This window comes from Coregonus lavaretus (genome assembly GCF_964263955.1).
Source record: "Coregonus lavaretus genome assembly, chromosome: 2".
In the NCBI taxonomy this organism is placed as follows: Eukaryota; Metazoa; Chordata; class Actinopteri; order Salmoniformes; family Salmonidae; genus Coregonus; species Coregonus lavaretus.
This window is the reverse complement of record NC_139989.1, coordinates 54,315,917-54,386,209: the sequence shown is the minus strand read 5'-3', so window position 1 is coordinate 54,386,209 and position 70,293 is coordinate 54,315,917. Positions and strand designations below refer to the sequence as shown.

The 70,293-nt window shown below is 43.2% G+C and overlaps 5 protein-coding genes across 8 annotated transcripts; 2 read left to right on the top strand and 3 right to left on the bottom strand.

Annotated features, from left to right (window-relative positions):
* Nucleotides 1-21,679: 21,679 nt before the first annotated feature.
* On the bottom strand, nt 21,680-37,594 carry LOC311102580 (cerebellar degeneration-related protein 2-like). The gene is made up of 7 exons (XM_084143955.1): nt 37,401-37,594; nt 35,370-35,482; nt 31,020-31,168; nt 30,678-30,854; nt 26,274-26,579; nt 25,914-26,190; nt 21,680-25,679 (listed from the first exon to the last, which is right to left on the bottom strand). The coding sequence occupies exons 1-7, from the start codon at nt 37,480-37,482 to the stop codon at nt 25,410-25,412; spliced, it is 1,374 nt and encodes a 457-aa protein (XP_084000081.1). The 5' UTR covers nt 37,483-37,594; the 3' UTR covers nt 21,680-25,409.
* On the top strand, nt 31,122-43,231 carry LOC311102563 (transmembrane protein 180-like). Of its 2 annotated transcripts, none has more exons than XM_084143944.1 (8): nt 31,122-31,190; nt 38,782-39,096; nt 39,222-39,518; nt 39,677-39,799; nt 40,009-40,163; nt 40,410-40,493; nt 41,028-41,171; nt 42,491-43,231. In XM_084143944.1, exons 2-8 carry the CDS (start codon nt 38,791-38,793, stop codon nt 42,630-42,632), a joined length of 1,251 nt encoding a protein of 416 aa, XP_084000070.1. In that variant the 5' UTR covers nt 31,122-31,190; nt 38,782-38,790; the 3' UTR covers nt 42,633-43,231. The 2 variants fall into 2 exon arrangements, with proteins under 2 accessions (XP_084000070.1, XP_084000069.1); XM_084143943.1 differs by lacking the exon at nt 31,122-31,190 and adding an exon at nt 37,793-38,346.
* Nucleotides 42,910-48,645, bottom strand: LOC311102591 (immunoglobulin superfamily member 6-like). 3 transcript variants are annotated; one of them, XM_084143964.1, is made up of 6 exons: nt 48,239-48,645; nt 44,905-45,246; nt 44,631-44,731; nt 44,422-44,472; nt 43,963-44,073; nt 42,910-43,718 (listed from the first exon to the last, which is right to left on the bottom strand). In XM_084143964.1, exons 2-6 carry the CDS (start codon nt 45,239-45,241, stop codon nt 43,668-43,670), a joined length of 651 nt encoding a protein of 216 aa, XP_084000090.1. In that variant the 5' UTR covers nt 45,242-45,246; nt 48,239-48,645; the 3' UTR covers nt 42,910-43,667. The 3 variants fall into 3 exon arrangements, with proteins under 3 accessions (XP_084000090.1, XP_084000091.1, XP_084000092.1); XM_084143965.1 differs by lacking the exon at nt 48,239-48,645 and adding an exon at nt 45,485-45,572; XM_084143966.1 differs by lacking the exon at nt 48,239-48,645 and adding an exon at nt 45,461-45,537.
* On the top strand, nt 47,287-54,458 carry LOC311102615 (ER lumen protein-retaining receptor 2-like). Its single transcript, XM_084143982.1, has 5 exons — nt 47,287-47,556; nt 49,170-49,270; nt 52,390-52,548; nt 52,690-52,942; nt 53,214-54,458. Exons 1-5 carry the CDS (start codon nt 47,466-47,468, stop codon nt 53,246-53,248), a joined length of 639 nt encoding a protein of 212 aa, XP_084000108.1. The 5' UTR covers nt 47,287-47,465; the 3' UTR covers nt 53,249-54,458.
* Nucleotides 54,459-56,405: 1,947 nt separating this feature from the next.
* On the bottom strand, nt 56,406-61,779 carry LOC311142957 (lipid droplet assembly factor 1-like). Its single transcript, XM_084178728.1, has 6 exons — nt 61,702-61,779; nt 61,207-61,312; nt 58,587-58,755; nt 58,260-58,398; nt 58,088-58,153; nt 56,406-57,956 (listed from the first exon to the last, which is right to left on the bottom strand). The coding sequence occupies exons 2-6, from the start codon at nt 61,300-61,302 to the stop codon at nt 57,881-57,883; spliced, it is 546 nt and encodes a 181-aa protein (XP_084034854.1). The 5' UTR covers nt 61,303-61,312; nt 61,702-61,779; the 3' UTR covers nt 56,406-57,880.
* Nucleotides 61,780-70,293: the final 8,514 nt, after the last annotated feature.

Here is a 70,293-nt window from a genome sequence, read left to right as displayed (position 1 = left end):
TGTCATAAGTCAACATAGGACATGCCCTCTTTCCCCCCCACAAGACTCAAAAATATAGACTGGAAATGTAAGCAAGGTTAGAGCTTCTTCAGTGTGGATACTTATCTGTGTCCCGTTCAGCGTGAGTGACACATTGACTTTATATAGTGTACCAAGAGTTGTTCCCTCGCTTACGGCCATACCAGCCTGAATACGCCCGATCTCGTCCGATCTCGGAAGCTAAGCAGGGTCGGGCCTGGTTAGTACTTGGATGGGAGACCGCCTGGGAATACCAGGTGCTGTAAGCATTTTGTTCCAGTAGGGTGTACTCTTGTGTCATGGAGCAACTACCTTTTATTTATCACCCTAATAATATCATGTATTTTTATTGGACTAAATGCAGTTTGTATGTGCTGCCCTGCCCTGATCAAATGAAATAATGGACAGTGCGTTTCCCTCAAAATGTAGGCAGCACATTCAGCCTTTGTTTTTAGTCTAGGAGACTGTCAATGTCTGTAGTCCCATTAGGGCACTATAAAATCCCTTCGATATTTTGCCTGATTCCGTTTTTTCCCCAAGTTCCCTTTTCTCCTTTTAGATTTCCCCGTTGACCGCTTGTCCCTGTTTTTGCAGGTTTCCGCTCTCAAAAGTACACATTTTTAATAGAAAAACAGCACAATTGGATGTTCTATGTCCACAACAATGTTTAAACCCTATCAGGAGGCCATTTTTGAGGTCTGGGAAAAAAGGAAGACATTTAGATTTTGGGGTGTAGTTACCTTTAAATGCAAGCGTGCACCAGGAAGAGACCTTTAATATGCGGAGGCAGTGAAGAAAGTAGACGAAGAGGGGTCATTGGGGGGAGTGGTGAGAGTAGGAGATATGTACCAGTACAGAGGGATAGGCAAGAAAGTGATATATGTTTCTGTAAGATTGGATTTTTAGCGTTTATAGCAATGGTTATTAATTGTACTGCAGGGATGGAACGCAAGTTGAAGAAAATGGAGGTTGTGGTGGCAGCTGCAGAGAGGTATTTGGGTGTGCGAGACTTGACATCAGAAGAGTTACAGCGAGTGTTAAGTGGTGATGTCCCATCATTTCAGGTTGAGGGCATGAGGTAGGAGTAAATATATTTAAATAGTGGAGAAGGGTGGGGTTAATTATTAGTAATAATGTTGAATTCGTGAGTGTAGTGTTAGATGGTAGGTTGTTTTATTTTTCAAGAAAAAGATAAGGGAGTTGTACTCCAGTCTAGTAGGTGGCGGTAATGCAACAAATTGGATGCCAACCGCAGTTAAACGTCATTGAAGAAGAAGCAGAAGAAGAAGCAGAAGAGACTTTTGTTTGGTTAAGCGGTGTTGCTGTAGCGCTCATGTGATTGCAGAGTTTGCCAGACAAATGGCCACTGGATTGATGTATATTATCACTGTATAATTTTGCAAGGCAGGCATAGGCTGCTTTGAAGTTAACATTTACTTGAGAAGGTTTTGGGGAAAGCCATTCCTTCCCTACCAGAAGAAGGTTATCATTAGCATCATCGCTAACGGCTACACAAAGTGTAGACATATGCGCGCACCGCACACATGCACACAGACAGGGGCATTCCTGTGCCGTTTCAGAAAGTTGTATGGAAATACGAATCCCTGATGCATTTTGTTCATGTCTTATGATTCACTTAGGCAAATGAATGCGTTTTCTAACAAGTTGAATAGATTTAGTTGATTTCCTACTAAGTTCAATACATTTTTGAATATTGTTGAATTTCGGTTGAATGTCTGGATTCCGTCCGCAACGCCTATTTTATAGGGCCCTAGTCCATGATCTTGTCATAAGTCAACATAGGACATGCCCTCTTTCCCCCCCACAAGACTCAAAAATATAGACTGGAAATGTAAGCAAGGTTAGAGCTTCTTCAGTGTGGATACTTATCTGTGTCCCGTTCAGCGTGAGTGACACATTGACTTTATATAGTGTACCAAGAGTTGTTCCCTCGCTTACGGCCATACCAGCCTGAATACGCCCGATCTCGTCCGATCTCGGAAGCTAAGCAGGGTCGGGCCTGGTTAGTACTTGGATGGGAGACCGCCTGGGAATACCAGGTGCTGTAAGCATTTTGTTCCAGTAGGGTGTACTCTTGTGTCATGGAGCAACTACCTTTTATTTATCACCCTAATAATATCATGTATTTTTATTGGACTAAATGCAGTTTGTATGTGCTGCCCTGCCCTGATCAAATGAAATAATGGACAGTGCGTTTCCCTCAAAATGTAGGCAGTACATTCAGCCTTTGTTTTTAGTCTAGGAGACTGTCAATGTCTGTAGTCCCATTAGGGCACTATAAAATCCCTTCGATATTTTGCCTGATTCCGTTTTTTCCCCAAATTCCCTTTTCTCCTTTTAGATTTCCCCGTTGACCGCTTGTCCCTGTTTTTGCAGGTTTCCGCTCTCAAAAGTACACATTTTTAATAGAAAAACAGCACAATTGGATGTTCTATGTCCACAACAATGTTTAAACCCTATCAGGAGGCCATTTTTGAGGTCTGGGAAAAAAGGAAGACATTTAGATTTTGGGGTGTAGTTACCTTTAAATGCAAGCGTGCACCAGGAAGAGACCTTTAATATGCGGAGGCAGTGAAGAAAGTAGACGAAGAGGGGTCATTGGGGGGAGTGGTGAGAGTAGGAGATATGTACCAGTACAGAGGGATAGGCAAGAAAGTGATATATGTTTCTGTAAGATTGGATTTTTAGCGTTTATAGCAATGGTTATTAATTGTACTGCAGGGATGGAACGCAAGTTGAAGAAAATGGAGGTTGTGGTGGCAGCTGCAGAGAGGTATTTGGGTGTGCGAGACTTGACATCAGAAGAGTTACAGCGAGTGTTAAGTGGTGATGTCCCATCATTTCAGGTTGAGGGCATGAGGTAGGAGTAAATATATTTAAATAGTGGAGAAGGGTGGGGTTAATTATTAGTAATAATGTTGAATTCGTGAGTGTAGTGTTAGATGGTAGGTTGTTTTATTTTTCAAGAAAAAGATAAGGGAGTTGTACTCCAGTCTAGTAGGTGGCGGTAATGCAACAAATTGGATGCCAACCGCAGTTAAACGTCATTGAAGAAGAAGCAGAAGAAGAAGCAGAAGAGACTTTTGTTTGGTTAAGCGGTGTTGCTGTAGCGCTCATGTGATTGCAGAGTTTGCCAGACAAATGGCCACTGGATTGATGTATATTATCACTGTATAATTTTGCAAGGCAGGCATAGGCTGCTTTGAAGTTAACATTTACTTGAGAAGGTTTTGGGGAAAGCCATTCCTTCCCTACCAGAAGAAGGTTATCATTAGCATCATCGCTAACGGCTACACAAAGTGTAGACATACGCGCGCACCGCACACATGCACACAGACAGGGGCATTCCTGTGCCGTTTCAGAAAGTTGTATGGAAATACGAATCCCTGATGCATTTTGTTCATGTCTTATGATTCACTTAGGCAAATGAATGCGTTTTCTAACAAGTTGAATAGATTTAGTTGATTTCCTACTAAGTTCAATACATTTTTGAATATTGTTGAATTTCGGTTGAATGTCTGGATTCCGTCCGCAACGCCTATTTTATAGGGCCCTAGTCCATGATCTTGTCATAAGTCAACATAGGACATGCCCTCTTTCCCCCCCACAAGACTCAAAAATATAGACTGGAAATGTAAGCAAGGTTAGAGCTTCTTCAGTGTGGATACTTATCTGTGTCCCGTTCAGCGTGAGTGACACATTGACTTTATATAGTGTACCAAGAGTTGTTCCCTCGCTTACGGCCATACCAGCCTGAATACGCCCGATCTCGTCCGATCTCGGAAGCTAAGCAGGGTCGGGCCTGGTTAGTACTTGGATGGGAGACCGCCTGGGAATACCAGGTGCTGTAAGCATTTTGTTCCAGTAGGGTGTACTCTTGTGTCATGGAGCAACTACCTTTTATTTATCACCCTAATAATATCATGTATTTTTATTGGACTAAATGCAGTTTGTATGTGCTGCCCTGCCCTGATCAAATGAAATAATGGACAGTGCGTTTCCCTCAAAATGTAGGCAGTACATTCAGCCTTTGTTTTTAGTCTAGGAGACTGTCAATGTCTGTAGTCCCATTAGGGCACTATAAAATCCCTTCGATATTTTGCCTGATTCCGTTTTTTCCCCAAGTTCCCTTTTCTCCTTTTAGATTTCCCCGTTGACCGCTTGTCCCTGTTTTTGCAGGTTTCCGCTCTCAAAAGTACACATTTTTAATAGAAAAACAGCACAATTGGATGTTCTATGTCCACAACAATGTTTAAACCCTATCAGGAGGCCATTTTTGAGGTCTGGGAAAAAAGGAAGACATTTAGATTTTGGGGTGTAGTTACCTTTAAATGCAAGCGTGCACCAGGAAGAGACCTTTAATATGCGGAGGCAGTGAAGAAAGTAGACGAAGAGGGGTCATTGGGGGGAGTGGTGAGAGTAGGAGATATGTACCAGTACAGAGGGATAGGCAAGAAAGTGATATATGTTTCTGTAAGATTGGATTTTTAGCGTTTATAGCAATGGTTATTAATTGTACTGCAGGGATGGAACGCAAGTTGAAGAAAATGGAGGTTGTGGTGGCAGCTGCAGAGAGGTATTTGGGTGTGCGAGACTTGACATCAGAAGAGTTACAGCGAGTGTTAAGTGGTGATGTCCCATCATTTCAGGTTGAGGGCATGAGGTAGGAGTAAATATATTTAAATAGTGGAGAAGGGTGGGGTTAATTATTAGTAATAATGTTGAATTCGTGAGTGTAGTGTTAGATGGTAGGTTGTTTTATTTTTCAAGAAAAAGATAAGGGAGTTGTACTCCAGTCTAGTAGGTGGCGGTAATGCAACAAATTGGATGCCAACCGCAGTTAAACGTCATTGAAGAAGAAGCAGAAGAAGAAGCAGAAGAGACTTTTGTTTGGTTAAGCGGTGTTGCTGTAGCGCTCATGTGATTGCAGAGTTTGCCAGACAAATGGCCACTGGATTGATGTATATTATCACTGTATAATTTTGCAAGGCAGGCATAGGCTGCTTTGAAGTTAACATTTACTTGAGAAGGTTTTGGGGAAAGCCATTCCTTCCCTACCAGAAGAAGGTTATCATTAGCATCATCGCTAACGGCTACACAAAGTGTAGACATACGCGCGCACCGCACACATGCACACAGACAGGGGCATTCCTGTGCCGTTTCAGAAAGTTGTATGGAAATACGAATCCCTGATGCATTTTGTTCATGTCTTATGATTCACTTAGGCAAATGAATGCGTTTTCTAACAAGTTGAATAGATTTAGTTGATTTCCTACTAAGTTCAATACATTTTTGAATATTGTTGAATTTCGGTTGAATGTCTGGATTCCGTCCGCAACGCCTATTTTATAGGGCCCTAGTCCATGATCTTGTCATAAGTCAACATAGGACATGCCCTCTTTCCCCCCCACAAGACTCAAAAATATAGACTGGAAATGTAAGCAAGGTTAGAGCTTCTTCAGTGTGGATACTTATCTGTGTCCCGTTCAGCGTGAGTGACACATTGACTTTATATAGTGTACCAAGAGTTGTTCCCTCGCTTACGGCCATACCAGCCTGAATACGCCCGATCTCGTCCGATCTCGGAAGCTAAGCAGGGTCGGGCCTGGTTAGTACTTGGATGGGAGACCGCCTGGGAATACCAGGTGCTGTAAGCATTTTGTTCCAGTAGGGTGTACTCTTGTGTCATGGAGCAACTACCTTTTATTTATCACCCTAATAATATCATGTATTTTTATTGGACTAAATGCAGTTTGTATGTGCTGCCCTGCCCTGATCAAATGAAATAATGGACAGTGCGTTTCCCTCAAAATGTAGGCAGTACATTCAGCCTTTGTTTTTAGTCTAGGAGACTGTCAATGTCTGTAGTCCCATTAGGGCACTATAAAATCCCTTCGATATTTTGCCTGATTCCGTTTTTTCCCCAAGTTCCCTTTTCTCCTTTTAGATTTCCCCGTTGACCGCTTGTCCCTGTTTTTGCAGGTTTCCGCTCTCAAAAGTACACATTTTTAATAGAAAAACAGCACAATTGGATGTTCTATGTCCACAACAATGTTTAAACCCTATCAGGAGGCCATTTTTGAGGTCTGGGAAAAAAGGAAGACATTTAGATTTTGGGGTGTAGTTACCTTTAAATGCAAGCGTGCACCAGGAAGAGACCTTTAATATGCGGAGGCAGTGAAGAAAGTAGACGAAGAGGGGTCATTGGGGGGAGTGGTGAGAGTAGGAGATATGTACCAGTACAGAGGGATAGGCAAGAAAGTGATATATGTTTCTGTAAGATTGGATTTTTAGCGTTTATAGCAATGGTTATTAATTGTACTGCAGGGATGGAACGCAAGTTGAAGAAAATGGAGGTTGTGGTGGCAGCTGCAGAGAGGTATTTGGGTGTGCGAGACTTGACATCAGAAGAGTTACAGCGAGTGTTAAGTGGTGATGTCCCATCATTTCAGGTTGAGGGCATGAGGTAGGAGTAAATATATTTAAATAGTGGAGAAGGGTGGGGTTAATTATTAGTAATAATGTTGAATTCGTGAGTGTAGTGTTAGATGGTAGGTTGTTTTATTTTTCAAGAAAAAGATAAGGGAGTTGTACTCCAGTCTAGTAGGTGGCGGTAATGCAACAAATTGGATGCCAACCGCAGTTAAACGTCATTGAAGAAGAAGCAGAAGAAGAAGCAGAAGAGACTTTTGTTTGGTTAAGCGGTGTTGCTGTAGCGCTCATGTGATTGCAGAGTTTGCCAGACAAATGGCCACTGGATTGATGTATATTATCACTGTATAATTTTGCAAGGCAGGCATAGGCTGCTTTGAAGTTAACATTTACTTGAGAAGGTTTTGGGGAAAGCCATTCCTTCCCTACCAGAAGAAGGTTATCATTAGCATCATCGCTAACGGCTACACAAAGTGTAGACATACGCGCGCACCGCACACATGCACACAGACAGGGGCATTCCTGTGCCGTTTCAGAAAGTTGTATGGAAATACGAATCCCTGATGCATTTTGTTCATGTCTTATGATTCACTTAGGCAAATGAATGCGTTTTCTAACAAGTTGAATAGATTTAGTTGATTTCCTACTAAGTTCAATACATTTTTGAATATTGTTGAATTTCGGTTGAATGTCTGGATTCCGTCCGCAACGCCTATTTTATAGGGCCCTAGTCCATGATCTTGTCATAAGTCAACATAGGACATGCCCTCTTTCCCCCCCACAAGACTCAAAAATATAGACTGGAAATGTAAGCAAGGTTAGAGCTTCTTCAGTGTGGATACTTATCTGTGTCCCGTTCAGCGTGAGTGACACATTGACTTTATATAGTGTACCAAGAGTTGTTCCCTCGCTTACGGCCATACCAGCCTGAATACGCCCGATCTCGTCCGATCTCGGAAGCTAAGCAGGGTCGGGCCTGGTTAGTACTTGGATGGGAGACCGCCTGGGAATACCAGGTGCTGTAAGCATTTTGTTCCAGTAGGGTGTACTCTTGTGTCATGGAGCAACTACCTTTTATTTATCACCCTAATAATATCATGTATTTTTATTGGACTAAATGCAGTTTGTATGTGCTGCCCTGCCCTGATCAAATGAAATAATGGACAGTGCGTTTCCCTCAAAATGTAGGCAGTACATTCAGCCTTTGTTTTTAGTCTAGGAGACTGTCAATGTCTGTAGTCCCATTAGGGCACTATAAAATCCCTTCGATATTTTGCCTGATTCCGTTTTTTCCCCAAATTCCCTTTTCTCCTTTTAGATTTCCCCGTTGACCGCTTGTCCCTGTTTTTGCAGGTTTCCGCTCTCAAAAGTACACATTTTTAATAGAAAAACAGCACAATTGGATGTTCTATGTCCACAACAATGTTTAAACCCTATCAGGAGGCCATTTTTGAGGTCTGGGAAAAAAGGAAGACATTTAGATTTTGGGGTGTAGTTACCTTTAAATGCAAGCGTGCACCAGGAAGAGACCTTTAATATGCGGAGGCAGTGAAGAAAGTAGACGAAGAGGGGTCATTGGGGGGAGTGGTGAGAGTAGGAGATATGTACCAGTACAGAGGGATAGGCAAGAAAGTGATATATGTTTCTGTAAGATTGGATTTTTAGCGTTTATAGCAATGGTTATTAATTGTACTGCAGGGATGGAACGCAAGTTGAAGAAAATGGAGGTTGTGGTGGCAGCTGCAGAGAGGTATTTGGGTGTGCGAGACTTGACATCAGAAGAGTTACAGCGAGTGTTAAGTGGTGATGTCCCATCATTTCAGGTTGAGGGCATGAGGTAGGAGTAAATATATTTAAATAGTGGAGAAGGGTGGGGTTAATTATTAGTAATAATGTTGAATTCGTGAGTGTAGTGTTAGATGGTAGGTTGTTTTATTTTTCAAGAAAAAGATAAGGGAGTTGTACTCCAGTCTAGTAGGTGGCGGTAATGCAACAAATTGGATGCCAACCGCAGTTAAACGTCATTGAAGAAGAAGCAGAAGAAGAAGCAGAAGAGACTTTTGTTTGGTTAAGCGGTGTTGCTGTAGCGCTCATGTGATTGCAGAGTTTGCCAGACAAATGGCCACTGGATTGATGTATATTATCACTGTATAATTTTGCAAGGCAGGCATAGGCTGCTTTGAAGTTAACATTTACTTGAGAAGGTTTTGGGGAAAGCCATTCCTTCCCTACCAGAAGAAGGTTATCATTAGCATCATCGCTAACGGCTACACAAAGTGTAGACATACGCGCGCACCGCACACATGCACACAGACAGGGGCATTCCTGTGCCGTTTCAGAAAGTTGTATGGAAATACGAATCCCTGATGCATTTTGTTCATGTCTTATGATTCACTTAGGCAAATGAATGCGTTTTCTAACAAGTTGAATAGATTTAGTTGATTTCCTACTAAGTTCAATACATTTTTGAATATTGTTGAATTTCGGTTGAATGTCTGGATTCCGTCCGCAACGCCTATTTTATAGGGCCCTAGTCCATGATCTTGTCATAAGTCAACATAGGACATGCCCTCTTTCCCCCCCACAAGACTCAAAAATATAGACTGGAAATGTAAGCAAGGTTAGAGCTTCTTCAGTGTGGATACTTATCTGTGTCCCGTTCAGCGTGAGTGACACATTGACTTTATATAGTGTACCAAGAGTTGTTCCCTCGCTTACGGCCATACCAGCCTGAATACGCCCGATCTCGTCCGATCTCGGAAGCTAAGCAGGGTCGGGCCTGGTTAGTACTTGGATGGGAGACCGCCTGGGAATACCAGGTGCTGTAAGCATTTTGTTCCAGTAGGGTGTACTCTTGTGTCATGGAGCAACTACCTTTTATTTATCACCCTAATAATATCATGTATTTTTATTGGACTAAATGCAGTTTGTATGTGCTGCCCTGCCCTGATCAAATGAAATAATGGACAGTGCGTTTCCCTCAAAATGTAGGCAGTACATTCAGCCTTTGTTTTTAGTCTAGGAGACTGTCAATGTCTGTAGTCCCATTAGGGCACTATAAAATCCCTTCGATATTTTGCCTGATTCCGTTTTTTCCCCAAATTCCCTTTTCTCCTTTTAGATTTCCCCGTTGACCGCTTGTCCCTGTTTTTGCAGGTTTCCGCTCTCAAAAGTACACATTTTTAATAGAAAAACAGCACAATTGGATGTTCTATGTCCACAACAATGTTTAAACCCTATCAGGAGGCCATTTTTGAGGTCTGGGAAAAAAGGAAGACATTTAGATTTTGGGGTGTAGTTACCTTTAAATGCAAGCGTGCACCAGGAAGAGACCTTTAATATGCGGAGGCAGTGAAGAAAGTAGACGAAGAGGGGTCATTGGGGGGAGTGGTGAGAGTAGGAGATATGTACCAGTACAGAGGGATAGGCAAGAAAGTGATATATGTTTCTGTAAGATTGGATTTTTAGCGTTTATAGCAATGGTTATTAATTGTACTGCAGGGATGGAACGCAAGTTGAAGAAAATGGAGGTTGTGGTGGCAGCTGCAGAGAGGTATTTGGGTGTGCGAGACTTGACATCAGAAGAGTTACAGCGAGTGTTAAGTGGTGATGTCCCATCATTTCAGGTTGAGGGCATGAGGTAGGAGTAAATATATTTAAATAGTGGAGAAGGGTGGGGTTAATTATTAGTAATAATGTTGAATTCGTGAGTGTAGTGTTAGATGGTAGGTTGTTTTATTTTTCAAGAAAAAGATAAGGGAGTTGTACTCCAGTCTAGTAGGTGGCGGTAATGCAACAAATTGGATGCCAACCGCAGTTAAACGTCATTGAAGAAGAAGCAGAAGAAGAAGCAGAAGAGACTTTTGTTTGGTTAAGCGGTGTTGCTGTAGCGCTCATGTGATTGCAGAGTTTGCCAGACAAATGGCCACTGGATTGATGTATATTATCACTGTATAATTTTGCAAGGCAGGCATAGGCTGCTTTGAAGTTAACATTTACTTGAGAAGGTTTTGGGGAAAGCCATTCCTTCCCTACCAGAAGAAGGTTATCATTAGCATCATCGCTAACGGCTACACAAAGTGTAGACATACGCGCGCACCGCACACATGCACACAGACAGGGGCATTCCTGTGCCGTTTCAGAAAGTTGTATGGAAATACGAATCCCTGATGCATTTTGTTCATGTCTTATGATTCACTTAGGCAAATGAATGCGTTTTCTAACAAGTTGAATAGATTTAGTTGATTTCCTACTAAGTTCAATACATTTTTGAATATTGTTGAATTTCGGTTGAATGTCTGGATTCCGTCCGCAACGCCTATTTTATAGGGCCCTAGTCCATGATCTTGTCATAAGTCAACATAGGACATGCCCTCTTTCCCCCCCACAAGACTCAAAAATATAGACTGGAAATGTAAGCAAGGTTAGAGCTTCTTCAGTGTGGATACTTATCTGTGTCCCGTTCAGCGTGAGTGACACATTGACTTTATATAGTGTACCAAGAGTTGTTCCCTCGCTTACGGCCATACCAGCCTGAATACGCCCGATCTCGTCCGATCTCGGAAGCTAAGCAGGGTCGGGCCTGGTTAGTACTTGGATGGGAGACCGCCTGGGAATACCAGGTGCTGTAAGCATTTTGTTCCAGTAGGGTGTACTCTTGTGTCATGGAGCAACTACCTTTTATTTATCACCCTAATAATATCATGTATTTTTATTGGACTAAATGCAGTTTGTATGTGCTGCCCTGCCCTGATCAAATGAAATAATGGACAGTGCGTTTCCCTCAAAATGTAGGCAGTACATTCAGCCTTTGTTTTTAGTCTAGGAGACTGTCAATGTCTGTAGTCCCATTAGGGCACTATAAAATCCCTTCGATATTTTGCCTGATTCCGTTTTTTCCCCAAATTCCCTTTTCTCCTTTTAGATTTCCCCGTTGACCGCTTGTCCCTGTTTTTGCAGGTTTCCGCTCTCAAAAGTACACATTTTTAATAGAAAAACAGCACAATTGGATGTTCTATGTCCACAACAATGTTTAAACCCTATCAGGAGGCCATTTTTGAGGTCTGGGAAAAAAGGAAGACATTTAGATTTTGGGGTGTAGTTACCTTTAAATGCAAGCGTGCACCAGGAAGAGACCTTTAATATGCGGAGGCAGTGAAGAAAGTAGACGAAGAGGGGTCATTGGGGGGAGTGGTGAGAGTAGGAGATATGTACCAGTACAGAGGGATAGGCAAGAAAGTGATATATGTTTCTGTAAGATTGGATTTTTAGCGTTTATAGCAATGGTTATTAATTGTACTGCAGGGATGGAACGCAAGTTGAAGAAAATGGAGGTTGTGGTGGCAGCTGCAGAGAGGTATTTGGGTGTGCGAGACTTGACATCAGAAGAGTTACAGCGAGTGTTAAGTGGTGATGTCCCATCATTTCAGGTTGAGGGCATGAGGTAGGAGTAAATATATTTAAATAGTGGAGAAGGGTGGGGTTAATTATTAGTAATAATGTTGAATTCGTGAGTGTAGTGTTAGATGGTAGGTTGTTTTATTTTTCAAGAAAAAGATAAGGGAGTTGTACTCCAGTCTAGTAGGTGGCGGTAATGCAACAAATTGGATGCCAACCGCAGTTAAACGTCATTGAAGAAGAAGCAGAAGAAGAAGCAGAAGAGACTTTTGTTTGGTTAAGCGGTGTTGCTGTAGCGCTCATGTGATTGCAGAGTTTGCCAGACAAATGGCCACTGGATTGATGTATATTATCACTGTATAATTTTGCAAGGCAGGCATAGGCTGCTTTGAAGTTAACATTTACTTGAGAAGGTTTTGGGGAAAGCCATTCCTTCCCTACCAGAAGAAGGTTATCATTAGCATCATCGCTAACGGCTACACAAAGTGTAGACATACGCGCGCACCGCACACATGCACACAGACAGGGGCATTCCTGTGCCGTTTCAGAAAGTTGTATGGAAATACGAATCCCTGATGCATTTTGTTCATGTCTTATGATTCACTTAGGCAAATGAATGCGTTTTCTAACAAGTTGAATAGATTTAGTTGATTTCCTACTAAGTTCAATACATTTTTGAATATTGTTGAATTTCGGTTGAATGTCTGGATTCCGTCCGCAACGCCTATTTTATAGGGCCCTAGTCCATGATCTTGTCATAAGTCAACATAGGACATGCCCTCTTTCCCCCCCACAAGACTCAAAAATATAGACTGGAAATGTAAGCAAGGTTAGAGCTTCTTCAGTGTGGATACTTATCTGTGTCCCGTTCAGCGTGAGTGACACATTGACTTTATATAGTGTACCAAGAGTTGTTCCCTCGCTTACGGCCATACCAGCCTGAATACGCCCGATCTCGTCCGATCTCGGAAGCTAAGCAGGGTCGGGCCTGGTTAGTACTTGGATGGGAGACCGCCTGGGAATACCAGGTGCTGTAAGCATTTTGTTCCAGTAGGGTGTACTCTTGTGTCATGGAGCAACTACCTTTTATTTATCACCCTAATAATATCATGTATTTTTATTGGACTAAATGCAGTTTGTATGTGCTGCCCTGCCCTGATCAAATGAAATAATGGACAGTGCGTTTCCCTCAAAATGTAGGCAGTACATTCAGCCTTTGTTTTTAGTCTAGGAGACTGTCAATGTCTGTAGTCCCATTAGGGCACTATAAAATCCCTTCGATATTTTGCCTGATTCCGTTTTTTCCCCAAATTCCCTTTTCTCCTTTTAGATTTCCCCGTTGACCGCTTGTCCCTGTTTTTGCAGGTTTCCGCTCTCAAAAGTACACATTTTTAATAGAAAAACAGCACAATTGGATGTTCTATGTCCACAACAATGTTTAAACCCTATCAGGAGGCCATTTTTGAGGTCTGGGAAAAAAGGAAGACATTTAGATTTTGGGGTGTAGTTACCTTTAAATGCAAGCGTGCACCAGGAAGAGACCTTTAATATGCGGAGGCAGTGAAGAAAGTAGACGAAGAGGGGTCATTGGGGGGAGTGGTGAGAGTAGGAGATATGTACCAGTACAGAGGGATAGGCAAGAAAGTGATATATGTTTCTGTAAGATTGGATTTTTAGCGTTTATAGCAATGGTTATTAATTGTACTGCAGGGATGGAACGCAAGTTGAAGAAAATGGAGGTTGTGGTGGCAGCTGCAGAGAGGTATTTGGGTGTGCGAGACTTGACATCAGAAGAGTTACAGCGAGTGTTAAGTGGTGATGTCCCATCATTTCAGGTTGAGGGCATGAGGTAGGAGTAAATATATTTAAATAGTGGAGAAGGGTGGGGTTAATTATTAGTAATAATGTTGAATTCGTGAGTGTAGTGTTAGATGGTAGGTTGTTTTATTTTTCAAGAAAAAGATAAGGGAGTTGTACTCCAGTCTAGTAGGTGGCGGTAATGCAACAAATTGGATGCCAACCGCAGTTAAACGTCATTGAAGAAGAAGCAGAAGAAGAAGCAGAAGAGACTTTTGTTTGGTTAAGCGGTGTTGCTGTAGCGCTCATGTGATTGCAGAGTTTGCCAGACAAATGGCCACTGGATTGATGTATATTATCACTGTATAATTTTGCAAGGCAGGCATAGGCTGCTTTGAAGTTAACATTTACTTGAGAAGGTTTTGGGGAAAGCCATTCCTTCCCTACCAGAAGAAGGTTATCATTAGCATCATCGCTAACGGCTACACAAAGTGTAGACATACGCGCGCACCGCACACATGCACACAGACAGGGGCATTCCTGTGCCGTTTCAGAAAGTTGTATGGAAATACGAATCCCTGATGCATTTTGTTCATGTCTTATGATTCACTTAGGCAAATGAATGCGTTTTCTAACAAGTTGAATAGATTTAGTTGATTTCCTACTAAGTTCAATACATTTTTGAATATTGTTGAATTTCGGTTGAATGTCTGGATTCCGTCCGCAACGCCTATTTTATAGGGCCCTAGTCCATGATCTTGTCATAAGTCAACATAGGACATGCCCTCTTTCCCCCCCACAAGACTCAAAAATATAGACTGGAAATGTAAGCAAGGTTAGAGCTTCTTCAGTGTGGATACTTATCTGTGTCCCGTTCAGCGTGAGTGACACATTGACTTTATATAGTGTACCAAGAGTTGTTCCCTCGCTTACGGCCATACCAGCCTGAATACGCCCGATCTCGTCCGATCTCGGAAGCTAAGCAGGGTCGGGCCTGGTTAGTACTTGGATGGGAGACCGCCTGGGAATACCAGGTGCTGTAAGCATTTTGTTCCAGTAGGGTGTACTCTTGTGTCATGGAGCAACTACCTTTTATTTATCACCCTAATAATATCATGTATTTTTATTGGACTAAATGCAGTTTGTATGTGCTGCCCTGCCCTGATCAAATGAAATAATGGACAGTGCGTTTCCCTCAAAATGTAGGCAGTACATTCAGCCTTTGTTTTTAGTCTAGGAGACTGTCAATGTCTGTAGTCCCATTAGGGCACTATAAAATCCCTTCGATATTTTGCCTGATTCCGTTTTTTCCCCAAATTCCCTTTTCTCCTTTTAGATTTCCCCGTTGACCGCTTGTCCCTGTTTTTGCAGGTTTCCGCTCTCAAAAGTACACATTTTTAATAGAAAAACAGCACAATTGGATGTTCTATGTCCACAACAATGTTTAAACCCTATCAGGAGGCCATTTTTGAGGTCTGGGAAAAAAGGAAGACATTTAGATTTTGGGGTGTAGTTACCTTTAAATGCAAGCGTGCACCAGGAAGAGACCTTTAATATGCGGAGGCAGTGAAGAAAGTAGACGAAGAGGGGTCATTGGGGGGAGTGGTGAGAGTAGGAGATATGTACCAGTACAGAGGGATAGGCAAGAAAGTGATATATGTTTCTGTAAGATTGGATTTTTAGCGTTTATAGCAATGGTTATTAATTGTACTGCAGGGATGGAACGCAAGTTGAAGAAAATGGAGGTTGTGGTGGCAGCTGCAGAGAGGTATTTGGGTGTGCAAGACTTGACATCAGAAGAGTTACAGCGAGTGTTAAGTGGTGATGTCCCATCATTTCAGGTTGAGGGCATGAGGTAGGAGTAAATATATTTAAATAGTGGAGAAGGGTGGGGTTAATTATTAGTAATAATGTTGAATTCGTGAGTGTAGTGTTAGATGGTAGGTTGTTTTATTTTTCAAGAAAAAGATAAGGGAGTTGTACTCCAGTCTAGTAGGTGGCGGTAATGCAACAAATTGGATGCCAACCGCAGTTAAACGTCATTGAAGAAGAAGCAGAAGAAGAAGCAGAAGAGACTTTTGTTTGGTTAAGCGGTGTTGCTGTAGCGCTCATGTGATTGCAGAGTTTGCCAGACAAATGGCCACTGGATTGATGTATATTATCACTGTATAATTTTGCAAGGCAGGCATAGGCTGCTTTGAAGTTAACATTTACTTGAGAAGGTTTTGGGGAAAGCCATTCCTTCCCTACCAGAAGAAGGTTATCATTAGCATCATCGCTAACGGCTACACAAAGTGTAGACATACGCGCGCACCGCACACATGCACACAGACAGGGGCATTCCTGTGCCGTTTCAGAAAGTTGTATGGAAATACGAATCCCTGATGCATTTTGTTCATGTCTTATGATTCACTTAGGCAAATGAATGCGTTTTCTAACAAGTTGAATAGATTTAGTTGATTTCCTACTAAGTTCAATACATTTTTGAATATTGTTGAATTTCGGTTGAATGTCTGGATTCCGTCCGCAACGCCTATTTTATAGGGCCCTAGTCCATGATCTTGTCATAAGTCAACATAGGACATGCCCTCTTTCCCCCCCACAAGACTCAAAAATATAGACTGGAAATGTAAGCAAGGTTAGAGCTTCTTCAGTGTGGATACTTATCTGTGTCCCGTTCAGCGTGAGTGACACATTGACTTTATATAGTGTACCAAGAGTTGTTCCCTCGCTTACGGCCATACCAGCCTGAATACGCCCGATCTCGTACGATCTCGGAAGCTAAGCAGGGTCGGGCCTGGTTAGTACTTGGATGGGAGACCGCCTGGGAATACCAGGTGCTGTAAGCATTTTGTTCCAGTAGGGTGTACTCTTGTGTCATGGAGCAACTACCTTTTATTTATCACCCTAATAATATCATGTATTTTTATTGGACTAAATGCAGTTTGTATGTGCTGCCCTGCCCTGATCAAATGAAATAATGGACAGTGCGTTTCCCTCAAAATGTAGGCAGTACATTCAGCCTTTGTTTTTAGTCTAGGAGACTGTCAATGTCTGTAGTCCCATTAGGGCACTATAAAATCCCTTCGATATTTTGCCTGATTCCGTTTTTTCCCCAAATTCCCTTTTCTCCTTTTAGATTTCCCCGTTGACCGCTTGTCCCTGTTTTTGCAGGTTTCCGCTCTCAAAAGTACACATTTTTAATAGAAAAACAGCACAATTGGATGTTCTATGTCCACAACAATGTTTAAACCCTATCAGGAGGCCATTTTTGAGGTCTGGGAAAAAAGGAAGACATTTAGATTTTGGGGTGTAGTTACCTTTAAATGCAAGCGTGCACCAGGAAGAGACCTTTAATATGCGGAGGCAGTGAAGAAAGTAGACGAAGAGGGGTCATTGGGGGGAGTGGTGAGAGTAGGAGATATGTACCAGTACAGAGGGATAGGCAAGAAAGTGATATATGTTTCTGTAAGATTGGATTTTTAGCGTTTATAGCAATGGTTATTAATTGTACTGCAGGGATGGAACGCAAGTTGAAGAAAATGGAGGTTGTGGTGGCAGCTGCAGAGAGGTATTTGGGTGTGCGAGACTTGACATCAGAAGAGTTACAGCGAGTGTTAAGTGGTGATGTCCCATCATTTCAGGTTGAGGTTATGAGGTAGGAGTAAATATATTTAAATAGTGGAGAAGGGTGGGGTTAATTATTAGTAATAATGTTGAATTCGTGAGTGTAGTGTTAGATGGTAGGTTGTTTTATTTTTCAAGAAAAAGATAAGGGAGTTGTACTCCAGTCTAGTAGGTGGCGGTAATGCAACAAATTGGATGCCAACCGCAGTTAAACGTCATTGAAGAAGAAGCAGAAGAGACTTTTGTTTGGTTAAGCGGTGTTGCTGTAGCGCTCATGTGATTGCAGAGTTTGCCAGACAAATGGCCACTGGATTGATGTATATTATCACTGTATAATTTTGCCAGGCAGGCATAGGCTGCTTTGAAGTTAACATTTACTTGAGAAGGTTTTGGGGAAAGCCATTCCTTCCCTACCAGAAGAAGGTTATCATTAGCATCATCGCTAACGGCTACACAAAGTGTAGACATACGCGCGCACCGCACACATGCACACAGACAGGGGCATTCCTGTGCCGTTTCAGAAAGTTGTATGGAAATACGAATCCCTGATGCATTTTGTTCATGTCTTATGATTCACTTAGGCAAATGAATGCGTTTTCTAACAAGTTGAATAGATTTAGTTGATTTCCTACTAAGTTCAATACATTTTTGAATATTGTTGAATTTCGGTTGCAAGGTTTGAGCTTCTTCAGTGTGTGTCACAGAGTGGATATTTATCTGTGTCCCGTTCAGCGTGAGTGACACATTTACTTTATATAGTGTACCAATAGTTGTTCCCTCGCTTACGGCCATACCAGCCTGAATACGCCCGATCTCGGAAGCTAAGCAGGTTCGGGCCTGGTTAGTACTTGAATGGGAGACCGCCTGGGAATACCAGGTGCTGTAAGCATTTTGTTCCAGTAGGGTGTACTCTTGTGTCATGGAGCAACTACCTTTTATTTATCACCCTAATAATATCATGTATTTTTATTGGACTAAATGCAGTTTTTATGTGCTGCCCTGCCCTGATCAAATGAAATAATGGACAGTGTGAACCCTTGAATGAGTAGGTGTGTCCAAACTTTTGACTTGTACTGATTCCATATCTGTTATTTCATATTTTTGATGTCTTCACTAGTATTCTACAATTTAGAAAATAGTAAAAATAAAGAAAAACCCTGGAATGAGTAGGTGTGTCAAACATTCGACTGGTACTGTGTATAGGAGTGCCATTGATAGGCTATAGCCTAGCCTACATTTCAGTCTCTTCTTCGTTTGTGTTGCAGGAAAATGTGCATTGAAGTTGTTACAGGACTACAGAGAATCAAATCAAATCTTATTGGTCACATGCGCCGAATACAACAGGTGCAGACATTACAGTGAAATGCTTACTTACAGCCCTTAACCAACAGTGCATTTATTTTATTAAAAATAAAACAACAACAAAAAAAGTGTTGAGAAGAAAAGAGCAGAAGTAAAATAAAATAACAGTAGGGAGGCTATATATACAGGGGGGTACCGGTGCAGAGTCAATGTGCGGGGGCACCGGCTAGTTGAGATAGTTGAAGTAATATGTACATGTGGGTAGAGTTAAAGTGACTATGCATAAATAATTAACAGAGTAGCAGCAGTGTAAAAAGGATGGGGTGGTGGGGGCAGTGCAAATAGTCCGGGTAGCCATGATTAGCTGTTCAGGAGTCTTATGGCTTGGGGGTAGAAGCTGTTGAGAAGACTTTTGAACCTAGACTTGGCACTCCGGTACCGCTTGCCGTGCGGTAGCAGGGAGAATAGTCTATGACTAGGGTGGCTGGAGTCTTTGACAATTTTGAGGGCCTTCCTCTGACACCGCCTGGTATAGAGGTCCTGGATGGCAGGAACCTTGGCCCCAGTGATGTACTGGGCCATACGCACTACCCTCTGTAGTGCCTTGTGGTCGGAGGCCAAGCAGTTGCCATGCCAGGCGGTGATGCAACCAGTCAGGATGCTCTCGATGGTGCAGCTGTAGAATTTTTTGAGGATCTTTGGACCCATGCCAAATCTTTTCAGTCTCCTGAGGGGGAATAGGCTTTGTCGTGCCCTCTTCACGACTGTCTTGGTGTGTTTGGACCATGATAGTTCGTTGGTGATGTGGACACCAAGGAACTTGAACCTCTCAACCTGTTCCACTACAGCCCCGTCGATGAGAATGGGGGCGTGCTCAGTCCTCTTTTTTTCCCTGTAGTCCACAATCATCTCCTTTGTCTTGGTCACGTTGAGGGAGAGGTTGTTATCCTGGCACCACACGGCCAGGCCTCTGACCTCCTCCCTATAGGCTGTCTCATCGTTGTCGGTGATCAGGCCTACCACTGTTGTGTCGTCGGCAAACTTAATGATGGTGTTGGAGTCGTGCCTGGCCATGCAGTCATGGGTGAACAGAGAGTACAGGAGGGGACTGAGCACGCACCCCTGAGGGGCCCCCGTGTTGAGGATCAGTGTGGCAGATGTGTTGTTACCTACCCTTACCACCTGGGGGCGGCCCGTCAGGAAGTCCAGGATCCAGTTGCAGAGGGAGGTGTTTAGTCCCAGGATCCTTAGCTTAGTGATGAGCTTTGAGGGCACTATGGTGTTGAATGCTGAGCTGTAGTCAATGAATAGCATTCTCACGTAGGTGTTCCTCTTGTCCAGGTGGGAAAGGGCAGTGTGGAGTGCAATAGAGATTGCATCATCTGTGGATCTGTTGGGGCGGTATGCAAATTGGAGTGGGTCTAGGGTTTCTGGGATAATGCTGTTGATGTGAGCCATGACCAGCCTTTCAAAGCACTTCATGGCTACAGACGTCAGTGCTACGGGTCGGTAGACATTTAGGCAGGTTATCTTAGAGTCCTTGGGCACGGGGACTATGGTGGTCTGCTTGAAACATGTTGGTATTACAGACTCAGTCAGGGACATGTTGAAAATGTCAGTGAAGACACTTGCCAGTTGGTCAGCACATGCCCGGAGTACACGTCCTGGTAATCCGTCTGGCCCTGCGGCCTTGTGAATGTTGACCTGCTTAAAAGTCTTACTCACATCGGCTACGGAGAGCGTGATCACATAGTCATCCGGAACAGCTGGTGCTCTCATGCATGCTTCAGTGTTGCTTGCCTCGAAGCGAGCATAGAAGTGGTTTAGCTCATCTGGTAGGCTTGTGTCACTGGGCAGCTCGCGGCTGTGCTTCCCTTTGTAGTCTGTAATAGTTTTCAAGCCCTGCCACATCCGACGAGCGTCAGAGCCAGTGTAGTATGATTCAATCTTAGCCCTGTATTGACTCTTTGCCTGTTTGATGGTTTGTCGGAGGGCATAGCAGTTTCTTATAAGCGTCCGGGTTAGAGTCCCGTTCCTTGAAAGCGGCAGCTCTACCCTTTAGCTCAGTGCGGATGTTTCCTGTAATCCATGGCTTCTGGTTGGGGTATGTACGTACGGTCACTGTGGGGACGACATCATCGATGCACTTATTGATGAAGCCAGTGACTGATGTGGTGTACTCCTCAATGCTGTCTGAAGAATCCCGGAACATGTTCCAGTACTGAATGTGTTGTAACTGTCCCCAAAATGTGTCGCTTTTCCATTACAATCTTTTATCAGAAATCTATAGCATACGGTCTCCCAACCAAACGTAGGTCTCAATTGCAGGTTGATTTGAAAGCCAACACTAAGTTCTCTCAGTTTCCACAGAGTCCAGAGTGCAGCTTCCAGAGCCTTTGTAAGACAGTCTCTTTATGGCAGAGTTTAGCATGTAATCCCCTTTTGTGGAGGGTTAGTGGATTTGGGGGTTGTTGGGAGTAGTGCAGGAAACTAGCCGTTATGTAAAAGCTATTAGCGGTCTGGAAGACAAAGCCCTATTATTGGCTCGAGAGGCGATCACTGAGTACATTTGGTGACTGAGCTGCTCGTTCAGATTTGCCCCTCGATGATCAAAAATAATAATTTGTTTTATAATACATTATGTAAAGTAGAATATGTAATATACTGTATGATGCAAAAGTTGTCATACCGGCTGTGTTTCTGCCTGATTGAACAGCGAATAGCTCAGATACACATGAAAACATAACATTCAAAATGGGCGAATATTTCCTTTAAGAGGACATTTTAAAATTAGGTCTACGTGTATGACTGTTGTCTACTTTCTACACTTTGGGATGGATTCTCTCACCACTTTTTCACTATAGTTTGTCAGTTCACATGAATATTGAGAGAGATTAACATGCCGTATTTGATACTACAGAGATTAAAACAGGGAAGGAGGGCAGGCTGAGACAGTCCTCCAAGAAACTATGCAGGGACACAATGGTATGAAGCCTACTTTATCTAGCCAACATATAACTCACGTTTGCCTGGGCATGTTCTCCATGAGGCTCTTGTATGGGACTCAGGAAAGACTCATATCATCTCTTGCACAATTCTTTTTTTAATGGTTCACTGTAAGCAAAAGCATGTTTTAGTCATCATGAAGAACACTTGTAATGCCGTTCCAATCACCTTCAGCTGTTAACAGTTGAGATGGGTGCTGGTGATCTATAACCCATCTTACTATTGGCAGCATCTATATATTAATTACAGTTGTATATTACTATGAAATGATTGCCATTTGTAATATTTCTCATTTTCATTATATCAAGTATAGCATTAATAAATAGTTCAGAAAAATAATATAATTTCAAGTTCTGATTTGATGTAAAACACAAAATGGACATCAAGTTTGAGTCTAGGTCCAGGATGAGTAACGTCATAATGGACCCTGGTAGTAGAGGAAGAAAGGGCAGCTTGAAGTTCACCACTGTGGATGTACAGCTGCATTTTGAGCCCAGAGACTGTTACGGGGCTTATTGAAATAGAACAGTCATGGAGCTGATGGAAATCTACACAACATAGAACATAGACCAGGGAATCAGTTAGAACATATAAGATAGCTTCCACTGTTCTGAATAAGCTCCTGAATCAAAGAAGTAGGCTATAACAGGTCATTCCTCAGCTGACCATTTGGCTACTGATCATCTAATCCAGATTGTATATTCATCTAATACACACAACTCCAGTCCTTGAAGGCTGCAGTCCTGCTGCTTTTATGTATCTCCTTGTCAAAATATAATTTATTTATATTCCTAGGTCTGCCCTGAGACGCCAAGTAGCCAAGTATTTTGATAGCATCAAAAAGGAAGCCGATATTGACAGGCTTTGTGTTTCTACTCATTTTACAGTCCATCACAAGTAAGAAACAGTAAACCCATCTGCCAAACCACAGGCGCTGAGAAGCATTGGACTTCGGATGGAAAAGACACCGATGTATTGATCTGAACTCTTGTTCTTGGTTATCTGAAGTGTCTCAGTGTCTGTTTGACCGACTCGCCGCAACCTTAATCATATCTTTTTTGTTTGTTAACACTTCCGCTTACAAAACGTACGTTTCACATATTCAATTAAGAAGCACCTTAACATACTTTAAACCTCAGTGTCAGTCAAACTCAAAGCCACTGTACTCCTCTGAATCAGCATTAGCTACAACAACAATCACATTATAGATCTGTAACACAGTGACAAATGACAAATATTAGCATAGGAAAATAAATACCATCTCATCGTCCCCCCCAGTGGAAAGTGCAAAGCTTGTCCTGTTGGCATAGGTAGCTATAGGCCTAGATATAGGGACACACATCACACAAACAAACATAGAAACAGAGAGAACAGAATGGGCCTTTTCCAGTGTCCACTTATGGTTCTCTGGTATTACAGGCCAATCTATCTCCTGATTATAAGCCAATCTATCAATGTTGACTACTATAGGCCTAACCTCCACAAATACACTACATGGCCAAAGGTATGTGGACACATGCTCATCGAACATCTCATTCCGAATCATGGGCATTCATATGGAGTTGCTCCCCACTTTGCTGCTATAACAGCCTCCACTCTTCTGGGAAGGCTTTCCACTAGATGTTGGAACATTGCTGCGGGGACTTGCTTCCATTCAGCCACAAGAGCATTAGTGGGGCCGGGCACTGATGTTGGGCCTGGCTCGTAGTCGGATTTCCAATTCATCCCAAAGGTGTCGATGGGGTTGAGGTCAGGGCTCTGTGCAGGCCAGTCAAATTCTTCCAGACTGATCTCGACAAACCATTTCTGAATGGACCTTGCTTTGTGCACGGGAGCATTGTCATGCTGAAACAGGAAAGGGCCTTCCCCAAACTGTTGTCACAAAGTTGGAAACACAGAATCGTCTAGAATGTAATTGTATGCTGTAGTGTTAAGATTTCCCTTCACTGGAATTAAGGGGCCTAGCCCGAACCATGAAAAACAGCCCCAGACCATTATTCCTCCTCCTCCAAACTTTACAGTTGGCACTATGCATTGGGGCAGGGACCGTTCTCCTGGCATCCGCCAAACCCAGATGAGTCTGTCGGACTGCCAGATGGTGAAGCGTGATTCATCACTCCAGAGAACGCATTTCCACTGAGCCAGAGTCCAATGGCGGCGAGCTTTACACAACTACAGCCGACGCTTGGCATTGCGCATGGTGATCTTACGCTCGGTCATGGAAACCCATTACATGGGTTATTATTTGGGGCGGCAGGTAGCTTAGTGGGTAAGAGCGTTGTGCCAGTAACCGAAAGGTCGCTGGTTCTAATCCCCGAGCCGACTAGGTGAAAAATCTGTGGATGTACCCTTAAGCAAGGCACTTAACCCTAATTCCTCCTGTAAGTCGCTCTGGATAAGAGCGTCTGCTAAATGACTAAAAAAAAAAATGACGCTCCCGACGAACAGTTATTGTGCGGACGTTGCTTCCAGAGGCAGTTTGGAACTCGGTAGTGAGTGTGGCAAGGATAGACTATTTTTACTTGCTTCAGCAGTTCCGTTCTGTGAGCTTGTGTGGCCTACCACTTCGCGGATGAACCGTTGCTGCTCCTAGACGTTTCCACTTCAGAATAACAGCACTTACAGTTGACCGGGGCAGCTCTAGCAGGGCAGAAATTTGACGAACTGACTTGTTGGAAAGGTGGCATCCTATGACGGTGCCACGTTGAAATTCACTGAGCTCTTCAGTAAGGCCATTCTACTGCCAATGTTTGTCTATGGAGATCGCATAGCTGTGTGCTCGATTTTATACACCTGTCAGCAACGGGTGTGGCTGAAATAGCCAAATCCACTAATTTGAAGGGGTATCCACATACTTTTGATATATAGTGTATCTATAAAGTACTTATTGAGTCTATAAAGTACTCCATCTAGTCCAGTACTTTTTCGTTGGCATGATAAGGTACACAAATGTAGTTAAATCTATAAACTGGCAATATGTACAGTATGCGCAAAATGTATGGCTCCCCCCACCCCCCCAAAAATAAAATAAAATAATTGTGACAGACTTAACACTAAACGGATCGGATTGAACACAGACTGCTAGATAGTCTAAGCAAGTTCAAGATCTGTACAATGGTGGTTCTGTACGTGGTATCAGCATACAAACAAACACTTTCTGAGCCCATCTACCTATTGCAGCATAGGCCTACTCATTAAGCTGCAAGACCAAATCTATGGTACATACACATACCATTCTAATTGCTATGATTGCTTGAATTTAGTAGAAAACAAAATAATAGAAAAACCCTGGTTGTTAATATTATTGCACCCATTGACTTCAAGCGAAGAGGGGGTGCCATCTAATTAAGCTAAATGTGGCATAAGAGCAGTCGGATGTTAAGGTGATAGCATCAGGACTCAAACGATCCATATAACAACCCATTTATCAACATCTGAACTGGAAATGTTTGCGCCAAACACAAACTTTTAGATAAGGATGGAAAATAGTCAAAGGGATGTACGGTAGATTTAAAAAAAAGTGCTTATTGATGAAACCATTGGAGCGTCTCAAGGTGATAGTGTTGACAGGATTGAAGGAGACAACAGGGTACATGTTGTGTAAAAGGTACAGGTGTTACAGTGCGCGCACACACACACACACACAGACAGCACCCTTTGGGATTTCTGCTATGTTAGGCCCTCTCCTATAGCAATATCCTCTTGAGCAGTCTTTTGTCAAACTCAATATCATGACAAAACAAAAAAAAGAGTGCAAACCCCATTCAAAGGTGCAGAAAGAACCAATACTGCCATCACTGTCCACAGAGTCAATGACCCTGACTCGGCCACTTGTTCTCACTTAGGTCCTCTTTGGTCTTCTGGATGCAGGTGAAGATCTCCTGGAAGAGGGCCTTGTACTCGGGCTGCGGCCCGTTGTCTTCGGGGACAGCTGGGAGCCCGATGGAGATGGCCGAGCTTGAGAGGCGCCGTCGGGGGTAACTGACAGTGCCGTGGGAACTGTGGGGTGTCTGCACAGCCTTGTGACTGAGCCCATCTGCCCCCAGCTGGCAGCGCCGCAGAAGCTCCTCGTATTTGACCTGCAGGAGGCAAACGTTCAGTCACTCATTTGCAACTTTCCACACTGTATAACAAACTCATAAATTACTGCATAACAATTTAATTGCTTCACCTCCTAGACCTTTTGTTTGTCATTCTTATTCATAGGGCACATCGTGGACAAATGGAAATAGTTTCACCCTCTGTTTGTCTTTGTGTTTATTATGCAATAATGATAAACTGTTAATAACAAAAACTTTAATGAAATCCTTTACCTGCAGTGCACTATACTGGGCATCCACCTCATTGAGCAGGGAGATTCCTCTCTGCTTCACCGCCTCCGCTCGTCTGATACATGTACGCTCGTGCCCCCGCTGGATGTCGTCTGCTAGTGTCCCCCTCAGAACACTTTCGCTGTTACACCTCTGCAGGCTGCGCCTTCCCTGCTCCCCCACCTCCTTCTCCTCCTCCTCACTTTGGACCAGACTGGGCTTCTCCTCTGGGGCGAAGAAGACTGTGTCGGGCAGCAGTAGCCGGTCAGGTCTCCTGACACTAGTGGAGTAGGGTATTGACTTTATTATACACATACAAACAACATGTACCAAGTATGAATAGAAATAGTGTCATGATCGTACCTGTTGGCGTAGTCGGCCTGCCACAGCTGCCGGAGCTCCTCCACCTCTGCCTCCAGCTCCCTTTGCCTGGCCCGGCAGCCCTCCAGCAGGGCCAGCCGCTGCTCCAGAACCCCGTTCTCCCTGGCCGTCAGCTCAGTCTCCTGTTCCGCTGCCTCCCGCTTCCCCCGCTCAGAGGCCAGAACAGCCTGCAGGGTCTGGATGGAGCGCTGGAGCGCAGAGTTCTCCTCCTCTGGGTTTGTGTCCTGACAGGACTGCTCCCTTGCTGGCCAGGAACGCTCCACACGCAGGCTCTCATAGGCCATGTACCTGGGACAGGGAAAAGGAGTAAGGGTCAACAAGATGGTGAAAGTGGTTATATACACGTCTGTTTTTTATCATGGACAGTACCCGTCAAAATTTTGGACACACCTACTCATTCCAGGGTTTTTCTTTATTTGTACTATTTTCTACATTGTAGAATAATAGTGAAGACATCAAAACTATGAAATAACACATATGGAATCATGTAGTAACCAAAAAAGTGTTACACAAATCAAAATATATTTGATATTTGAGATTCTTCAAATAGCCACCCTTTGCCTTGATGATGGCTTTGCACACTCTTGGCATTCTCTCAACCAGCTTCACCGGTAATGCAGAGGATAAGTTCATTAGAGTTACCAGCCTCAGAAATTGCAGCCCAAATAAATGCTTCACAGTTCAAGTAACAGACACATCTCAACACCAACTATTCAGAGGGGACTGTGTGAATCAGGCCTTCATGGTCAAATTGCTGCAAAGAAACCACTACTAAAATGACACCAATAAGAAGAAGAGACCTGCTTGGGCCAAGAAACACGAGCAATGGACATTAGACCGGTGGAAATTTGTCCTTTGGTCTGGAGTCCAAATTGGAGATTTTTGGTTCCAACCGCCGTGTCTTGTGAGACGCGGTGTGGGTGAACGGATGATCTCCGCATGTGTAGTTCCCACCGTAAAGCATGGAGGAGGAGGTGTTATGGTGTGGGGGTGCTTTGCTGGTAACATTGTCTGTGATTTATTTATTATTCAAGGCACGCGTAACCAGCATGGCTACCACAGCATTCTACAGCGATACGCCATTCCATCTGGTTTGGGCTTAGTGGGACTATCATTTGTTTTTCAACAGGACAATGACCCAACACACCTCCAGGCTGTGTAAGGGCTATTTGACCAAGAAGGAGAGTGAGGGAGTGCTGCATCAGACGACCTGGCCTCCACAATCCCCCAAACAACCCAATTGAGATGGTTTGGGATGAGTCGGACCGCAGAGTGAAGGAAAAGCAGCCAACAAGTGCTCAGCATATGTGGGAACTCTTTCAAGACAGTTGGAAAAGCATTACCGGTGAAGCTGGTTGAGAGAATGCCAAGAGTGTGCAAAGCTGTCATCAAGGCAAAGGGTGGCTATTTGAAGAATCTCAAATATAAAATATATTTTGATTTGTTTAACACTTGTTTGTTTACTACATGATTCCATGTGTTATTTCATAGTATTGATGTCTTCACTATTATTCTACAATGTAAAAAATAGTAAAAAATTAAGAAAATCCCTTGAATGAGTAGGTGTGTCCAAACCTTTGATTGGTAGTGTACAGTTGAAGTCGAAAGTTTACACAACACCTTAGCCAAATACATTTAAACTCAGTTTTTCCACAATTCCTGACATTTAATCCTGGTAAAAATTCCCTGTCTTAAGTCAGTTAGGATCACCACTTTATTTTAAGAATGTGAAATGTCAGAATAATAATAGAGAGAATGATTTATTTCAGCTTTTATTTCTTTCATCACATTCCCAGTGGGTCAGAAGTTTACATACACTCAATTAGTATTTGGTAGCATTGCCTTTAAATTGTTTAACTTGGGTCAAACATTTCTGGTAGCCTTCCACAAGCTTCCCACAATAAGTTGGGTGAATTTTGGCCCATTCCTCCTGACAGAGCTGGTGTAACGAGTCAGGTTTGTAGGCCTCCTTGCTCGCACATGCTTTTTCAGTTCTGCCCACAAATTCTCTTTAGGATTGAGGTCAGGGCTTTGTGATGGCCACTCCAATACCTTGACTTTGTTGTCCTTAAGCCATTTTGCCACAACTTTGGAAGTATGCTTGGGGTCATTGTCCATTTGGAAGACCCATTTGCGACCAAGCTTTAACTTCCTGACTGATGTCTTGAGATGTTGCTTCAATATATCCACATAATTGTCCTTCCTCATGATGCCATCTGTTTTGTGAAGTGCACCAGTCCCTCCTGCAGCAAAGCACCCCCACAGCATGATGCTGCCACCCTCGTGCTTCACGGTTGGGATGGTGTTCTTCAGCTTGCAAGCAACCCCCTTTCTCCTCCAAACATAACGATGGTCATTATGGCCAAACAGTTCTATTTTTGTTTCATCAGACCAGAGGACATTTCTCCAAAAAGTACGATCTTTGTCCCCATGTGCAGTTGCAAACCGTAGTCTGGCTTTTTTATGGTGGTTTTGGAGCAGTGGCTTCTTCCTTGCTGAGCGGCCTTTCAGGTTATGTCGATATAGGACTCATTTTACTGTGGATATAGATACTTTTGTACCGGTTTCCTCCAGCATCTACACAAGGTCCTTTGCTGTTGTTCTGGGATTGATTTGCACTTTTCGCACCAAAGTCATTCATCTTTAGGAGACAGAATGAGTCTCCTTCCTGAGCTGTATGACGGCTGTGTGGTCCCATGGTGTTTATACTTGTGTACTATTGTTTGTACAGATGAACGTGGTACCTTCAGGCGTTTTGAAATTGCTCCCAAGGATGAACCAAACTTGTGGAGGTCTACAATTTTTTTTCTTAGGTCTTGGCTGATTTCTTTTGATTTTCCCATGATGTCAAGCGAAGAGGCACTGAGTTTGAAGGTAGGCCTTGAAATACATCCACAGGTACACCTCCAATTGACTCAAATGATGTCAATTAGCCTATCAGAAGCTTCTAAAGCCATGACATAATTTTCTGGAATTTTCCAAGCTGTTTAAAGGCACAGTCAACTTAGTGTATGTAAACTTCTGACCCACTGGAATTGTGATACAGTGAATTATAAGTGAAATAATCTGTCTGTAAAAAACTGATGGAAAAATTACTTGTGTCATGCACAAAGTAGATGTCCTAACCGACTTGCCAAAACTATAGTTTGTTAACAAGAAATGTGTGGAGTGGTTGAAAAACAAGTTTTAATGACTCCAATCTAAGTGTATGTAAATGTCCGACTTCAACTGTATGTGCTTTATCAGTTGTTTTGTATTGCTTGCTAAGACAGGCTACTAATAATGTGTGTTTGTGTGTGTGTGTACACAGGCTAGACTTAACCCCCACGGAAAGATTTATCTGCAGGGGATTGTATCTGAAAAGCCTTGGCCCAGATTAGGTGGTCTGGGTCTGTGTGACCTGGGGACATCCAGTCAGCACACGGCTGATAATGTTGGTAATATACCAGAGGAGGGTCAGGGGTCGTAGGAGTCCGAATAAACAGGTCATTAGACTATGGGCCCATCTCAACAGTCAAAAGTGTCTTTCTCTGCCTCCTTTACTTAATATGCACTGAAAGGGAATACACAGTACGCAGATCACTGTAAGGGGTAGAGATGAAAAGAGGCTCTGTGACTGCTAGTTGGACACCATTGATGATTGGTAATGCAGTTTCTATAAACTTGCAGAAAGACCTGTAACTTGCCCAGACACACAGTTCCTGGAATTATGTCCAAACATTCAGGCTAGCTGAAACCCCACATCTTTAAGGAATACCTGGGATAGGATAAAGTAATCCTTCTACCCCCCCCAAAAAAAAAATATATATATAAAAAATATTGTAAAGTGGCTGTCCCACTGGCTATCATAAGGTGAATGCACCAATTTGTAAGTCGCTCTGGATAAGAGCGTCTGCTAAATGACGAAAATGTAAATGTAAGTAAAACATTCCTCAAGGCACATTCTTTTTACTGTACTTTAAATAACCTTTGAGGTAACTTCCTCTGTTTATCATTTGTTATTGTGTTTGTGTACCATGCAATGTCCTCTCTTAGCATGCACATAATTTCCTAATTGTTTAGTTACTATAATCTGAGTGCAGGAAATGAGTGTTGTGACACACCAAGGTCACAGTGACTGTTCCCACTGCAGAATAAGGCCAGCTCATTTGGTTTCTCAAAGTTGGTCTCTTGTCTCCATCTACTCTCTTCTCAGCCTTGTCTTGGTTTGCATGGTTGAGATGAGAATTAAATTGATCAACATTGATTTGAGCTGAATAAAGCTGAACACATCTGGTGATGTGGTGGAATGGCTGCGTTTTAGAGTGAAAATAACATTAACGGTTTGTTGGCACCAGATTCAATTGCACAGCTGCAGGACACAGACATGCACACACACACACTCACTTGTCTTTCTGCAGGTCATACAGCTCCTTGAGGCAGGACACACTCTGTGCTCCGAGGTTGCGTCTCTGCTCGGCCAGTTCTCTCCTGCTGCGGTCAGACTGGGCTGCACTCAGCTCATCCACCTGGGTCTGCAGGTCCTCCATGTGGGTCTCAAGACTGTCGATCTTCTCTGTCAGGCTGGGAGAGGACGAGCATAGAAGTGGTTCGAATTACTGAGCTTTGTGGAGAAAATTAATTTAGCCAAAACCTTGCCACTTAGCACCCAAATTTACTAAGTATTTATGCTGGGATTTTTTTTTTTTCTCTTTTCAGAAAGGAATCAGATAAAGTCATGAGTCTCACCAGTTGATCCTCTGCTGGGCGACGCGGTTGTCCAGAATCAGCCTGTGGTTGCCCTGCTCCAGGTCTCTGGCCGCCACATCTAGCTGCTCGTATACCTTAGCATGCTGGTCATTCATCTGCCTCAGCAGATCCACCTGCTTGGTCAGGTACTGGGAGGAGAGTAGGTCAAAGGTAAGGGCCATTGAATTAGGATGGATAGAATAGAACACTGTTTTTGGGTCCACTAAAAGGGTCCAGTGTTTGTCAGGTGATACGGAGTTTATACTGTATTGTAAGTATTGATCAAGCATTTAATTATGGTTCCATTATGACTGCTACAGTATGAGAGTTCTCTCATTATTCTCTCAATTCAATTCTCAGAACAATGATACATTACGAAACAGCTCAGTGCGTCCTCTGAAGAGGACCAGAAGCACCGAACACCCTTTTGGACTTGCAAAACACTGTGGCTTTGTGACAGGAATACTCTATGCAAGAGTATTTGAAATACATTTGCATGGAGCTGGGGCATATACCACTTAGCATTATCAGGATGGTTCACTGCCACTTGTTAAAGGACTCCTAAGTGATCCCCCTATGTGCCCTCGAATTTAGGCTTAACCATCATGACTCATTCAAATCATTAGGGTTTGATATTAACTGACTGTCAGACAAGGCTTAGGATAAAGCCCTAACCCACATCACTCAGTGAGCTCCTTCAGAGAGACACGCTTCAGTTGAAAAATACGTCAATGGAACTTTGAACTGGTTCAATTACGTGTGAAATATACTTTACTGATCTTGCAGTCAAAAGTGTACAAAGATCTTAGTCCAAAGTGAAAAAAATAGCAGGGTCACAATACTGACAGATGAGTAACACTGTCACAGTAGTTGCATAGGTGACGATAGTACCTAGAACTTGACATATCTAGCTAACCATTACCTGAAAATAGAGGTTATATTCCTCTGTTTACATTACAAGGAAAGAGGGCAATTCCACAATAACAGAATGATGCCGAGACTCTAGACTTTCCACTTTAAAATGTATGTAAAACAAAAACCAATGATTGCAAAGTAAAAAAAATAAACATACAACTTCATGCACAAGGACTACCTTTAACAATTTCCACAGAAAATTTTACAAAAACACATTTACTTGAAGAGCAGTGCAGATGCAAAGTTTGGTAACAGAATGACGGCACAAACAGCACAGACCATCATTCTGTTACCAAACTTTGCATAATTCTGTTACCGTGGAATAGCCCAAGAGTAGCCTAAGACCAGGTACAGACACCACATATAGAGATGGTCAGATACATGGGATTACAACTCAATAAGCACTGAAGGCACTGACCTCATAATCAGCACTGTAAATAATTTAAGGTCCTTATCTTTGTTGACCTGCTGTCAATTAGATGGTCTCTCCAGTAATTAAAATAGAACGGGACAGTTGGTACGGTCAGTAATAGTCGGATATCCTGGGGTTAAACGTCGAGACATAGGTCTTAGACTAGAGGGCTGAAATCCCCTGTGGTTGGTTGTGTGCTGAACGAACACGTTGCGCCTGAACACCCTTTGAATGTATCACCTGTTTGTTTGAACTTGTTGAGACTGCTCACCGAACACATACTGCTTGTTCCACCATGGTCGCCCAGAGCTAGCACCTGCGCAGTGCACATATTTGCTGATCTTTGTACATATCTGTTGTTCATGCTTATTTGTTTGGAAATGAAGTGATTTACTGTACAAATCAGATCTGTGTGGCATGCCGGCACCTATAGCTCCAGTCGACTCTTGTGAACAAGCAAGGAGTTCATACTGAAGAAGTGGTCACTAGTCAGGATGATGGAAGAAAGGCCGAAAGGTCTGATACGAAAATGTCATGTTGTTTGTACCGCCACCCTAACTGTGAACGTGTGTGAGTATACATCCCGTGAATATAGTGAGGGTACTATTAGGCAACCCCAAAATATTGGTTGTTAAACACACCATCATATATCATGCGGTGCAAGGCAGGAAAGAGTATTTGCACACCAAGTTCTCTTAGGCTACGTTTACACAGGCAGCACAATTCTGATATTGTTTCCACTAATTGGTCTTTTGACCAATCACATCAGATCTTTTCACATCAGATCTTTTTCAGAGCTGATCTGATTGGTCAAAATACCAATTAGTGAAACAAAATATCAGAATTGGGCTGCCTGTCTAAACACAGCCTTAGACACCCTGTGTTGAGAGGCAGGATAACATCAGTAGTAACTATGTGAAAGTTCACTACCTTGACTAAGCCTTTGGCTACTGAAGGGAGCATAAAGCCGTTGGCCACTGCCCTCCTTACAGAGAGGAGGTGAAAGGTGTCCTAAAGGTGCCTTAAAGATAGGAAGACAAATACCTGTCCATGCAATGCACCACGCCAAGGACCAATTAAGTCATGAGCTACTCCAGACGGGCTTTCACTTGATCCCATTTAACGAGAGGAAACTAACAATCAGAAGAGCCTGACAAGAAAAGAGATTTGGAGCAGAGATTTCTCAACGTGGACTTTCGGCTCCCATTGATGGACTTGTTGGTCTGTGCGTAGGGTTGTTTCCTAATGACGTCATACATTTGAGCTAAGCTTCTTATTGCTTCTGAACACCTGAAGTCCTGTTTTTGTTTACAGACAGGACAGGTACAGTGCCTTCGGAAAGTATTCAGACCCCTTGACATTTTCCACATTTTGTTACGTTAAACCCTTATTCTAAAATGGATTAAACAAATAAATAATCCTCAGCAATCTGCACACAATACCCCATAATGACAAAGCGAAAACAGGTTTTTAGAAATGTTAGCAAATGTATTAAAATAAAAAAACAAATACCTTATTTACATAAGTATTCAGACCGTTTGCTATGAGACTCGAAATTGAGCTCAGGTGCATCCTGTTTCTGTTGATCATCCTTGAGATGTTTCTACAACTTGGTTGGAGTCCACCTGTGGTAAATTCAATTGATTGGACATGATTTGGAAAGGCACACACCTGTCTATATAAGGTCCCACTGTTGACAGTGCATGTCAGAGCAAAAACAAAGCCATGAGGTCGAAGGAATTGTCCGTAGAGCTCAGAGACCAGATTGTGTCGAGGCACAGATCTGGGGAAGGGTACCAAAAAAATTCTGCAGCATTGAAGGTCCCCAAGAACACAGTGGCCTCCATCATTCTTAAATGGAAGAAGTTTGGAACCACCAAGACTCTTCCTAGAGCTGGCCGCCCGGCCAAACTGAGCAACTCAAATCAGCAAAGAGAAACGACAGTCCATCATTACTTTAAGACATGAAGGCCAGTCAACACAGAACATTGATCGCCGCATGTGTAGTTCCCACCGTAAAGCATGGAGGAGGGGGTATTATGGTGTGGGGGTGCTTTCCTGGTGACACTTATTTAGAATTCAAGGCACACTTAACCAGCATGGCTACCACAGCATTCTGCAGCAATACGCCATCCCATCTGGTTTGGGCTTAGTGGGACAATCATTTGTTTTTCAACAGGACAATGACCCAACACACCTCCAGGCTGTGTAAGGGCTATTTTACCAAGAAGGAGAGTGATGGAGTGCTGCATCAGATGACCTGGCCTCCACAATCCCCCGACCTCAACCCATTTGAGATGGTTTGGGATGAGTCGGACATTAGAGTGAAGGAAAAGCAGCCAACAAGTACTCAGCATATGTGGGAACTCCTTCAAGACTGTTGGAAAAGCATTCCAGGTGAAGCTGGTTGAGAGAATGCCAAGAGTGTGCAACTTTTTGGGTTACTACATGATTCCAAATGTGTTATTTCATAGTTTGATGTCTTCACTATTATTCTACAAGGTAGAAAATAGTAAAAATTTATTAAAACCCTTGAATGAGTAGGTGTGTCCAAACTTGACTGGTACTGTATATAAATTAGCAAAAATGTCAAAAAAACTGTTTTTGCTTTGTCATATGGGGTATTGTGTGTAGATTGATGAGGGGGGAAAATTTTTTTTTTATCAATGTTTGAATAAGGCTGTAACCTAACAAAATGTGTAAAAAGTAATGGGGTCTGAATACTTTCCGAAGGACAGGTTAGCTAAGGACAGGTTAGCTAAGACTAAGTCAATTTGTTGAATGAATGTTGGCCTACTCCAGTGGTACAGTATCTGCAAAATTATAATTTATTAACAAGCAATATTCCAGCCATAGTGACCTTCAGAGCAAGGTTTAAAAAGTGATTCATTCATATGACACATTTAGCTGCCGTTCAATATGTTTCCGACTGATCAGTGGAAAAAATGTAACCTACAATGTGGTCGTGTGCGTGTTTGTATTTGCTCTCAGCGGCTTAGTATGATCATATTTAGGCTAGCTACCTCAACCTCCTGCAGCTGCTCCTGGTTGGTGGAGTACATCTGCTGCAGCCCCTGCTCCAACTCATGGTTCCGGTCCAGTAGGGTCTTACCCAGCTGAGCCGCCAAATGGAGATCTGTAAACACATACACGCAAACATGTAAACAAAACACATTCATTGTATATACACTAAACATGGATCAGTTAACACTTTCACAAATGCGTATACACACACACACAGTATGTTAGCCCAATATTGGACTAAAGGAGCCTAACATTACTCCTTATAGTCCAAGGACCTTACATGTTTTGTTTAAAAGTGAATTGGCTCTGGTAGCCAAAACAACCAAATACTACATTAAATGTGAATTGATTCTCAATTGCGGTATGGTTCTAGAAAAATAAATAAATCCCTCTACTTTCATATCACATCAAAATGATTTTAAAAATGCAAAATACACACTCACTGAACACCGTTTTAAGCGGTTTTAACACAGTTGCAGCCGACAGTATTTTTCAGTGACAACATGTTTGTGGCATCTGACTTCTGTTTACACACAGGTGTTCGGAGACGGAGATAGCTAATTAGCACAGGTAGTCCACTCTGTCTTCCATCTGTTTTCCATAAATAAGCGCTGTAACATGGAAATATGGCCATGCGGGAATCCAAAACCAAATAAAGGTGTATCAATTTAACCTTTTGTTTTGTATAACGCAAACATCTATCAACCCAAAGGTTGCACGTTCGAATCTCATCACAGACAACTTTAGCATTTTAGCAACTTTTCAACTACTTACTACTTTTTTTAGCTACTTTGCAACTACTTAGCATGTTAGCTAACCCTTCCCTTAACCCTTTTAGCTAACCCTTCCCCTAACCTTAACCCTTTAACCTAACCCCTAGCCTAGCTAACGTTAGCCAGAGAGCTAATGTTAGCATCCTAACCACCTAGCTAAGCTAGAGTTTGTAATACATCATACGTTTTGCGAATTCGTAACATATTGTACGTTTTGCACATTTGTAACATATTGTACATTTTGTAAATTCGTAACATATATTACAAATTGTCATTCGTAACATATCATACGAAATGAGTGATGGACATCCACAAATTAATACATAACATACGAAACGTAATGAATGTGGTCCTCTGTAGCTCAATTGGTAGAGCACGGCGCTTGTAACGCCAGGGTAGTGGGTTCGATCCCCGGGACCACCCATACGTAAAAATGTATGCGCACATGACTGTAAGTCGCTTTGGATAAAGGCGTCTGCTAAATGGCATATTATATTATATTTATCATACTGAATGTAAATCGGTTTTACATACAGAATTATACAAAAAGCTCTGAAACCAGGTTGCAGTCAGCCAGCCAGCTAATGTAATGGAACTGAGAGTCATGATCAAGGGCTAACAGTATGCCTGCAACAACATACAGGTGCACAATAATAATGCAGTACACAAATACATGCAAATAGTGTCCAAACAAACTACAAAAACTGTAGCCTACACACACACACACACACAAGTCACACACAATACACACACAGGACACAATAATCAACACATGGGAAGTGACAGCCTTAGGATATCTTGGCAACAAGAAGGCTCTCAGTAATTCTCAATATAGACCCCACTACTACTGACTATGTGTGAGTGTCACAAGAGTGTTACCCTTTACAATAAGATCTGTGTGCGATACAAATCACTCAGATTATTTGTTTAAATTCTAACAAAATATGTTTGTTTTTTAAATGGAATGGATGTGGGTCTATGAAAGGGTATCATGAGGCTTGTGGTTGCAATGTTGGCAATCGCATGTCATCAGCAATAACTGTGAGGCATTCACTGATTTTGTCTAGGACATTTTAAAATTAAATTGTAATGATTTTCTAATCTGTAATCTCAGATGATCTGATGCATCAATCCAGACTGTAGAATAGTGGAATCGTATTGCAATAAGAGGCTGGTGGTTGTTCTCTCTCAGTTACGGCTGTTTAGGGCGCAACCGAGCTATCCCTCCCTTCAACACCCGCAACACAAATCTCTTACCGTGCTCAAGGTCCTGTTTGCCATACCATGGCTCCTCATCCTTGAGCTCAAACTCTTCCTCCACTATCATATCAGTCAGCATTTTCCCCTGACAATTGTATTCCAATAGAGAGTGCGCGCTCCACCCGGCAGAATCCTAAAACACCGGTGTGATAAACAGCCTGGAGTGACCGGACAATATCCTCCGGTGGCGTAGTCCGGTGTCTGTTTGCGGCAACGTGGCAATCTGTGCAGCGGGAGAACGAACTCAGCCACTAAGGAAAAAGCGACACTACTTTTTTAATGACAGTTCATTGACCAATAATTAGAAAGTAGGTTGGACCAGAGGACCTTTTTGTCCAATGTTTGTTTGTTATGGTTCGGTCACATGGGTTATTGCCCCGCCTATTTCCGCATTTACAGAAACGAGTTTGATATCTGCAAGCGAGGAGAGGAGCATAATTTGTTTTGTATATTAACACATATTTCTAATTGTGTATTCATCAGTGAGGTTATCTTAATTTGTATTTGTAAAGTCTGTTTGCTGACCAAGCCGAAATAGTAGAAATCCTGCACGCGACTGCAGAACTTTTTCCATGGAATATGAATAGCTGGAAAGTCCGTTTCTTTAACTCACCTGCTTGTGTAGTCATATAGATTTTTCACTCAAATGACACTCGACTCACTTTGCAAATCTGTGGTAATTAAATGAGATCAAAGTGAGTAGCCTGGAGAAATTAAACCACCACCAGGCATGACCGTGGAGAAACCAGCCGCAGGTGTTCGCACCTTCGGCGGCCTGAACATCCTGAGGCACCTGGCGAGTCTGGGGGCTCACCCTCCCGCCGTGGCTTACTCCATGACCACCCTGGGAGCAGGCATGATGAACAGCATATTTAGCTTCTACTATGTCAAGCTGTTCCTCAACAAGTACAAAATATCAGAGGGAGCTTTCCATCAGTCACAAGTGAGTACTGTACTACAGTAACAGATACTGTAAACTTTCTGGGCATTAGGTAGCCTAGTGGTTAGAGCGTTGGGCCATTAACTGAACCAAATTATTATTTATTAAACGGCAACTGTAGCCGTAGGGCCCTATGACTATTATGCACTTGCATAATAGTAGGCCTACATTGTACACTGCCCAATAATAGTATGTCAATTCAAAATGGGAATAACTGGCTTGATATGTCAATGCTCAATGATAGTGAGGAAAGTACGCACAATGGTATTCTTGGCCATGCAGCTTGCTCACACTTTTATTAAGTGGAACGAACCACACATGACAGCATATACAGTCCTTAGACGTGTAATTTGGGCAATTGTTCAATATTAGCAACTTCGAGATGCAAACAAGACAATTATTATGTCATCCCTCTTTGTCATCTCTTCATCCTGACAGGTGGTGTACATGGTGTGGAACGCAGTGAACGACCCTCTGTTCGGCTACCTGCAGGATAACTCCCGCGTACCATGCTGCTCTCAACGTCGTCTCTCCATCCTGTATGGTGCTCCCTTCTACGCACTCGCCTTCCTGCTCGCCTGGTTCCCATGGCGAGAGTACGCCCCCGGCGACTGGATGAGCGGCGTCCACCTAATGGTGGCATTGTGTGCGTTCGACGGGATGCTGACGTTTGTGTTGCTGGCGCAGTGCGCCCTCTTTGCAGAGATATCAGGCCACCACCAGAGCAGACTGAGACTCATCAAGTACAACCAGGTAGGAAAGGGAGGTGTTTTGTGAAGTGTTTCTTTTACAAGTTTCATTTTAGCTGCAGTATTTATTTTGTTGTCTGAAGTCAGTAAAGTGTTCTCACGTTTATCTCCTCTTCCCCCTCTCCCCAGGTGGCGTCCCTTATAGGTTCCTCCAGTGTTCTATTCTGCGGCCTCCTCTCCCAGAACATGGATGACTTCCCATCCTTCCAGGGCTTCACTGTCCTGGTGGCTGTTCTGGCCTGTGGCTGCATGATCTACACAGGCCTACACAGTGAGAGCCGCTTCGACACCAAAGAGTCAGCACCGGGGTCAAACGACCAGGGTTCTGGCCAGTTAACTCTTTCCTTCTCCTTGGTGACCTCTATGACCTTGCAGATCCTGACCAATAGGGACTTCCAGCTCTTCGTGCTCATGAACTTCTTCCAGGTCAGAAAAAAGACTGGGATACAGCCGCTCAATGGGGCCACAGAATGTGGGCACATATCACTTGGTTTGTTCTGTTAATGGGGATATGTGTGTGTATATGAGTGTGTACCACATCTGACCATTACATGTATATTTCCTATCCATTGCACTTTTTCCAGGTCTTCATGGTGGCATTCTGTAATAACTTCACTATGATCTTCGCCGAGCATCTGATACCCCCCAACGTGCTGCCATCACTGGCCAAGAGCTTCATGTATGGAGCCGGCTTTATCTGTCCTCAGGTAACATACCGCAGCTCAAAACACTTTATACTGAGTGGAGGGAGTCACTAACCTTACTCAGCACCACCAGTGTATTGCATTGAGTGCCTTGCCAAGTGCTGACCACACATTACACCACCTATTTTCTAGCATTGCCTTGTTGATTTATTCCCATGGTGTTACTTACTGTACTGTACCTTACTGTCATCTCTGTGGTGTGTCTCTCTCAGTTGGTGGTGCTGAGCAGTCAGAGCCTGCTCCACGGCCTGGGCTACTACAAGATCATCCTGCTCACCTTCTACGTAGAGGCTGGCATGGCTGCCGTCATGCTGGTGCTGGGGCCACATCACTACTACATCCTGGCATTCTTCCTGACCGCTAACATGTAAGAAGTTATGTTATCGAATTGTCATTGTAATGTTATTATATCATCTATTTATATGTTATTGTAGCCACTGTCATTAATGACAGTGAATGTCCACATATATCAGTGTCAGTTATGTAATTCAGTAACATGATTTGCTCCATGAGTTGGATATACACCAGTGCCATTTTACAACTGTTTGCTTTATCACACAAACCCTTTCATTGTAAAAATGTTTTAAACAAAAATATCTTTGTCGCCATTAAGGGTCCTTGTCCAGGCAGCCTTCAGTCTGTTTAACCTGCCTCTGGCTGACATTATCGACTCAGACCTTCAGAGACACAAGCGCAGGTAAACCCAGGTCTGCTGTGTCACAGTTATAATAGTGCCACATCAGCACACAGTGAACTCCACCCGCCCAGCCATCCATTATAGATAGACAGTAATAGAACACTACTCCCTCAGGGGTGTTCTGTAGGCTAACACTGAGCTTCATTGGCAGTGCTACAGTACCTAACAGTCTCCCTAACATTACAAAAGTAACTGAGGCTGTATGTACTTTGTAGGGCACATTAAGTATGTATTGATATTAACCCACCAAAGTAAGTGTGGAAGAGGTAAGTTATTTGGACTTCAATTGTAAAATGTTGCAATGAATGTGCATCTCTGTAAGTCACGTACAGTACACAGACAGGAATGTAAACACAGTGATGGATGTAAACACTAGCAAGGGTATGACTAAAAGCGCCTTGAGCCCTTGATGGAAAATATAAATCCAATCATTCCAATCCATGATTATTATTGTTATATCCTCCTTATGACATCAATGTAAGTGGATCAAGTATTAAAGCCTTGTTGTGTCCTTTCCCTCTGTGTCCTCTACAGCTCCCCCCTCTCCTCCATGGTGTTTGGGACCAATGCTCTGTTCACTAAACCAGCCCAGTCTCTGGCTCCTATGCTGGTGGTCTCCATCCTAAACCAGTTTGGCTACGAGAACCTGAAGGATGCTGGGAGGGATGCAAAACCCAGGTAAGGGCTGCTGGGAGGGATGCAAAACCCAGGTAAGGGCTGCTGGGAGGGATGCAAAACCCAGGTAAGGGCTGCTGGGAGGGATGCAAAACCCAGGTAAGGGCTGCTGGGAGGGATGCAAAACCCAGGTAAGGGCTGCTGGGAGGGATGCAAAACCCATGTAAGGGCTGCTGGGAGGGATGCAAAACCCAGGGAAGGGCTGCTGGGAGAGATGCAAAACCCAGGGAAGGGCTGCTGGGAGGGATGCAAAACCCAGGGAAGGGCTGCTGGGAGGGATGCAAAACCCAGGGAAGGGCTGCTGGGAGGGATGCAAAACCCAGGGAAGGGCTGCTGGGAGGGATGCAAAACCCAGGGAAGGGCTGCTGGGAGGGATGCAAACCCCAGGGAAGGGCTGCTGGGAGGGATGTAAAACCCAGGGAAGGGCTGCTGGGAGGGATGCAAACCCCAGGTAAGGGCTGCTGGGAGGGATGCAAAACCCAGGTAAGGGCTGCTGGGAGGGATGCAAAACCCAGGTAAGGGCTGCTGGGAGGGATGCAAACCCCAAGTAAGGGCTGCATCTCAATAGTCTAAAATGGCCTCTCCTTATCTCCTTTTTGCTAATTGTATTATTGTGGTGAGAACTAAACAGGTGAAAGTGAATTCCCTGTAGACATCCATTTTGCTTGTATCTGACCTGTGTCTTCAGATAAGTGAGGAGAGGAAGGCACTTTAGACTATCAAGAACGACCATTTAAGATCCTGTTCAGTGTTTTGCATTATTAGCAATAATCCATGTTTGCGCTGCCAGCATGCAAATTAACTTTAGCCTGACCAAACCAGTCTTACTGTTACGGCCTTGTGTATTTTGGGGCTGTGAGGAATGAGAGTAGGAGTAGGAATGATCTAGGATTGGTTCACTGCCAGCGAGTCACCTGCTGAATTAAAGTAGCATTTGATTCATTTCAGGTGCAGATGTCACACATTGTTATCCGTAGTTGTAGTGTTTGACAACTTGCTGGGGTTATATCTTGAACTCTACTGTTACGCTTACTGAGATAAGACTGCTTACATCCCCTAGTGGTGAAATAACCGCATTGACATGTTACATTAATTGTGTCAGTGAACCAATGTAAAGCAACTGCATTTATTCTACGACATGGTAGTTAATTATACGCTACTTTAATGTGTCTCTGTCGTAGTATTATTAGATGTAATTTTTATAAATTGTCTTGATACACAGACATACTGGTTGAATTCATGACAACACATTTCCAGTAGCTCCTCTATGTCTTGTAACATATCCTGTACTGTCTGAATAATGTCCTACTCCTCCCCTGCAGTGACTTGGAGGCCCTCCACACCACCATGTTCTACCTGGTGTGTGTGGTGCCCATGTGTGTCGCCGCCCTGCAAGTCTTCGCCTGGAGGCCCTTCTCAATACGCAACAGTCACACCGTGGACACCAAGTATATCGACGACTGAGTCACTCAACTTAATCTCTGTGTCTATGCTGACTTTTAAGACTTGACAGGCTGCTGCAGCACTCCTAAAGGGAACATGGTGGTGTAATGGCAGGAGGGTACTGCAGAAGAAAACTCTCCATCTGTATGTGTTTATTATGTTTGTCTGTGAACTTGTCTGGTGGTGATGAAGGGAACGGTACTGACCCTAACTCTGGTATCAGGAGCACAGTACCTGAGCCTGCTATTACGCTATGCACTATGTAATAATATGATGTTAGTTACTGTGAAAACTGTATGACTTAACCAAGTTTATTGAGGGATATATTGTAGCATCAGATTACTTTCAAATAGGTTATTAGTTTGCAGACTTTGTTCTCCAAACAACTTGAATGTAAAACAGATATTGTCTTTGACATAGTGTATACATTGTGTATACTACATACTGGTATCATGGGACCTGAACCATTGTGATGTTGTGCCTTTGTCTAAATAGTTAATACCAATCAAATATGCTATTACTTTTCATTCAAATTATTTGCATTAATTTGTTGGGGAATGTTTTCTACAAGTCTTTTTTACACTGTTTCCATTTGAATTAAAAACAATAAGCCTTCATTCAAATAACTTGCACATGTTATTTACATTTACTTTTTAAACTGAAACATGCGTTGACTTTTTAAACTGAAACATGAACCAAAACAATCTGATATTCAAATAGGCGGACTTCAGATTCAGTACAGGGACTTCTGTTTTTCTTTCTGATTCATTTAAAGTTAATCAAATTGAGATTATTTTTGTCTTGTTACTCTCTCCATATAGCATGTTTTCCATTTTAAGCTGCCTGAAGAGGAAAAGGCTATACGGTCACTCCTGACCTGCAAACCGATTTTCAGAATTTGTTAAATTTAGGTCAGGGTTAAGGGTTTGGTTAAGGTAAGGGTCAGTTTTAGATTTTGGTTAGTTGTTTTTGCAGGTCAGCAGTGTCCTTATAGTCTCTCCCGCCTGAAGATGTGAAGGGAAGTAGCTGTCATTAGCTGTTCTCCTTTTTGTTGAGTCACTGGTTTTGGTAAATGTCCTCTGGATGGTTGGAGTGTGGGCTTTCAACCTGCAAGATGATTCAGTTGAGTTTATCAGATGTAGAGTCAACATGGTGTAGATTAGATGTGTTGTTTGAGAAGAGTTTGCTTAAGAACAAGGTATGATAATTTAGCAAATTGAAAACCGGTTGATATAACTGAGTCATAACACATAAACATAACACAAAATCTAAGCACTTTCCCAGCCTCTCTCTTACTTACTAGGAAAGCCAATAAGCCATATTAGGAAACTGCAATCTGACCATAATGTACCTTGTTTTGAGCAGGGCCACTGTGGTTGGGGTTCTTCTTGTTACTTTGTAAGTTCCTCTTGCCGTACAGCTCTTGCACAACAGCACCAAACTGTACTCTAACTGTATTCTTCTGTTAGAGATAGAACGAACAGCAAACAAATTGGTTACATCGCAGTGGTAAATAACAACAAAAAAGTGTTGTATTTCCTTGTCTTTCTGCAATGTAAACATACATTGAAGTCTCAATATTGTGAGACTGAGGATTATACTAGGAATTTACTGAAGAGGAATACCCCCTCTTACAAAACCATGATTGCAAGGGCTTAGAAATAGAACTGTTCCTTGTTTAAGACATCGGGCTTTCCACAACTTTGTGAAACTAAATATTGTGAACACATTGCACATTGTGGTGGCATCAAGTATTCTTTAAGACATCATGAACAACTTCAGTGAGGCAGTACAAAAGAGAAGACTTCACCTGGATGTCACTCTTCTGTGTACCTCTGCAAACAGCAATGTCTTTCCCAGTCTAGTGTAGAATGAGCGGGTTAGAATCCAATGTAGACTAGATGTTATTATGGTGGTTGCATGATTGGTCAATATATTTTATGCACTGTTACGTCTCAAACAACATCCAATTCATAATGATCATTATATGTATGTATCTAGTGTAATACAATATCTTACCTTCTTACAAATGATCAGAATCAGTACCGCCAGACTGTACAGGGCCAACAGGACAAACAGCAGCCACAGCAAAACATGCCAGGTCATCTGCATGCCCCACTCTGAAAGCACACAGGAGAACTGTCACTTGGTTTTCATATGGTTGTAAAGGCAAAACTTGAGTATAATTGAAAAGGCCCCCTTGCTACCGCAAACACTCTTACCCATAGAGATACATCAAATGATGAGTAATAATTTCAAATGATACGTGTTCTATTTAATTATATGCTCTTACCTCTCACCACCAGCGTGGTGCCCTGTCCTATCTCCTGTGCCCCGCTGCATACCACGTTTTTAAACAAGGCAGCACAGTGGTACACCCCGCTGTCATTGGCCTGGAGTGAGTTGATATTCAGGGCGTTTCTCTCCAGGCTGTATTTGTGTTGCTGGGTCATCAGATCGACCGAGTGGTGAGCGTCCTCCTTGAAGACGAACCAGATTAAGTCAATTTCCATATTGGTATCATAAGTGATGTTACAGGGGAGAGAGGCTGTCTGACCCCCTATCCGCCAAATGACCTCGTCTGGCTGGTGTAAAGATAACACTTGGGAGCAGTTGGTCTTGTTCCCCATGCTGTCTGGAGTAAAAAGAGATACAGGTACAATCATAAAGTTGTACTTTCAATCGTTATATGTGTAACTAATATGGAATCAAAATAGTTTACACCAAGGAATAAGAGGAGCATTGTGTGCTTTGAGAAAATATCAGATTAAAACTGATTAAAAGTTACAGTAATTATACTGGCATAAAGAGACATTTAACTTAGCTTTACTGGTTTAGAAAACATTCACATTTAGTGAAGTTGGTGTCCTTACTGGCTGTCGAGATGAATTAGCGTGGTAGAGTAGAACACTGATAAATCCGTTCTGATGAAAACATTACGTTGACACCAGTTGGGTGTGTGAAGAGCGTGCGCGCGCGCGCTGTGATCTCATGACTAAGTGTGTAATAGACAGAACAGGAAGATGGATATTTTGACTTCTCTCACTTTTCCATCCTGTTTACCAACTATCTCATCATTATGTGTTTGGTGTTGTAATCCCAAACTATTTTACTCACGGTCGCACAGTTGTCACAAATGTTGCAGCATCAGAGAGATGTTGTGAAAATCAATCTGTTCGCCTTTCTTCAAGTTCAAGGCCCTGGCATGACAGTCACATTGCGTATATTATGTTCTAATAACTAACCGAGATATTATAAATGAGAATACAACTAAACAAAACTATATACAGTACCCAAGAAGACTCAAGGCTGTAATTGCTGTCAAAGGTGCTACAACAAAGTCCTGAGTAAAGGGTCTGAATACTTATGTAAATGTGATTTTAAAATGTTTTATATACACTACCAGTCATATTTTGTATTTTGTCTACATTGTAGAATAATAGTGAAGACATCAAAACTATGAAATAACACATATGGAATCATGTAGTAACCAAAAAAGTGTTAAACAAATCAAAATATATTTAATATTTTACATTCTTTAAAGTAGCCACCCTTTGCCTTGATGACAGTTTTGCATACTTGGCATTCTCTCAACCAGCTTCACCTGGAATGCTTTCCCAACAGTCTTGAAGGTGTTCCCACATATGCTGAGCACTTGTTGGCTGCTTTTCCTTCACTCTGCGGTCCAACTCATCCCAAACCATCTCAATTGGGTTGAGGTCAGGTGATTGTGGAGGCCAGGTCATCTGATGCAGCACTCCATCACTCTCCTTCATGGTTAAATAGCCCTTACACAGCCTGGAGGTGTGTTGGGTCATTGTCCTGTTGAAAAACAAAATGATAGTCCCACTAAGCGCAAACCAGATGGGATGGCGTATCTCTGCAGATTGCTGTGGTATCCATGCTGGTTAAGTGTGCCTTGAATTCGAAATAAATCACAGACAGTGTCACCAGCAAAACACCCCCACACCATCACAAATCCATGCTTCACGGTGGGAACCACACATGCGAAGATAATCCGTTCACCTACTCTGCATCTCACAAAGACATTGCAGTTGGAAGCAAAAATCTCACATTTGGACTCATCAGACCAATAGACAGATTTCCACCGGTCTAATGTTCATTGTTCGTGTTTCTTGGCCCAAGCAAGTCTCTTCTTATTATTGGTGTCCTTTAGTAGTGGTTTCTTTGCAGCAATTCGACCATGAAGGCCTGATTCACGCAGTCTCCTCTGAACAGTTGATGTTGAGATGTGTCTGTTACTTGAACTCTGTGAAGCATTTATTTGGGCTGCAATTTCTGAGGCTGGTAACTCTAATGAACTTATCCTCTGCAGCAGAGGTAACTCTGGGTCTTCCTTTCCTGTGGCGGTCCTCATGAGAGCCAGTTTCATCATAGCGCTTGATGGTTTTTGATTTGTTTAACACTTTTTTGGGTATTACATGATTCCATATGTGTTATTTCATAGCTTTGATGTCTTCACTATTATTCTACAATATGAATCTGTGAGAATTGGAAGACAGGTAAAGCATTTTAGTTGAGGCTGATATGAAGAAGAAACTGGACATTCTTACCAATGGATGCTGGTGGGCGTGTTTAGCACTGGTGTCACTCAAACTGCTGTATCCAATCCGAATCCAATTTGCGTTGTAATTTAAGTTTTTCTTACACCCCCTTCCACGTCGACTTGCCCTATCGCCATATTTCAACTCGTTGCCTCAAGAAAGGGATAGTGAAGCCGGTTAAATAAGTTAGCTAGAAAGCTAGTTTAAACCAGAACAAGTTCTCAACAGTAGACTTTAGGGTCTTAAACGTCATTTTCACCGGTGTCAAAAGAAGGCATCAGCTCTAGCAATGAACATCTTCAGGTTTACGGGAGACCTCTCTCACTTGGCAGCTATCATCATTCTCCTGCTCAAAATATGGAAAACCAGGTCGTGTGCTGGTGAGTAACGTTATATTAGCTACTAAAATGTAACTTGAAAGTTTTATTTCTTCCAATGACTGTTATTGGCTATGTACTGTCTACATATGTAGTTAGTTAGCCGTATGTCCATATTCCAACCTATCTAGTTAGCTGGCTGTAGTTTAGATCCCTGTAGACCGCTAGCTAGCTAGCTAACATGGATAGTTAACGCGTTAGCTTCTAGCGTTATATTCCTAACCCACTACTAGTTAGCTATGTAGCTGCTAGCTACTGAACAAACAAGCAACGAATGGCATTTAAGTGTTGATCAATATATAATACATCATGAAACAAAAGTATATGCAGATCATGTGTGCACTGACGAGTTCGTTAGCTAGTTAGCTTGAATTGGTTGAACGTTAGCTACTTAACCACAGTAACATGTCAACTTGCTAACTGTCTTTTCTAGCGCGGCAACTTGGATTGCTTGGATTTGACGTTAACTAGCTAGCTAAACTGATTAATGTTTAATCAAAGCCTTCCTTGAGTATCTGTTTTCCACCTATGACAGGCTATGTAACTGTTAGCTAGCTAACTTGCTATGCAAAACATGTTAGTTACGGTATCTAACTAGCTAGTTACTTGTAACAGCCAAAATAGTCGATGATAAAAATATAAAACATCGATTGTTCATAAAGTGATGCAAGTTTGGACACTGTACCTTGTTGTCAGGTGAGGTATTTATGAATAATTACTGTTTAAACATTCTGTCTAGTGTCAACTTTGTTTTCTGCAACAGTCTGGCATGCGAGTACACTCAATGTAGCCTGGCGTTTGATTGTTTGGTCTGGACTCTGACGTGGCATTCAAAGTCCCAGAAATTAACTGGTTAGGTGGCAAGGAATCAATGCATTCTCACTCAAAAGTAGTCGACACTGCTACATTTGTCTCAAATTAGCTGAACACATCCTATATTCTAAACACTCGCACACGTTTCTCTCATCGACCTTGCTTGCATCGGATGCATTGGCATGGCGCCCCTTTGAGGCATTATGATCTTCAGGTTTATAGCATCTTCCCATTCAGTTCATGGATGGGACAGTGTAAGATTGAGACCCTGGGGTTTTGTCAACCTATTCTATTACAGAAACAAGTGCATGTTGGTCTGATCCTGATAGCACCAACTTTCCTGAAGTGAATGCATTATCCCATGCATAAAATTCATAACGTCTTGAGGGGTGTGTCTTTTTCTAATACCAGTCACTCTAATATATGGAATAAATACGATTTCTTGTTAACATTACGATTAGGCCTACATGGAGATAAATTAGTTGCTAGGTGATCACCATAGTCTTGAGATGCTGCTGCATTTCTTGATGTAGTTTCAGCGAACAGATGCAGTTTATTTATCCTCTAGTCAGACATGGGTTTGACTCACTCACATTTCCAACTGCAGTCAGTAAGATACTATCACACTTGCAGCCATGACTGTGCAGGGGCTTGCAAAGGAAGACTATTTCAGAAGTTGAAGACCTTGCCTTTCTTCCTGAACTTGTTCATGAAGTGATGCAAAACTAGAAGACTAATTTCTTAATAATTTCCTTCCCGATATTATCCGTCCTACTGTTGTTGTAAAACTGGTTCTCTTCCAGGTATCTCTGGGAAGAGCCAGATCCTGTTTGCTTTGGTCTTCACTACTCGCTACCTGGACCTACTCACCTCCTTCATCTCCCTCTACAACACCACCATGAAGGTAAGAGGATGGCTGGGCCTTAATACTTAGCCTTCCTTTCTTTCTCCATACCTCCAAACCACTGATAGTATTGATTAAGTGTTATAAGTTGGGCCAGGCGGAATCTGTGGAATCCCTTACAGAGTTGTCTGCATAAGCACTTGACAGTCATCACCAAATCTTTCAGGGCTTCAGATAAGTAATCTCTCTGTAGATTTCATCTGGCCCTAGTCCGTAGGAGAGATGGTCTAGACCAGGGGTGTCAAACTCATTTTAGCTCAGGGGCCACATGGAGGAAAATCTATTCCCAAGTGGGCCGGACCGGTAAAATCATGGTATATATATAACTTAAAAACAACAACTTCAGATTGTTTTCTTTGTTTTAATACTATCAACATAAAACATAAAGCTGGAGCCTGAGGACAGTGTGTCCAAAATAGTACAAGCACAACATCACTATTAATCATAAAACACCTCAAGTTTATTTGAAAATTCTAAAGAAAAAGAACACAAACACACAATGCCTCAGTGATTCACAGAACTGTTTCACAGATCACAGAACTATATCAGGGGGTCATTTCTCAGGCAGAAATGTAGATACAAATAATGAAATCCTGTTCCCCAAACAAGTGCAAGAACCACAGAGTCAAGAATAGGTTAAATATACAAATAAAATAAAATCAATTAAAAACAATAGCACATCAACATAAAAACATATAAACATAAAGCTGGAGCCTGAGGACAGTGTGTCCAAAAGCACAACATCACTATTAATCATAAAACACCTCAAGTTATTTGAAATTCTGAGGACAAACAACACACAAACACACAATGCCTCAGTGATTCACAGAAGTATATCACAGATCACAGAACTATATCAGGGTGTCTCATGCAGCACTTTAAGTGGGGTTGCATAGTTTATTTGACTCCTGATACCTGGCATCTTTTAGCTTTCACCAGCGCATCAATATCAGGCATCACATCCTGAGTGGCAGCCAACTTCAGGATGTGATTCAAGTGCTTGTGCGTGAGCCTTGAGCGCAGCTTTGTTTTATTTATGCTCATTACAGAGAACTTGCTCACAAAGATATGTGGTTCCAAACATGCACAACAGTTTTGCAGCGAGGGCTGTCAAGTAATAATAATAATATGCCATTTAGCAGTTGGGGTAACCTGGCAAGAGATTCTGATAAAATGTGTCCAAGCCAGCTGCAGCAAATTTGCCCATCAAATCCGAGTCACACTGCAAGTCTATTATTTCAAGTTGGATGCTGACGGGCAGATCAGAGGGATTCACGGTGAATGGCGAACAAAAAAACGTTGAAGTCTTTCTCCAGTTCACCAAAAATCTGAAAGCGTTGCTCAAACTCCCTTAACAGTCCCGTTATTTTATCTTTGAACCGCTTCATGTCTGCCACATGTTGGGTCGCGCACACATTTTTCAGACAGGGGAAGTGAGCTGCATCACCACCGGCGAGTTGCGTCTCTCACAATGACAGCTTCAACTTGAAAGAACGTATGCTGTCATAATACTGCGTGGCAACTTTGTTGCGCCCTTGCAGCTGTTTGTTCAAGTTATTCAGGTGCTCTGTAACATCCACCATAAATGCAAGGTCCTGCATCCATTCTGCGGAATGAAATTCTAACACTGGTTTGCCCTTTTCTTCCATGAACTGTTCAATTTCTTCTCGTAAATCAAAGAAACGCCTCAGCACAGCACCTCGGCTTAACCATCTTACCTCAGTGTGGTATGGCAGGCCATAGATGTGGTCTTTCTCTCTGAGAAGGCTGTCAAACTGACGGTGATTCAGGCTTCTGGATCGGATGAAATTAACAGTTTGGATGACCACCTTCATGACGTTATCCATCTTTAATGACTTGCAACACAAAGCCTCCTGGTGCAAAATACAGTGAAAAGTCCAAAAATCATGTCCTCCATTTGCAGATTGCACTTTCTCTCTGAACTTTGTCACAACGCCTGCTTTTTTCCCGATCATTGAGGGCGCACCATCTGTAGCCAGGCTGACAGCGCGGGACCAGTCCACTCCGACCCTGTCCAGCGCGCCGACGAGTGCAGTGAAAATATCAGCTGCTGTCGTTGTATCTGTCATCGGCACCAACTCCACGAACTCCTCGGTGACGGTCAATGTGTCATCAACTCCGCAGATGAAAATGGCCAGTTGTGCAACATCTGTAATGTCCGTGCTTTCATCAATTGCAACCGAAAACGCAATAAATGACTTTACTTTTTGCTTCAACTGGCTGTCCAAATCCACTGAAAGATCGGAAATCCAGTCTGCAACTGTGTTTCTTGTCAGGCTGATATTTGCAAAAGCCTGGTGCTTTTCAGGGCACACAATCTCTGCTGCCTTCATCATGCATGTTTTTACAAATTCACCCTCACTAAATGGTTTTGAAGCCACTGCGATTTCATTAGCAATGAGGTAGCTAGCTTTCACTGCAGCGTCACTGATGTCTCGGCTGTGAGTAAACAGACTGCTGTTTCTTCAGACCCACCAACAGTTCATTCACCTTCTCTCTTCTCCGCTGTCCTTGAAAGTTGTCATATTTGTCGGCATGAAGACTCACATAGTGGCGACGAAGGTTATATTCTTTCAGCACTGCAACATGCTGTGAACACACCAAACATACAGCTTTCCCATTCAATTCCGTGAATAAATAGAAGGATGACAATTTTTCTTGGAACACTCTGCACTCTGCGTCCACTTTTCTCTTTTTTGACAGAGACATATTGGGGCAATGAGGGTGCCAAATCACATAATGTTAAAAGTAGAAGCCGTAATAAATATCGCGGGCAAAACAAAGTAGCTCATCCGGACTGGCTGCACTTGCTTGACCTATTTGCTCTGCCCCGGTATAAACAGTTTGCTTGCTTAACACAATTGCTATTGCGCCATCCAGTGGACACAATTGGAACAGCAGTTTATTTTATTGAAAAATTGCAGCTAATTTTTATACTTTACAAAATCATCTCGCGGGCCGGATTAAACCCGTTTGCGGGCCTGTTCCGGCCCGCGGGCCGGACGTTTGACACCCCTGGTCTAGACTGTGGTACTATTTTCTTCACAGCACCATTAACATGGGATACACTCATTTTCTCCCTCTCCTCTTCCCTGCAGGTGATCTACATTGGTTGTGCCTACGCCACTGTCTACCTGATCTACATTAAGTTCAAGGCCACCTACGATGGGAACCACGACAGCTTCCGGATGGAGTTCCTGGTGGTTCCTGTAGGGGGCCTCGCCTGCCTGGTCAACCATGACTTCTCTTTCCTAGAGGTTAGAGACATTTACGTTACATATGAAGGAGAGACCCGTAGTTGATGGCTACTTAACCTATTCTGCATGGTCAGTTGTGAGAGAGCTGGCGGATGAGATTAATGGCTAATATACAGTGTTGTGTGTTTGTCTTTCTATCAGATCCTGTGGACATTCTCCATCTACCTGGAGTCGGTGACCATCCTGCCACAGCTCTTCATGATCAGTAAGACGGGCGAGGCGGAGACCATCACCACCCACTACCTGTTCTTCCTGGGTCTCTACCGGGCCCTGTACCTCTTCAACTGGATCTGGCGCTTTTACTTCGAGGGTTTCTTTGACATGATCGCCATTGTGGCCGGCGTGGTGCAGACCATCCTCTACTGCGACTTCTTCTACCTTTATGTCACTAAAGGTGAGTGTCCACCTAAATGTCCATCTCTGATTTCTGTTCTGCCATCTGTGTATTCGCTGTTTGACCTTCTGGTATTTTATGTATGCGTAAGTAAGCATTATTGGAGTAATTGATGGTTGAGTTTGTAGGACTACATCATTATTCTAAATGAGTTATAATCCATCTATATACAGTTTGAATGTTGTAGTGCACAGGAGTCAGCACATTGCAATGGAAATACATTTGGAAAAAAAATATTGGGCCCTCTGACATGCATCTCTATAATCCTCAGTGCTGAAAGGAAAGAAGCTGAGCCTGCCAGCATGAGAGGTTCAGACGGAGACCCCGTGTCTCCCAGCAGACTCAGGGTGCGTGGAGATGACATCACGGAACCCCGCCGAGCGAGCACAAGATGCCTGAGAGACAGAGCGACTCAAGGGAAAAAACACTAGTCTTCTTCATGAGTAACTTTGAACTTGTAAACAACAAACAGCTCCAGAACTGAATGAGAGGTCATCCCAGGTCTTCACGCGGTCTTCGGATATCTGTGTTTAGCATCTTGCCTTACCTTTTCTCATTGCTGTTCAAAATAGAAAGAAAACATATTTTTTTTTCGACATGTGAGGTGTGCTCTTTATGATGGCTCAACATGCATTGTATCGATTAGGGTTGACTCAATGCAAAGTACCATGCCAAACTTCTTAATGAAATGCACAAATGTAGTCTTTATGATTAAGATGGAAACGATGTGTCAAGGAGTGTTAGGTAATGATGATTTTATGTCTTGCTATTACATTGTTTTTTTACATGACTACGCCCTTGGCCAACTTATTATTCACAAGTACATTTACTTATCTGTTTTGTAGGTGCTCTTTCCTTTGGAGATCCCAGTTTGCACTCCTCTCTTGAAAAAGTTATCCTGCAAAGCCCACTTCCTGGTTCTTGTGTTCATAGATCCCTTTGCCCAATTATTTTTTTCAGTTGGCCTTCTTCATCTTGGTGTCCTCCGTTATGTACGTACTTGCCATTCTAAGATGAAGTTCCCATCTTAACATGATAAATATCACCTTTCACATCACCAACCAAAATAAGAGTTTATTGCATTACTTAGGCCTAGCCTCAGCTTGTTCAACATTGGATGATTGTAAGTAATTGTGCTTCCTGATAGGGCTATTTGATTTGTTTTCAATGCAGTCCTAGACTAAGGTTAATTTGGTATTGATTGAATACTGTAATCGCCTTACATGGTCAGTTGTCTGTTTAGCTGTTTAAATAAAGATCCAGTCATTTGTCACAGAGATAAAACACCCATTGAAATGTAAATGATATTCTAGAACAGGGTTGAGGAATGCGTGTGATATATGGTGTTTGGTATGGATGCATTTTAGTTAAATGTTGAGATTTGACCCATTATCCCAGCTAAGTACACCCCCATAGCCTATTCATTTGAGTCATTCCTATAGCTTCCTTTTTAGTTTTAAGTTGCATGATACCTGGGATACCACCTCACCTCCAATAAACTTTTTATGAAAAAACACTCAGTTTTATGCATCTTCATTAGATTATCAGGCTGTGTGGATGGAGGGCGCCTCTTACCTTATGTTACTGTGATTGTCACCTCTATTTTCTCCTCCCTCTCTGTGGATGACTTCGTCAAACATTTTGAAAAGAAGGTTGACGACATCCGATCCTCATTTATTAAGTCAAATGACACCGCTGGTCCTGCTCACACTGCCCTACCCTATGCTTTGACTTCTTTCTCCCCTCTCCAGATGAAATCTTGCGACTTGTGACGGCCGGCCGCCCAACAACCTGCCCGCTTGACCCTATCACCTCCTCTCTTCTCCAGACCAGTTCCGGAGACCTTCTCCCTTACCTCACCTCGCTCATCAACTCATCCTTGACCGCTGGCTATGTCCCTTCTGTCTTCAAGAGAGCGAGAGTTGCACCCCTCAAAAAACCTACACTCGATCCCTCCGATGTCAACAACTACAGACCGGTATCCCTTCTTTCTTTTCTCTCAAACTCTTGAGCGTGCCGTCTCTAGCCAACTCTCCTGCTATCTCTCTCAGAATGACCTTCTTGATCCAAACCAGTCAGGTTTCAAGACTGGTCATTCAACTGAGACTGCTCTTCTCTGTGTCACGGAGGCTCTCCACACTGCTAAAGCTAACTCCCTCTCTGCTCTTATCCTTCTAGACCTATCCGCTGCCTTTGATACTGTGAACCATCAGATCCTCCTCTCCACCCTCTCCGAGTTGGGCATCTCCGGTGCTGCTCACTCTTTGGATTGCGTCCTACCTGACAGGTCGCTCCTACCAGGTGGCGTGGCGAGAATCTGTCTCCGCACCACGTGCTCTCACCACTGGTGTCCCCCAGGGCTCAGTTCAAGGCCCTCTCCTATTCTCTCTATACACCAAGTCACTTGGCTCTGTCATATCCTCACATGGTCTCTCCTATCATTGCTACGCAGACGACACACAATTAATTTGATCCTTTCCCCCTTCTGATAACCAGGTGGCGAATCGCATCTCTGCATGTCTGGCAGACATATCAGTGTGGATGTCGGATCACCACCTCAAGCTGAACCTTGGCAAGACGGAACTGCTCTTCCTCCCGGGGAAGGACTGCCCGCTCCATGATCTCGCCATCACGGTTGACAACTCCATTGTGTCCTCCTCCCAGAGTGCAAAGAACCTTGGCGTGACCCTGGACAACACCCTGTCGTTCTCCGTTAACATCAAAGCGGTGACCCGATCCTGCAGGTTCATGCTCTACAACATTCGCAGAGTACGACCCTACCTTACACAGAAAGCGGCACAGTCTTAATCCAGGCACTTGTCATCTCCCGTCTGGATTACTGCAACTCGCTGTTGGCTGGGCTCCATGCCTGTGCCATTAAACCCCTACAACTTATCCAGAACGCTGCAGCCCGTCTGGTGTTCAACCTTCCCAAGTTCTCTCATGTCACCCCGCTCCTCCACACACTCCACTGGCTTCCAGTTGAGGCTTGCATCTACTACAAGACCATGGTGCTTGCCTACGCAGCTGTGAGGGGAACGGCACCTCCTTACCTTCAGGCTCTGATCCTACACCCAAACAAGGGCACTACGTTCATCCACCTCTGGCCTGCTAGCTCCCCTACCTCTACAGAAGCACAGTTCCCGCTCAGCCCAGTCAAAGCTATTCGCTGCTCTGGCACCCCAATGGTGGAACAAGCTCACCCACGACGCCAGGACAGCAGAGTCACTGACCACCTTCCGGAGACACTTGAAACCCTACCTCTTTAAGGAATACCTGGAATAGTATAAAGTAATCAGTCTTCCCCCACTCCCCATTAAAAAAAAAGAAGAAAAAAAGAGGTTGTCCCACTGGCTATCATAAGTTGAATGCACCAATTTGTAAATCGCTCTGGATAAGAGCATCTGCTAAATTATGTAAATGTAAGTACAGACAGCTAGAAAAAGCTCCGCCAAAACATGGTAAGTACTTGTATTCTATTGGTATTTTATTAGAATCCCCATTAGCTGTTGCTACTCTTCCTGGGGTCCACATTAAACATGACATAATACAGAACATTAAACAAGAACAGCTCAAGGCCAGAACTACAAATCTGTGGTGAAGGGTCAGTCATTACAAATGGGCACACTTTGGTAAATGTATTAGAAAATGTCTTACAAATACACAATATTGAGACACTGGCTTTCAAGAGCAAATCAATTTAGTAGTGCAGTTGAAGTGATTTACTTGTAACATTCCATCAAAGTAACATATCGCCATTAATCTTCAGATATAACACAGATTTTTAATTTTTGATAAAAATCAGTAGTCACTATCATCTCTGTTAGTGCATACTTTACATTCTGTATATCTGGAGTGTTTCTGGTTTACACACTGACATGACCTAAGTCACAGAAACTAGCTCCCACTGTTCAATGGACCACAGATTTTAAACATAATCAAAAGACTGACCTGTTATTAATCCTCTGTGGATCAAAACTAGAGGAACACATTTAATAAAATCTTTGGCAAATGTACAATATGGATTATAGCATACTGCACACATTGTTTAAAAAACAAAACAGATTATTCTCAAATACAATGTAACAGTCAGGTATATTATTTGCACTGCTACCTGGTAATTTGTTATGTTTTAAATGGGCTTTGTGTAACAACAAATCATTTCTACCATTACAGGTGCTAAGTCCCCTCTCCATTGCAGATTATGAGGACAAATAAAAACCAAGGTACATTCATTGCATGTAACTTCTGACATGCAGACTAGCAACCGATAGCAGCTTGAATTTCAACTGTGTTTATCATGTATAAAATATACATCTTTGTTCTCTTAACCCTTAGAAAGATCAAGAAAATAGAGATCAGTGCAAATGCTATAGTGCAATAAAAGAACAAATCAACAATCAATGTGTCTACATTGTCAGGTGAAATCATACAACCTCCAGAATCATATAAAGAAATATTAATACTTGTATCAATGGTGATGATTCCATTGGACTGTTTGGATAATATGTTTTTCTAGATAAAGGCCCAGGGCAGTCAAAGATGTGACTTTTCTGTGTTTTATAAATATTTCCACACTGAGGTTGGAATAATACTGAGCTTTTTGAACAGACCTCCTGAAATTTCTGCCTGTTTTGGTGGGCTGAATATGTGGCCTGCCTGGTGGCAGAGAGTTCCAAACGTCTCTGCCAATAACCGCTAGTTTTCCGTTTTCCCCTCCCCACTTAGACCAACAAAATTATTGCTTGAGAAATTGCTCTTTGCTAAGAAGCTATTTTTGTTTGATATTGAGATAAAAATTGCTGCATTGGGCCTTTAATGAAAAGTCAAGCTGAGGTTTTACTCTAGTTCTAGAGTCTAGAGGAACCCCTATCTGCCAGTGAGAGGACTGCAGGGCAGTGATCAGTATATGATTGTGTCTGTAGAAGGCCATCACCATCACTGACGCTGCAGCTTCTTAAACCTTGGGCTTCCCTTAGGCTTCTTCATCATCATCATCTTCTTCTCTGTCAGACTTTAAAGTAGGGGAGAGAACAAAACTTGAGTATTATATTAAAGGGACACTAAACTTATGGGAAACAACATTGTATGATGTATCTAGAAAGCAGTATTTGTTCATCAAATTATGTGTTATGTTGAACACACCTATCTTGTTCCATGACTGTTATATTTGTCGCAGGTGCCAACCTAGTGACTCGGTACCTACTGACACTGGGTGAAAGAGAGAAAGGAAGCGGGTGAGAGAGGGAGAGAATGAGAATCTCCAATGAAGGGCCTGTGTGTGTGTGTGTGTTCACTCCAGGCTGCGTGTTGATACCGCTGGCTGTAGTAGAAGTTGAGCACATTGGAAGAGGTAATGTAACAGGCACCGAGGACCAAGGAGACCAGGATGGCGAGGATGGCCAGAGCAGAGAGCACACACAGCAGACTGACCCCTCCCAGGGACAGCAGGAACACTGGAGGGAGAGGGAGGAGGCAGGAAGAATGAGAAAAACAAGAGCGCGAGAAAGGGTTTCAGTATTAGCCACCTTCATTGTCCTTGATAGACAGGCATTCAGGCTAGTTGTTATACTACACAGCTGGGAAGAGTATCAGTACTGTAGTAGTGGACAGTAGGTATAGTAAAGGTAGTGTAGGGACTTACCCTCCAATAAAATGAAACCCACGGTGGCACCAATGAATGTAATGGTGGCAAAGGCCAGGAAAAGCCCAATGGGTACAGTGGCCATGGCGCCAAATACTAACACAGCCAGGGCTAAGAACGGGTGGCCATTGAGGTACTGCCCCATTGATGTGTTCATCAGCTCTGCCACCTAGCGAATGGAGAGAGAAGGGACGTGAACATGCTTCACATTACCTCGTCCTATTAAGAAGTAATAGGTCCCTACATGCCTGTTAATGTTAGACCAAGAGTTGGTAAAAGAAAAGGAAAGCCGCACACTCTAGGAGCTCAGATGCAATAATTTAATATCCTACGTTTCGACAGACAAGCTGTCTTCATCAGGGATTAATGACAAACACAGCGGGTCACTAGTTTATTTTTTTACATTTTAGTCATTTTAGTAGATGCTCTTATCCAGAGCGACTTACAGTTAATGAGTGCATACATTATTATAATTGTTTTCATACTGGCCCCCCGTGGGAATCGAACCCACAACCCTGCGCAAAAGCCATGCTCTACCAACTGAGCTACGTCCCTGCCGGCCATTCCCTCCCCTACCCTGGACGACGCTGGGCCAATTGTGTTAAAGGACACACGCAGGTGTCTGTAATCATGGCCGGGTGTGGCCTAATAGCATTGGTTAATTCACAGATAAACAGAACATACAAAAAACATGGATAGCATATGATCATAGATACAAGTTGGCTACATAGGCCCACAAACATTTACAATGAATAGCAAAATCACAGTAATCACAAGAATGACTTCAAATCAAAGTCTACGTTGAAACCGAAGGGAGCAAGGGTCTTTAAATTAAAGATCCAGGCAGCCTCTCGTTTTACCAATAAGTTGTCGAGGTCACCCCCTCTCCTAGGGATGGTGACATGTTCGATGCCGATATAACGTAGGGCCGAAATCGAGTGGTTCACTTCCAAAAAGCGGGCAGCGACTGGGTATGTCAAGTTTTTGCACCTAATGGTGCTACGATGCTCCGAGATTTGTACTTTTAATTCGCGCTTTGTTTTACCCACATAATTTTTACCACAAGGACAAGTTATAAGATAAATAACTGCCTTAGCGGAGCACGTAATAACACATTTGATTGGGATATGTTTCCCTGTTTGGGGGTGTTTAAAGGAGCTACATTTGTAAGTGCCATTGCATTGAGCGCAGCCGTTACACTTGTAGTTTCCACCCGGTAGAGGCGCAAATAGACGACGTGCAGGGATATTTAGGGGTGGTAAAATCCGAGTTTACCAATTGATCTGAGATTTCTGCCCCGCGAGAATACAACCAAGTGAGGATCCGAAAACACATAACCAATACTGTCATCGGATCTTAGAATGTTCCAATGTTTGTGAACGATTCCCTAAATTTGTTCAGAGCAATTTGAATAGCGTGTAGTTAGAACGCAAGAATGCTTCTTTTTGCGAGACTGTCCCTGAAAGAGGTCAAGTCTCGATTTGTTTAGAATTTTCTCAATGGCAGTATTAATCTGACCATTTTTGTACCCCCTCTCCTTGAATTTTCTTTGCGTCTCAGCAATATTTCGGTCGAAATCTGACTGTTTTTTACAGATTATTTTGATTCGACAGAATTTGCTGTAGGGCAAACTGTTTTTCAAAGGAAGCGGGTGACAACTATCAGCCCTCAACAAACTGTTACGGTCAGTAGGTTTCCTGTAAAGATCAGTGTATAGAACATTATCCTCACAAAATCAGAAGATCAAGGAAGCTGATTTGACGTGTGTCAGATTGCATAGTAAATCTCAGGTGCTCAGAACAAGAGTTAAGAAAAGCATGGAATGACTGGAGCTGTTTTAAATCACCCCTCCATAGAACAAAAATATCATCAAAGTACCATTTCCAAATAAAAATGTTAGGCAAGAAAACATTTTTGAGATGATTGAAAATGGACTGTTTCTCAATGTAACCCACATACAAATTAGCATAGTTAGGAGCCATAGGGGATCCCATAGCAGTACCCTTCGTCTGAATGAAGAAATCATTTAGAAACATGAAGTAGTTGTGTGTGAGTCCTATTTCATCCAATGTTATAATGCAGGCACTGGAAGGTATTTGATTTGGGTCACGTTGCAGAAGAAAATGTTCTATGGCTTCAATACCGCCCTCGTGTGGAATATTCGTATATAACGACTCAACATCAAAAGTAACTAACAAGGTATTATCAGGGAGAGGATCAAGAGATTCAATAATATAAATCATACTGCTGGTGTCCTTTACAAAGGAGGGGAGCTGTTCTGCGAGAGGTCTAATAAAAAAGTCAACAAAGGTCGATAAAGGGGCTGTTACTGCATCAATGCCTGCTACAATAGGGCGCCCTGGAGGATTTGTAACATTCTTGTGTAATTTCGGCAAAGTATAGAAAGTGGCAATTTTAGGGTGTTGAATAGCCAAAAAATCGTGTTCTTTTTGGGTGATTTGACCAGAACTGAAATACCCATCTAGGACAGTAAAGATAGTGTTCTGAAATTGGGAAGTGGGGTCACTTCTGAGTTTCTTGTGAAAGGTGTTGTCAAGCAGAGTTTGAGACCAAGAGTTTGTAACAGTGTTGCTGAAGAGGAGACTGGGTGCACTGTTACCTTGGGGTTATAGTACAGGCTGCTCATCATGCTACTCAAACTGCCCTGAAGTTGCAGTAGCCCTTTGGGGATAGTTGTCACATTGTTGCACTGCATTGTTTGGTTTCTGTCATGCACAGAAGAAGTGGAAGAAGAGGAGATAAGGGGAGGGGGTGAGGGTTACATTGACAAATAAAAAAATGTAGCTATGTCACATAGTTTAGCTACCTCTAATGGCGACAAACATATGAATACCGGGTATCTAGCTAACTCACTTATAAGTCTATTTCGGCAAAGCGCCCTGATGACACATCAGCTAGTAGTAGCTAGCTGGGTTTCTTGGTTTGTCTAACGTTAGCCTGGCAGAATAGCTAAAACTATTTCCAACGACTTGCTAGATAAAAAGCAAGCAACACATTGAGTTACTTTACTCCTCAATCTACACGGCTTTCATTTTATCACAGCAAACCATGTAGTTAGCTAATAATCGAAAAGTTTCGCAAAACTGTTCGTTACCTTCTTCTTCTTCTATAATATTATGGCGGTCCGCAAACAAACGTTATCGGTGAATGCCTCCACCTACTGTACTGGAGTGTCTAGTCAATCACAGACTAAAGAACCAAACATTAAGTGAAACTAAACCCTCCTATCTAATCCTGTAGTAGTCTGTTCGTTACCTACCTGTCAGAAAGTGTGCCGACTGCTTTGAAGCTGCGTGTGAACTATCGCGAGGTTAACAAAAAGGTGTGAGATGCATAGAACAAAAATTACTACAACTGAAAAGCACTTCTGAGTGATACATAGAAATATAATCTATAGAACAGACAACCCCATTCAAGAAGGTTGCATCCAAATGATCTACCCTTCCCCTCAAGTGTACACAGAGACGAATAGGCAGTGGTCAGTCTAAAAAATATATGCTTACTGGTCATGAAAAACTAAAACAGAAAAGCAACAAAACAAGATGATGAAAGAGAAAATAAACAGAGTTATGATTTTAAATCTGATCTTGTTTAATAAATCAAAAAAAAAAAGAAAGGGAATGAACAGTAAATAATGGTGGAAACTCCCTCAGCTCATGCTTGCATCAATCCAATGCTTATAAATCCATGGAGAAGGGTAGAAAACTGGGACACTACCCGGGCCTAGTCCTGAAAAACCTAAAGTGCAGTAAGCTAGATAGCACGTGAACTGTTGTCACCACATAAACTGAAACATTTGAAGCTGGGTCAGTCATCTACCAATAGCCTATTTCACGTTATTTGAATACTAATACGAAGCATGTGTGTTTTTCTATTCAGTAAAGGACAACAGTCAGAATCAAGGCATGGACCGGCAACCCTGCAGTCTCGAGGCAAATCCCTTGGACCATAAGCTTCAGACCTCTTGGCAGAGACCATACACCAGGTAATAGCATCAAAGGTCGAAGTGCATGGTGTCACAGATCATATTACATAACTGTTGATGAGAACTGCGGCTGTTTCTGGGAAATCATATAAGAAGTAATATGAAGGTTATTTAAGAGCATAGGCAGCCAATACATAACAACAAAGGAAATTGTATGGCTACTTGCGTAACCCCGGTTCTATGATAATAGGAGTGAGATGTCTCACATTGGGATTTGCTCAGCGTATCACTGGGCACGAAGAACCAATCACACAACGTCTGTTGGATCCAGACAGGTCGAGTGGTAAATGAGGTGAGCCCCTCTCCTCCCTATAAGGTGCCACTCGCCCGCCTACTGGTCATTCTCAAGCATGCCTCTCTTCCTTGCACTCTTGTGAGCAGGGAAACGCAGTGAGACATCTCACTCCTATTATCAAAGAACCAGGGTTATGCAAGTAGCCCTGTTCTATTTCAAATACTCGTTTCGATGTCTCACATTGGGATATGGCCAACTCGCATATCGCAGACATGCTCTCTGAAGCCAGAGTAGTCCCAACAGTATCACCCCTCAAAGGCTCCGACACTGAGAACAGTATGTGCCAATGAGTGGTGGCCCAACATGCCACCTCACAAATCTCTTGTAAAGAGACGCCTTTGAACAGAGTTGACGAGAGGACACCCCTTATAGGAGGGCACCCAAGACACAAAAAGTTGGTCACGCTTACATCATGCGCAAAGCACGTACTGGACATAAACAGTGGAGACACTCTTCCTCTGTAGAAGTGAAGGGAGGCAGGTGGAAAGCCATAAGCTCTAAGGCGAGACAATTGTAATTGTTGCTGACCTTAGGCATAAATGCTGGGTTGGTAACAACGTTACCTTGGATAACCCCGGGGCAAACTGTAGGCACAAATGGTGGACTGACAGTGCGTGGAGCTCACTCATTCGTTTATTTCAGCAAAGCCATCTTGAAGGAGCGATATTTCAACTCCACGTTTTTCAGCGGCTCAAAAGCCCTCTAACCAATTGTACTATTATGTGTGTTTTTCCGCGTTATTTGTAATTTATTTTGTACATAATGTTTCTGCCATCGTCTCTTATAACCAAAAAGAGCTTCTGGATATCAGGACAGCGATTACTCACCTCGTATTGGATGAATAATTTTTCTTCAACGAGGCGGCCGCGAAGGATATCCTACAGACACCCGACAAGGCCCAAATCCCCGTCATTCGCATGAGGAAGAGACGGAGATATCGTGGACGTAGGTCGGGGTGCCTTGTAAGGATCCAACGGCGAGCGAGTAAACTGCCGCTCCCATCAATCCTATTAGCCAATCTTCAATCATTGGAAAATAAATTGGAAGACCTAAGATTAAGGTTATCCTACCAACGGGACATAAAAAAACGGTAATATCTTATGTTTCACCGAGTCGTGGCTGAACGATGACATGGATAAAATACAGCTAGCGGGCTTACGCTACATCGGCAGGATAGAACGGCTGACTCCGGTAAGACAAGGGGTGGCGGTCTGTGTGTATTTGTAAACCACAGCTGGTGCACAAAATCAAATACTAAGGAAGTCTCGAGGTTTTGCTCGCCTGAGGTAGAGTATCTTATGATAAGCTGTAGACCACACTATTTACCAAGAGAGTTTTCATCTATATTTTTCATAGCTGTCTATTTACCACCACAAACCAATGCTGGCATTAAGATTGCACTGAATGAGCTGTATAAGGCCATAAGTCAACAGGAAAACGCTCATCCAGAGGCAGCGCTCCTAGTGGCCGGGGACTTTAATGCAGGGAAACTTAAATCCGTTCTACCTAATTTCTACCAGCATGTTAAATGTGCAACCAGAGGAAAAAAAAACTCTAGACCACCTTTACTCCACACACAGAGACGCATACAAAGCTCTCCCTCTCCCTCCATTTGGCAAATCTGACCATAACTCTATCCTCCTGATTCCTCCTTATAAGCAAAAACTAAAGCAGGAAGCACCAGTGACTCGGTTAATAAAAAAGTGGTCAGATGACGCAGATGCTAAGCTACAGGACTGTTTTGCTAGCACAGACTGGAACATGTTCTGGGATTCTTCAGATAGCATTGACGAGCACACGACATCAGTCACTGGCTTCATCAATAAGTGCATTGATGATGTCGTCCCCACAGTGACCGTACGTACATACTCCAACCAGAAGCCATGGATTACAGGAAACATCCGCACTGAGCTAAAGGGTAGAGCTGCCGCTTTCAAGGAGCGGGACTCTAACCCGGACGCTTATAAGAAATCCCGCTATGCCCTCCGACGAACCATCAAACAGGCAAAGAGTCAATACAGGACTAAGATTGAATCGTACTACACCGGCTCTGACGCTCGTCGGATGTGGCAGGGCTTGAAAACTATTACAGACTACAAAGGGAAGCACAGCCGTGAGCTTCCCAGTGACACATGCCTACCAGACGAGCTAAACCACTTCTATGCTCGCTTCGAGGCAAGCAACACTGAAGCATGCATGAGAGCACCAGCTGTTCCAGATGACTATGTGATCACGCTCTCCATAGCCGATGTGAGTAAGACTTTTAAGCAGGTCAACATTCACAAGGCCGCAGGGCCAGACGGATTACCAGGAAGTGTACTCCGAGCATGTGCTGACCAACTGGCAAGTGTCTTCACTGACATTTTCAACATGTCCCTGACTGAGTCTGTAATACCAACATGTTTCAAGCAGACCACCATAGTCCCCGTGCCCAAGGACACTAAGATAACCTGCCTAAATGACTACCGACCCGTAGCACTGACGTCTGTAGCCATGAAGTGCTTTGAAAGGCTGGTCATGGCTCACATCAACACCATTATCCCAGAAACCTTAGACCCACTCCAATTTGCATACCGCCCCAACAGATCCGCAGATTATGCAATCTCTATTGCACTCCACACTGTCCTTTCCCACCTGGACAAGAGGAACACCTACGTGAGAATGCTATTCATTGACTACAGCTCAGCATTCAACACCATAGTGCCCTCAAAGCTCATCACTAAGCTAAGGATCCTGGGACTAAACACCTCCCTCTGCAACTGGATCCTGGACTTCCTGATGGGCCACCCCCAGGTGGTAAGGGTAGGTAACAACACATCTGCCACACTGATCCTCAACACGGGGGCCCCTCAGGGGTGCGTGCTCAGTCCCCTCCTGTACTCCCTGTTCACCCATGACTGCATGGCCAGGCACGACTCCAACACCATCATTAAGTTTGCCGACCACACAACAGTGGTAGGCCTGATCACCGACAACGATGAGACAGCCTATAGGGAGGAGGTCAGAGACCTGGCCGTGTGGTGCCAGGATAACAACCTCTCCCTCAACGTGACCAAGACAAAGGAGATGATTGTGGACTACAGGGAAAAAAAGAGGACTGAGCACACCCCCATTCTCATCGACGGGGCTGTAGTGGAACAGGCTGAGAGCTTCAAGTTCCTTGGTGTCCACATCACCAACGAACTATCATGGTCCAAACACACCAAGACAGTCGTGAAGAGGGCACGACAAAGCCTATTCCCCCTCAGGAGACTGAAAAGATTTGGCATGGGTCCTCAGATCCTCAAAAAAGTATACAGCTGCACCATCGAGAGCATCCTGACTGGTTGTATCACCGCCTGGTATGTCAACTGCTTGGCCTCCGACCGCAAGGCACTACAGAGGGTAGTGCGTACGGCCCAGTACATCACTGGGGCCAAGCTTCCTGCCATCCAGGACCTCTATACCAGGCGGTGTCAGAGGAAGGCCCTCAAAATTGTCAAAGACTCCAGCCACCCTAGTCATAGACTGTTCTCTCTGCTACCGCACGGCAAGCGGTACAAAAGTCTAGGTCCAAAAGACTTCAACAGCTTCTACCCCCAAGCCATAAGACTCCTGAACAGCTAATCATGGCTACCCAGACTATTTGCACTGCCCCCCCACCCCATCTTTTTACGCTGCTGCTACTCTGTTAATTATTTATGCATAGTCACTTTAACTCTACCCACATGTACATATTACTTCAACTATCTCAACTAGCCGGTGCCCCCGCACATTGACTCTGCACCGCTACCCCCCTGTATATATACTACTGTTATTTTATTTTACTTCTGCTCTTTTCTTCTCAACACTTTTTTGTTGTTGTTTTATTTTACTTTTTTACTAAAAATAAATGCACTGTTGGTTAAGGTAAGCATTTCACTGTAATCTCTGCACCTGTTGTATTCGGCGCATGCGGCCAATAACATTTGATTTGATTTGATTTGATTTGAAAAGGTTGCTGTGAAATCACCTCAAGCACAATAGACATATCCCAAGTTGGGGCTAAAGGCTTGGAGACTGGGCGTAAGTGACGCACTCCCTTCATGAAACGACATAACAGAGTGTGTTTCCCTACTATGTTGTTGTTGAACCCTATCGACAGGCCGGCTAGATAGACCTTAACAGTGGAGAAAGCCTTGTCCAAAAGGTCCTGCAAGAAGCATAAAACCTTGGATACAGAGCAATTGGTAAGGAATTATCTGTTTTAGGTCACACCACTTCTCAAAAACGCACCACTTGTTTCCATACAGTAAGCCTGTAGAAGGGGCTCTGGCACTCTGGATAGTCTCAATGACTCTGAGAGGCAAGCCTGTCACCTTTAACCTCTCACGAGCATGGCCCAGAGGGCCATGGTTTCTGTGTGAGGGTGGAAAATCTCTCTATTTGCTGGGTCAAGAGATCCCTGCGTAGCGCTAGTTGCCAGGGCTCGTTGTAAAGGAGGAGAATCATCTCCACTAACCAGAGCTTCCCTGGCCATCAAGGGGCTACCAAAATGAGAAGTAATCCTACCCACATCTATACCCATACATACAGTCAGAGTCCTGGCCATAGCCCTTTTGGGGGCCCTAAAATATGTTTTAGCGTTCATTTCCTGCTATTATAGACATTTTGCCATGGGGCATAGAGAAAATGTTGCAGTTTTAAAGCAAGTTTGATGCAATTCTACAAAATTTAGCCATGGGGCAGAGAGATGATTTTGCAAATTTAGGACTCATTTCATGCAAATCTACAAATTTTGCCATGGGGCGGAGTGTAAAATGTAGCACAAAATTCTACACATTTTGCCTTGACTTATGGTATGTTAATATGATATCTGAGTGAGAGTTACTTACCAGAGCTGGCTAGACTAACTTGCTGACATGGGCTAAATTAGTGACTGTCAGTGGCAGACATAACAAGAGAAAATATGCTGATGCACAACCACATTTCAAAATTGCACCTTGTGTATTCTGCTATTCTAACTCTCAACAGTAAATTGAGACCCCGACTGAATTCCTGAATTTGCCGCCAGTTACCCATTTCCTGGCATAGAGCATTACCTTTGGCCAAAGGTGTGCCAGTACATCTCAGTGGTTAATCTCCCGCTATCGCAAAGAACAACGGGCAGTGCGTGTCTTTGTGCGACGCGAAAAGATCTACGGTGGCTAGACCATATCTCTCCCAGTCTTGGTTCACCACCTCTGGACAACAAGTCTGCTCTCACATTCAGTATGCCTGGGACATGAGTCACACGTAGTAAAAGTAGGTGTGCCCTGCTTCACAAAATAATTGACAGCTGGTCTGTGTAGATGCAGAGAGTGAGTACCATCCTGGCAGTTGATGTATGCCACCACAGTCATATTGTCTGTCCCAACAACCTCTTACAGTCTCACTGCAGAATTAAACGTTCATCCACGTTCTCCAAATGTCCAATTTCGAAGTTGCTCCAAACGTCAAATTTCGAAGTGTTTTTGTTGCTCCTGCTGTTCTGTATTGTTCCATTTCTCCAAACATCAAATTTCGAAGTGATGGGTTAAGTTTAGGCACTCATTACGAAGGGTTAAGGTTTGGGATAGGGTTAAAACCCAAAATAAAAAACCAGTGTCCACAACTGGGATAAGACACGTAACCTTCTGATCCAGAGTCTCAGTCATTCCAATGGGTAAGAGTTAGGGATAGGGTTGAACAGGGAAAGGCACTGTCGGAACAACATGCGGCCGTCCGATAGTGTAGCCTGATAAGTGAGAGAATCCAGCTTGATGCCTAAGGATTCTATTCTCTGTGTGGGCATCAAACAGCTCTTTTTCTGGTTGATCTTGAACCCTAACTCTTTGAGGTGGGTTACAAGGGAAGTCGTGTCTCGTATCGCTTGCTTGGGTGCTATAGCCCCCTCCACACACTTGCTGAACGTACAGGAAACTAGGGCTAGCCTGAAGGGAACAGTGAGGTATTCGTAGGCTGTGCCTTCAAAGGCGAACCTGACAAACTTCCTGTGTGCTGGCAGAATACTTATGTGAAAATAAGCATCCTGAGGTCGACTGAAGTAAACCAGTCGCCTCGACGAATAGAGCAAGACAGCCCATTGAGCGTAAGCATATGGAACGTGAACTTCCTCAGGAAGCTGTTGAGGGCCCGTAGGTCCAAAAGGGAATCAGGAAGTACTGGAAGAAGAAGCCTAGATGGCTCTCTGCCACTTGTATTACTCTGATAGCCCCTTTGCTTAATAGAGAGGAGATTTCCTGCTCTAGCACGCAGGCTGAGTTGCCATTCGCTATCGAAACCAGAACTCAGTTGAAAACGGGTGGCTTCATAGAGAACTGCAGTCTGTACCCCTTTGTGACTGTGGACAAGACCCAGGGCTGGACTGTGCATGCGCACCAGTTCCCTGCTCTTGCGGCGAGTCAGCGAGCGGTGCCTTAGCATGCTCGAACCTCAAGCAGACGATGCACATGGGGTCTGTATCCTTGCCTAATATCATAGCCCCACATGGCCACGCTGCTAGTTTCTCCCTGTGTAGGGGTAGTTCGCCTCACAGCTAATAGACTAGCTAGTTAGCACACTGCTAGCCGGAGAAAGCACATGCTTTCTTTATACATTTACATTTTAGTCATTTAGCGGACGCTCTTATCCAGAGCGACTTACAGTTAGTGCATACATTATTTTTGTTTAATTTTTTACATTAATTTTTTCATACCCCCCGTGGGAATCGAACCCACAACTGAGCTACATCCCCTGCCAGGGCCATTCCCTCCCCTACCCTAGACGACGCTGGGCCAATTGTTGCTGCAGAACCAGGACCATGAGGGATGTGGAACTCAACTCGAGACAAGGTCAACAGTTAAAGAGAGAAGATACTGCTGGATTGGGGGCCACAGGGGCCCACATCGAAGAACATCTGATTACAGTCCTGTCTCACACATTCATACTCACTTCCACGCCCATGAAAGTTAGCCATGAAAATACCAGTAAGAGGAACCTACTGTGTTTCTACACACTCGCGCTGGTATCAAATTGAAATAAATTGCACTAACTGGACACAAAAATAAAGTTCTAAAACCAAGAAAACAATTTATAATATACCTCCTCGTAATTTCGTAATTTGAAAAAAACGAATTTGAATTGAATAATTTCAAATAAATGCTCAACTATCACTCTTCACACATAGAACCCCCATAATGCTCTGTGGCACAATCCCAATACAATACACTAGGTTAATTCTCTGATCCTAATTCTATGATTGGATGGACAACATCTCAGTTCATACTGCAAAAGCTTTGATTGGTTGGAGGATGTCCTCCGGAAGTGATCATAATTACCATGTACAGTATGTCTATGGAATGGGGTGAGGCCTACGAGCCTCCTAGGTTTTGTATTGAAGTCAATGTATCCAGAGGAGGACGGAAGAT

Bases quoted from the DNA above. Each gene is read 5' to 3' on its own strand.
- LOC311102563 (XM_084143943.1), top strand. From the start codon at position 38,134: ATGACCGTGGAGAAACCAGCCGCAGGTGTTCGCACCTTCGGCGGCCTG. The intron at 39,097-39,221 runs GTAGGAAAGGGA...CCCTCTCCCCAG, and splicing joins GACTCATCAAGTACAACCAG to GTGGCGTCCCTTATAGGTTC. The intron at 39,519-39,676 runs GTCAGAAAAAAG...CACTTTTTCCAG, and splicing joins TGCTCATGAACTTCTTCCAG to GTCTTCATGGTGGCATTCTG.
- LOC311142957 (XM_084178728.1), bottom strand. From the start codon at position 61,302: ATGCAGTGCAACAATGTGACAACTATCCCCAAAGGGCTACTGCAACTT. The intron at 58,154-58,259 runs GTATCAACACGC...TCTTTCACCCAG, and splicing joins AACTTCTACTACAGCCAGCG to TGTCAGTAGGTACCGAGTCA. The intron at 57,957-58,087 runs GTGTGTTCAACA...CCTACTTTAAAG, and splicing joins ACAGTCATGGAACAAGATAG to TCTGACAGAGAAGAAGATGA.
- LOC311102615 (XM_084143982.1), top strand. From the start codon at position 47,466: ATGAACATCTTCAGGTTTACGGGAGACCTCTCTCACTTGGCAGCTATC. The intron at 52,549-52,689 runs GTTAGAGACATT...TCTTTCTATCAG, and splicing joins ATGACTTCTCTTTCCTAGAG to ATCCTGTGGACATTCTCCAT. The intron at 52,943-53,213 runs GTGAGTGTCCAC...TATAATCCTCAG, and splicing joins CTACCTTTATGTCACTAAAG to TGCTGAAAGGAAAGAAGCTG.
- LOC311102591 (XM_084143964.1), bottom strand. From the start codon at position 45,241: ATGGGGAACAAGACCAACTGCTCCCAAGTGTTATCTTTACACCAGCCA. The intron at 44,732-44,904 runs GTAAGAGCATAT...GTGTGCTTTCAG, and splicing joins CACCACGCTGGTGGTGAGAG to AGTGGGGCATGCAGATGACC. The intron at 44,074-44,421 runs GTGAAGTCTTCT...TATCTCTAACAG, and splicing joins CACAGAAGAGTGACATCCAG to AAGAATACAGTTAGAGTACA.
- LOC311102580 (XM_084143955.1), bottom strand. From the start codon at position 37,482: ATGCTGACTGATATGATAGTGGAGGAAGAGTTTGAGCTCAAGGATGAG. The intron at 31,169-35,369 runs GTAGCTAGCCTA...CTCTCCTCCCAG, and splicing joins AGCAGCTGCAGGAGGTTGAG to TACCTGACCAAGCAGGTGGA. The intron at 25,680-25,913 runs GTAAAGGATTTC...TGCCTCCTGCAG, and splicing joins CCCAGTATAGTGCACTGCAG to GTCAAATACGAGGAGCTTCT.